The 72,089-nt window shown below is 39.1% G+C and overlaps 1 long non-coding RNA gene across 1 annotated transcript; it reads left to right on the forward strand.

Annotated features, from left to right (window-relative positions):
* Nucleotides 1-34,577: 34,577 nt before the first annotated feature.
* On the forward strand, nucleotides 34,578-55,709 carry LOC131907077 (uncharacterized). The gene is made up of 3 exons (XR_009378283.1): nucleotides 34,578-34,646; nucleotides 54,245-54,331; nucleotides 55,077-55,709. It is a non-coding gene; the product is annotated as an uncharacterized LOC131907077 (long non-coding RNA).
* Nucleotides 55,710-72,089: the final 16,380 nt, after the last annotated feature.

Below are 72,089 nucleotides of genomic sequence, written 5' to 3' on the forward strand. Positions count from 1 at the left end.
GCTGTGGTGCCAAGACTGAAAAAAAATTCAGAGTCCAAAAAATTCATTAGTCATTGAGATGATTTTCTCTAATGCATGCCTATACTTTAAAACAGTCAAAACAGCTTTACAATATCCAAAGGGCAATAGCAATGTAGGATTAAGAATTACCCCCACCAAGGGCTCAGGGAACATTGTGGAAGAAGTGTCAAGAATGTGAAATCGCATAAACTCACAACAATTTTATTTGCCTTCATAAGACACAAGGTGGAGCTTGCAAGCATCCAGTTTCAGATGGGTAGGGTCTTATGGGGTCCCACTCCACCCAGTGAAGCAAATGGAGGTTGATTAGTTGTGGAGGAAAGTCATTATCGTCAACCGCACAACCACTAGTCAGTTACCTATGCTCCAGTGGGTAGTTTCACACTCATGTTCATGCCATCGGCCAAAATTAAACATAATGGATGTTAAAGAAAACCCAAAATCAAACAAAAGGATATGGAAAGACATCTTAAAGGGGTGGGAGTGGAGAGATGACTCAGCAGTTAAGAGAGCACCCTGCACTTCCAGAAGACTAGAGTTCAATTCTCAGCTCCCACATCAAGCAGTTCACAACTACCTATAACTCTAACACCATGGTATGAGGCACTGTCTTCAGGTCTCACCTCACTCATGTGCACACAGCTCCCAGAGACAGACAGACAGACAGACAGACACACACACACACACACACACACACACACACGCGCGCGCGCACACACAAACACACACACACACACACACTCACACACACACAATTAAAACTTTAAAAGATATTTACAAAAAGATATGAAAGTAGAGTTATGACTTGTTGGGAGGAAGGAGAGTTATCGTGGGAAGAGGCCAAAAGACAAGGGAGGGATGTCTATGATGAGAACATAATATACACAGGTATAAAATTGTCAATGAATAAACTAAATTATTAATAAATAATGATAATTAATTAAGCAATATAGGACCGGAGTTTTGGCTACCATGATTAGAATAAATAAAGAGTACTAAAAATAAGGCAAATTTTCAAAACATTCATATTATAGTGATAAATTATAGTATATTAACATATATGGAGGATTTATTAAACTGACTGACACAGTATGGGCTTTGTGGTTCAATAATAGCTGTCTTCACAATGAAGAGGCTGAGAGCCAGTAGCTCCTCACTCAGTCCATTAGCCTGGATGCTTCAGCATTTTCAATCTGGTGCTGAAGGCCTTGAAGATTCCGGGAAGGATGCTCATCTAAGCGGGGTCCAAAGGTCACTGATGGATGTAAAGTGACAGAGGTAGGAGCAGCACCAGAAACAGTGACATCAACAGAGTGGCAGAGTACATGGGAGATGTGAATCAAGCAGACAAATGGAGCAAAAGCTCTCCTGTTGGACATTTTTTTGTATCTGGGTAGCCTTTCATCTTTTAGGTGTGTATTCCCATTTCAATTAACTTTGTCAAAAAATCCCTCATGGGATGCCCAGAGACTAACCAAATCTAAATAATCCCTCTCAGGTACACCCAAAGGCTTGTCTCATGGATGATTCTAGTCTTTGTAAAGTTGACAATCACTGTTTAACATCATGACATTGGTCACATATGAACTGTCTGTAGGGTCAGCTCTAACTAGTCACACTGAAAATTCTTCTTTGGTATCTGAACCCTATTCATTTGCTTCCAACATTGCAAACCAAACAAATAAGTCATTATATTTATCTAAATAAAGTCAAGATATTTTGGTCATAATAGAAGATTTCCTGTGCCATAACGCTACTCACTGGGGTCTTCAGTAGGTTTCAGGAAATGGTGGCTCATTCCATCTACTTTTTATATAAAAAGCTGAAAGTAAACAAAAGTTCTTTGGTTTGAAATTTTTTTTCCTGTTTATGTGGTTTTTGAGATAAATTTTCACTGTGTATTTGATTCTAGCCTTGAACTTACGATGTAGCCTAAGCTGTTCTTGAATTCACAGAAATTCTTCAGCTCTAGCTTCCTGTATGTCAGGATATATGTACGGCTATACAATGTAAGTTTCATGTTATACTATTAGTCTTACAATTTTCCCATGTATAAGTCATAACAAGTCTATATGTCCAATGAATATATTCATAAGTGTTTTTATTAACATGCCTATCATTAATGTACTAGCATGCTGCTTACTTGATGGATGCTTACAATTTTCCTTAAAGGCTATAAACATATAATAAACATGTATACATTCACATGTGTATGTCTGTGTGTGTATTAGGCATCTGTGTGTTTGCCATGTGTGTGGACCTATATGTTGATCAGTTTATTTGTGTGCAGGCTAGAGGCTGAAGTTAGGTGTCTTCTTTGATTGTGCTCCACTTTATCTACTGAGATGACAGCATCTTTCACTAAATCTGGAGCTTGCCAAATCTGAGTGAAATTCTGTCAAATATACTCATATTCTAGCTCTAGCTAGCTGGCTTTCTCAGGGGATCCTTAGTCTCTGTCTCATGTGGGCTGGGATCTCAGGTGGGCTGCCATTCCCACATGACTTTTATGTGAATTATGAAGGTCAGAACACAGGTCCTCATGCCTGAGCAGCAAGCGCTTTATCTGCTGAGCCATCTCCCCAGCCCAATAATGAGTATTTATGACATGAAAATTTCTTTATTCCTGTTCTGCTTAGTGCTATTATGGTGTCAAATTTAAGAACATAGATGATCCGTGAGTTAATGATAGTTTAATTTATGCTATAACAACTTCACAGTGGTGGGAAAATTATATGCATGCAGTAGATATTATATTTTGAATTTCAATGTTTTCCCAGGATAGTGGTGTGTATCAAAACACCTGAGATGCTGGACAGAAATAATAAGGCCCTGTCCCCAGTGAGTTATCTTATCAGAAAGGTAAACAAGGGCTTCTCAACAGTGCACTGTGTGACTAAGTTGGTGTTTGGGAGGTTAAGTGTGTTAAACATAATTCTGACTTACTATATAACACACACATACATATAAATTCTGACTTACAATATATACACAATATTGTATGTACATGCAAATATATACACACACACATATATATATATATGTATATACTATATATATATATATATATATATATATATATATATATATATATATATATATATATATATATCTTCAGGACCTAACCACACTGGATGGAAATGGTTGGCACCTGTATTATTCTAGGTGAAGTAATAGTTCCCAAAGAGGAAAATACAGAAATCAAGTCCTCAAATATAAGAGAATATGTACTTAGGATTCCCCTCCACAGCTTAGGTGTGGCTCATGAGAGAGATTAGTAAGAGTAGGCACCTGAAGCTGGAGAGATGGCCTACCGGTTGAGGGTACTTACTGCTCTTTGGAGAACCTGAGCTCAGTGGTATGTCCGTCTGAATTGCTTTAAGGACTGAATGTGTTGAGACAGTACAGCTCTTCACACTAAGTAGCTCTGAAGTCATGTCAACAGATATGGATTTGTAGTTTCTAGATCACGTGTCTCCTGGGAATCACAATCCTCTGTCTCACCTTTATACCAAACATGGTAACATTGTCTTGACTGGGCCCTGTGTTCTTACAGGGATCAAATATGTCTAGTTACCCTACAGGGTATTGGTTTTAGTGAAGATTTGAAACTGTAGCAGTGTCATTAAGTAACTAAACTGAGAAACAACCTAGAGTAATATTTTTATTGATGTAAACTCCAGCATTAGCCTCACTTTACTTAGGATAAAACCTGGGTTCTGAGAAATTAAACAACTTGCTGTAACTCATTATATTACATAATAGTGAGTAAGATCAGAGCATAAATTTCTATTTTCCACTTCCAGATAGTCTAGTACCCAGTGATTTTCTCTCTCTCTCTCTTTTTTTAATTGGATACATCATCATCCTGCCTTTAATCTGTTTTATCATGGTTGTTTTATCTTTTACTAAATGTTTAATGTTATTTTTGCCTTTCAGGAATTTAAGTAGTTAGCTTTTCACAAGATGATTGACCAACTTATTTTAGATTCAGCCAAATTTGGATTCGCTACAAACTCCAAGAGAAAAATCTGGTTAGGGCTGATGCAGAAAAAGAGCTCTCTTAAAGAGGGTGGTGTCCTTTGCATCTATTTGAATTCTTGGTTCATATTGTCTATTGTCTTTTTCTCTCTCACTGACTGAGAAGCTTCTTAGAATCCATGGGGCTCATGTCGAGATAAACAGATAATCAAAAGCTAGGAAGTTCTCTGGGTTTCAATGTCAAGAATGAAACACAAAGTGAGAACCACTCCACATGACCAGCCTAGGGACCACCCGAGGGTGTGAAGCAAGCTGATGTTAGCCGGGGCACACCATTGAAAAGTTCTTTGGTTTTGGTTATATGGTGACAGTTCCTCAAAACCATAGTAATTAACACCCAGAACTACAATCTAGATTTGTGCTATACAGTCCCTTCTCCCTGCAGACTCCTGATAATGGCTGGTCATTAGAGGAGACAATTATGGGTCACCTGACCTTCTCTTACTCAGGACTGGCCATTCTTTGGTCATGGTGTTAGCAATGGCTAATGACAGAGAAACTTGTCAGTCTCCATCCCCGCCAGCCACTTCAGTGCTATAACTACCTCTGAGTGCTGTCCTGCTCTGATTCTTACAAAGATACTTTCTGCGTGTTTTCCCCCCAAATAAAGGCCTGTTCTGTTTTAAGTTGCTCTTATCTTGTCTGTTTTTTCTTCCTTCTCACTGAACTTTGAGCTGAGAATGCAAATGAGAAGTCAGGGGTGAAACTATGTTAAAGTGAATCCACCAAAACCTAGAGGAAACATCAGAATAAGAATAATAATCATAAATATATAAGGAAAACAAATCTAAACTTTCATAAGACAAAATGCAGGGAAATGTCCTCCCCATGTCATTTCGTGGTATTACTTACTAGTCATCTAAAGGTTATTTCTAAGTTAGCTCACTAGTTTCTACTGTTTACTATTTGATTAAAGTCCTGGCATTATAAAGATTTTTTTTTTGTGTGTGTGTGTACTCATTTTTTATCTGTTAGTGATGGGAATATTTCTTCTTGCTAGAAAAGATAACCCCTAAGGATACAGATCAATAGCCATCTAAAACAGTAATAAGTACTTTAAAAAACCTCTAACCTGGAAATCTTACATAAAATGTATTATTTTCGAGTCCTTTTCAAGTAGTTGTATATTTACAGAAATCAATGAGTGAGAATTATAGAAAAAATACTAATAAAATTTCCCATCTCCAATCCCATTGCTCATATATCTCATACTCCGATTTCTCTAGTTATTAGTTGCTTGCACAACCATGCCTTATTTTTATAATTAAAGAGTCCAAATTGATACATTATTATTGACTAGCTTTATTATTTTACTGTCTATCTACTTCCAGTACACACACGTTCTTTGAACTAGGATCCCAGACTGATACATTCATGAAGCATAAGAAGCATGAGGAAATTCTAGACCTACACAGAGATTGGTCAGGTGACTGCGCCGATATAACATCCTGCCATGGAAACAACACTTGTCTTACTTTTCTGTCCCTCTAACGTCTGAACATAGTAGCTGATATCAAATATATTTTCAGCAATCTTTCCTAGGATGCTATACACAAGCATGGCATTAATGATTTGTGTGTGAATAAATGTTCTCATCAATAGCAGGCATAACAATAATCTTAATGTCATTTAGATGCTCAAAATAACCTGTTTGATACAAATGTATACTTTTAAATGTATTTTTAAAGGATAATTATATTTTTTAAATGTGTGTGTGTGTGTGTGTGTGTGTGTGTGTGTGTGTGTGTGTGTGCTGGAGCCAGTTGAGGCCATAGAAACAATGGATGCCCTGGGTCTGGAGTTATGGGATATTATAATTCATCTGACCTGGGTGTTGGGAACCAAACTCCTGTCTGCTGGAAGAGCAGTAAGTGCTCTTAACTGCTGAAATCCTCTCTCTGTTCCTCAATGGATAGTTTATACATAAGAGTGAATATAGGTGGTGGTGACAGTCTTTTCATGATTCCTTCAATGATTTATATCTATATGCCAAACATTGAAAAAGGAACTCAGTTATGATTCTAAGTGAATGGTCCAATGTCTAATAAATGTGATGAGACAATGATGAGCTGAGCTGTGGACCCACACCAACTAGGGCACAGTTAATGATAGTCAATAACAGTCAGACATATGAGATCCAGTTTCTGACCTCTTGGAAAATCCATGCTTAGAGATGAGTCATGCCTATGAAATGGTAGTCTATTAGAATAGTGTTTAATAAGTGACAGAATTTAAGGGAGAGGAAAGGCAGGATGGGCTAGAATGTTCAGAAAAGCCTTAATTCTTAAAAAAAAAAACAACAAAAAAAAAACAACCTGCTACTCAGCTTTGGAGGATACAGCATTTGGCTAGGGAACCAATAGAAAATTATGGGAAATGGAGATTCAGGTAATTCTTAGTAATGTCTTGATAAACTTTTCAAAATCACTTGCTGATTCATTCCACTAGTGTACATTTTCAAGTTCTCCAGGAGTGTTATGCAGCCCTTTCTTACATTGTCTCAATTTTTAAAGATTTATTTATTTATTTTATGTGTATGAATGTTTTTCCTACATATATGTATGTAAACCACATGTATACCTGCTGGCCATGAAGGTCAGAAGAGTACATCAGATCCCATGGAACTGAAATTACAGAAGGTTGTGAGCAGTCATGTGTATGCTGGGAACTGAACTCAGGTCCTCTGAAAAAGCAGCAAATGCTCTTAACCACTGAGCCATCACTCTAGCCCCTCAATTTTCTTAACGCAAAGCTCCAAACTTGAAGAAACAGCCACTGTTACCTGTAAACTCATCATCATTGGAAAGCATTATATGTTGCAGAAATATTAATATGCTTAATTCACATACTTTAATTTTTGTTATGATATTTATTTATTTATTATGTGTGTGCAAGCATGTGTGGGTGCATATGTCATGGCATGCATCTGGAAGTCAGAGGACAACTTGCAGGATTTGGTTTTCTTCTTCCACCGTGCAGTTTCTGAGGATTGATCTCATGTCATCAGATATAGAGGCAAGTATCTTTCCTAGCTGAACCATCCTGCAGGCTCTTGCAAATGTTTTTACTCCTAGTCTCCAGAATGGAGATGTGAATATCCATTTGGATCATGAAGGATAAATCAAAAGCTTATTTAGAAACTTAGCACCAAGCTTTGTTCTGATCTTCTCTGAAACCCAAAACAGTTGACAAGGTTTTAAACTATAGTTCATCTCCTCAGAGTTTTCCTTGCAGTTTTCAACATGGTCTAAATATTTATGACATATAATACACATAGCCTAGACTGTTTCTGCAGTGTTACTTACTGGTGATGAAAGATGATGGAGACAGACACTGTGACAGCAGCCGGACCTCATACCCAGCATACTTTTGGCTGAGATACTTTCAAATTTTCACTCACTATATTATGAGATCCTTTATATCTGAATCATTGGGTGTGAGAAATCCTATTCAAACTCATGTTTAGTAACAAATGTTCTCATTTAAAAAATATTTGTGATAAGAAAGCCTGAGGTAAGGTAAAGAGTAACCAATTTGCTTCTATTTTTTTTCTGATTGTGCATGGACAAATGTGTAACCATTTAAGAGGATTGACTGCTCTTGCAGAGGCCTCAGCTTGGTTCCCAGCATGTGAATAAGGTGGTTCATATCTTCTGCTTCAGAAGATCTGGCGCTCTCTTCTGGCTTCTTCATGTACCAGAAAACATATGTACATACCCCCACATAGGCATAGACACATAAATAAAAAGAAATGTTTTTAAAAGAATCATAAAAAAATAAAACAAATAATAAAATTTTCCCTCTGGTCATGGATATAAGAACATTTCTTTACCCTACTTATCACTAATATAGTCATATAAGCTTGTCTTCTGAAATTGTCAAATATATATTTAATTGTTAACCCAAGTGCTTACTGACAAAATTTAATCCCTTCCAAGAATAAGTGAATTTTATATTAGACTTAAGAAGACAAAGCCTTATGCCCAAATGGATGAACACATAATGACAGAAATTGCACAAAATGGGACTGAAGTTTTGTAACCTGAAGGTTTTAACAATACTCTAACAAGTGAAATTATTTAGACGAACACATCCCTTACCACTACCTAAAGTCCCCTTTAGGGGATGATAACATGTTTAATTCAAATTCATTGAAATAACTGAAGCCTTTTATCTAGAAAAGATTAAAATAAAGCTTTAGAGAAAAACTTTGAGACAAGCTTAGACTGTGGATTTGGGACAGGGTAATATACAATTACCATTTAGACAAAGCATTGCTCTCACAGAAGACATTGCTATTTGTGAGGGAAGGAAAAGGAGGGAACGAAAGACAAGAATGAACCAGGCCACATACATCTTTGCTCCGAATGTAAAGGAACATGAGTGTAATGATAAAGCCAAGAGGATAAATGTGCAGAGGAAGGCCTATAATTAAGTACAAATGGGAAGGATGCTAAAATAACTTAGCAGAGTTGATTCAAGTGTCTTAATAGCTGCCTGTAGCTTCTAGTGATTTACTTGTAGTGTTTATCCAATTTCAATGATGAGACAGCTATAATTCTTACTGATAAATGAAACAGGATTGAGGTTTGAAAACATTTACAGAAGAAAGAAAATTATAACCTAATGCATACTTTGAAAAAATGGCAAATGTGGATACTCTTATTGCAAGAATGATGATTTTCACACTTAATTCTTTAGTTTTTACCTACAACCACTAATAATAGACAGAGGTATGAGTTCACTTGATCAGGACCATTTCTGAATCCCTGCTAGGGAAAATACATTTTAATAATAATTTATTTTCCAGATAATTAAATAAGTACCTGGTCAAACATAACAGAATCTTGGGATGGTCTCATAAGAAAGACTTCAGAAATAATCCAGCTATATTCTACTTTCCCAAGTAGTATTCCTCGGAATTTTACTTAAGTTAGATTATATTATAATTAGATTTAACTGTCAATTTGACAGAGCCTCCAGCCACCTCAGGAGAAAGTTACAATTAAGGGATTAACCAGAACAGATTAGCCTGCATGGGCATGTCTGTGGAGGAATGTATTGATTGTTAACTGAAGTAGGACGATCCAGCTCTCTGAGGGCAGCATCATTCCCTAGGAAGATAGCACTGAGCTATATAACAATGCTAGCTAAGCATGGGCCTGAGAACAAGTCAACAAGCAGCACTCCTCCGTGGTTTCTGGTCCAAAATCTCACTTGAGTTCCTACATCTACTTCCTTCAGTAATGGAGTTGACCTCGACCTGTAAGCCAAATAAACTCATTCTTCCCACAAAGTACTTTTTGCTTATCTATCCCAGCAACAGAATGAATCTAGAGCAAGTGATACTAGGATGGAAACATCTGTGCTCATACAGATTTTAGGTGATTAATGAAGTGACTATTTAATGCTGAGATCAGCTTTAAAAACGATGGCTGGAATTAAGTTGTGTCAGCTACCTATTTCTGTGTTACAAACTGCTTCAAATATAATAATATAGGACAACAAATTTTGCATTTTCTCAAAATTCTCTGAGTTAACAATTTCTCTAGACTTGTCTGAAAAAATTATTTGCAGGCTACATACATCTGAGGGCTTGTCTGGGACTGGGTGCCTAAGATAACGTTACTCAGGTATCAAAGTTAAACAGCAGGTAGCATCTTTCCACATATTCTTTTTTATATTTCAGGAAACCAGCCCAATCTGTAATTTGGTATTAAAGGCAAGCAGGCGGATAATGGCATAAGGTAAAGGCTTTGTGGGCTTTGATGTGAATAATACAGAGTATGATTTTCAGTGCATTTAATTGGTCAATATTTATAAAACCTAGCAAGATTCAAGGTCCTGCTTTTTTTTTTTAATTTTTATTTTGCAATACAATTCAGTTCTACATATCAGCCACGGATTCCCTTGTTCTTCCCCCTCCCGCCCCCCTCACCTTCCCCCCTAGCCCGCCCCCCATTCCCACCTCCTCCAGGGTAAAGCCTTCCCCGCAGACTGAGATCAACCTGGTAGACTCAGTCCAGGTAGGTCCAGTCCCCTCCTCCCAGACCGAGCCAAGCGACCCTGCATAGGCCCCAGGTTTCAAACAGCCAACTCATGCAATGAGCACAGGACCCAGTCCCACTGCCTGGATGCCTCCCAAACAGATCAGGCCAATCAACTGTCTCACCCACTCAGAGGGCCTGATCCAGTTGGTGACCCCTCAGCCATTGGTTCATAGTTCATGTGTTTCCGTTCGTTTGGCTATTTGTCCCTGTGCTTTATCCAACCTTGGTCTCAACAATTCTAGCTCATATAAACCCTCCTCATTCTCACTAATTGGACTCCCAGAGATCCACCTGGGGCCTAGTCATGGATCTCTGCATCCAGATCCCTCAGTAGTTGGATGAGGTTTCTAGCTCGACAATTAGGGTGTTTGGCCATCCCATCACCAGAGTAGGTCAGTTCGGGCTGTCTCTCGACCATTGCCAGCAGTCTGTTGTGGGGGTATCTTTGTGGATTTCTGTGGGCCTCTCTAGCACTTTGCTTCTTCCTATTCTCATGTGGTCTTCATTTACCATGGTCTCCTATTCCTTGTTCTCCCTCTCTGTTGTTGATCCAGCTGGGATCTCCCACTCCCCCAAGCTCTCTTTCCCTCGAAGGTCCTACTTTTGATTGTAGCTTTTATAGAGAAAGTATGTCTATTTTAGAACATACACCATTTAAAATACTTCATTATACTACAGAATTTTCCAGAATTGATAAGGAATTATTAGATTCATAGAAAATTCAATACATTTGTCTTTTCAGTGTGTATGGCAACTCCCTTAACTGTGTTCATTACAGAAACCATATTTTGTCCAGCCAAACATCTTTCTTTGATGCTCAGTCTTATTTTTCACACTCCCTAAGTCTAAGAGGATTCAAAAGTTCAATTGCAATTCCCCTAATATTCCTAGAGGATACGTGGAACTGATTATTCAAGAATATAACTTTCGTATATAATTCAGGCCTTCAGGACCAGGAAAAGTCTGGCTGCTATCCTTTTATTGCAAGTAAAATAGAGGAGTAAGAACTTGAATATGTTTTGTAATATTTCGTTAACACACACAGCAAGACCTGCATTAATCATGCTGGTTGCTCTCTTAAATTTAACTTTGGTGAAAATTTTGTTTATTGATTATCAATTTTAATAGCTTTGGAAAGATATAAACTTGGGTTTAAACATTGCCTCTGCAAAGACAGAGAAATATGTCTATCAAACCAAACAGTCTCTTTATAGCAAGGGCAAAAATTAACAAATCAAAGAATCGTGGAATACATTTTGGATAATACATCTGATAAGGGATTACTGTCTAAGTGTATAAAGAACTCTGCTCAATTGTAAGAAAATAATCCATCCACAATGTGGTTTATTTCCTTGCCCTCATACTCTTCACAATTCAGCTTCTACTTTGTATTAGTCAGGGTTGTCTAGAGGAACAAAGCAGACAAAATTAATATACATCAAAATGACATTAGATTGGCTCACACCATAAAGTCCAAATAGTCCAGCCATGGCTGTCTTCATGCTAGAGAGTCTGAAAACAAGGAAGCTGATCAGTATATTAAGCTGGATGATTCAGCAACCTTAATCTTGCACTAGAGTCCTAGAGAATTCCTAAAGAGCCTCTGTTTTTCAGTCCATGTTGGAAGGCTGAAGATGCTGGATTATGATGTCAGAGGTAGTCTTCTGATGTCAGCAACATTATCAGCAGCGATGACAGCAGGATTATGTCAGCAGTAGCAGCGGCAGTGGTGGTGACAGTCAGCCGAAACAAGGTAGGCATCCTCATCAGCATATACTTGAAGACAAGCAGGCAATTAAGCAACAGATTTTCCCTCAGACCTCCCCAGCCACTCTGTGTGATTGTCTTCCTCTCTGTTAATCCCTCTACAAATTATCCTGACTCTACACAGAGATGTGTCAAGATGATAGGATTAACCATTATGACCTCTATAACTTAACTCTTTGTAGTCCCACTCTTCATGAAAATTACTTTCCCGAAATGTATTGCATTCCAAAATTCCAGGTTCTGGGGATAAACTTGGTGTATGGAGGAAGACTGGTATTTCATTATTTCAAGCATACACAGTAATCCGAATGAAAGAGCATGTGAAGGATACTTAGAGTTCAACAAGAGTGCCAGTTCTTTGAGTAAAGAAATCAGTCCTTCTGATGAGAGGCTTGAAGAATTAAAAAAAAAAAATCTTGAAATACAAGGCAGCAGACAACCTTGGAAGGTGTCAGTTCTCACCTTTTACCTTGTTTGAAATGGCATCACTTGTTGTTCATAACTATGTCAATCAGGACAGTTGGCCCATAGACTCCCAGAGAATCTCATGACATCACCACTGGTATCACTGTAGAAAACACAGAGGTTATATTTCCCATGAGTTCTGGGCTTCTCAACTCAGATTCTCATGTTCATATGGCATGTATTTTACTCATTAAGACATCCTCTTAACCCCAGAAAGGCCATCCCTTAGATCCAGACTTGTCTTATCTCATTATTCCATGGCTTGAGCAAGGATTATTTTGATCTCATTATTGGGCATGATGGCCAGAGACAAATGAGTGTCGTCATAATAAGTTATTTGTAAGACAGGCAAGTGCAATAGCAAGTCCATGTAGGTTGGGCATGTGTGTGAATGTGCACATATGTATGCATATCTGTGAGAAGTAGTTCACGATGGAAGAAACAAGAAGAAGAAGGAAATCTGTCTTCTCTTTCCTGGTATTAGACAGGAATTTGCCCTCCAGGATGTGTTTAGAGGGCAGGTTTACCTTCCCAGGTCCCACAACCATCTTCTGCATTGTTTGTGATGTACAATTTCTATTTGGTAAGTGGAGCTAATGTAAAATAATAAGATTCTTTATCAGAATTCTGGCATCTTCAGGAGTAGTTAAATTGTTTTTGCAATGTTTTTGATAATTTGTATGTGTACGTATATGTGCCTGTGTGAGATTATGTATACCACATTTGTGTGGATGCAGGAAGAGGTCAGAAAAGGGTGCCCAATCCCCTGAAATTGTAGTTAACAGCTGGTTATGAGCTACATAATGTGTCTGAATCTGAACCTGGCTCCAAAGATTGAGCAATAAGCACATTTATCTGGGGCCAAAATTAGCCAGTTTAATTCAGAGTAATATTTTCAGAGGTAAGAAAACATTTGTGATATCACTGTGCACCAATAATCCTAGTTTTATTAGATTAACCAATGAATGCCAGATGGCATGGTTATACATTGAGATTGAATAAGCAGCTGAGTCTAGAGTTGAACTGAAGATTCTAAACACTGTTTGAATGCTATGTGAGAGTAGATACACTATGGTTTAGATGAGAAATGTCCTCCACAGGCTCACATACTTGAAAAGTTGTCCCCCAGTTGGTGGCACCGTTTGAGGAGGTCATGAAACCTCTAGGAGGTGAAGACTTGCTGGAGGAAGTACATCACTGGGGCTGGGCTCTGAGAGTTTATAGCTTGCCCCTCCTTGCTTCCTGTGTAAGGATAAAATGTAATCAGTCTTCTTTCTGGCTGGCAGTCCAGCTTTATGCTCCTGTGGCCTTGTCTTCTCTGCCATGATGAACTGTATACCTTCTGGAGCTATCAAAATAAATCTTTTCTTCCTTTACTTTCATTTTGACAGTATTTTATCTCAGCAACAGTAATACAGGATGATATCAGAGAAAGACCTCTGAATACACTTGGAGTTTCAGGTCAGAGTACTTATCAACTAAAATTAGAGGAGTTAATTAAAAGCTGAGGAGTAATTGGAGAGATATTGCAAAGTCCTAGTAGAGAATAAACAACATGTGAGTGATGCAAGGATTCTATAAGAATCCTAAGCAAGTCAGTATATCGATGAGTATCTCCTTCATTTGAAAAGGCAGACAGGTATGTGGATATGTGCTATGTCTTCTATCCTAAGGATTTGCCTATTGTTCTGATATTTCTTACAAAATTAACTCAAAGATCCTATAGGAACATTCCATATTTAAAATAACAGACACTGTGACCTAAGTGACCATGCAATGCTTTAGTAGTTTCGTGTCTGTTCCCAAGATAAAATATTCTGACAAACAGCTATTCATGCAGGAAAGGATTTATTTGCTTCCCATTTACAAGTTACAACCACTTTTGTGGAGAGGTAAAGGCAGGAGTTTAATTCATCACATTCACAACAAGAACAAAGAGAGAATAAACGCATCTTTGGTTGCTTGTTGCCTGCTAACTTTCTTCATTCTTACAAAGTTTAGGGCTTAATCTCAGGAATGATAGTGTCCACAGAAGGATGAGTCAATTAACAATCAAGAAAACCTTCCACAACCATGCTCAAAGGTCAACTTGATCAGAAGAATTCCTAATTTGATATTCTCTTCCCAGATGATTCTAGATTTTAGCAAGTTGATATTTAAAACAAACTCTTACAAATGGACAGCCATCTTAACCGCATGTTTGGTGTGCGTCATTGAGTAATCAGTATTGATAGTCACCTGCCTGTAGCTGGAGAACTTTTCTCCAGCTCCCACTGCCAAGTCCTGCCAGTCCCGGAGCCCACTTATAAAATAAACACACAGACTCTTACATTATTTAAACTGTTTGGCCATTAGCTCAGGCCTATCATTGTCTAGCTCTCACTCTTATATTCAGCCCATTTCCATTAATCTTTACTTTGCCACGTGGCTCGTGGCTTACCGGTACTTTACATCTTCCTTGTCTTGGCAGTTGCTCCAGCCAGTCTCTCTTTCCTTCCTCCTTCCTCAATTCTCCTCTCTCCTTGTCCCGCCTATACTTCCTGCCTGGTCACTGGCCAATCAGTGCTTTATTTATATAGAGCTATATCCACAGCACTTCCCCTTTTTTTTCTTTTTCAAAAAGGAAGGTTTTAACTTCAACATAGTAATATTACATATAACAAAATAATTATCGAGTAAGAATTATAGTTACAATATAAAAGAAGATATCTATCTTATATTTGTGAGTTTAAGGTTTTATATCTAACTTATCTTTTATCATAACTAGGGAAAATTGTAAGTATCTAGTCTTTAACCCCATCAAAGACCTAAGAAGGATATAATACTACCTGAGAAATGGGAGAAGGATGCAAGCAACTTTTGGGAGTCTTGTAGGGTAGACAGAGACAGCTGACAGCCTGGACAGTCATTCAAAGTTCTCTTGGAAAATTGGGGAATCTGTCTTCAGCCCACAGGCCTAGAGTCTCTTATTCACTTTTCTCTGTGTCCTGTAGAATGTCTGGCAGTTTCCTCTGCAAAGCAGGAACCTGAAGGACCATTTTGTCAAGCAAAGTTCAGTGGTCACCTTTCTATGGGTCCTGCATGTCCAGTTGATCAAGCAGTCCAAGGCAAGAACAGTTTCTTGCCCAAATGGCTATTTTTGTCAAGGTGAAGATAAACTCCATATGGAGTGTCTTCGATGCCCATACTCCTCTCTGAAGTAAATTGGTGCTGTCAGGAGCAGAAATGTTTCACTGTCCAGAAAGTCTAAATTTTTAAACATTTTAAATGCCATATTCTGTAGGTCTTTGAAGTGTTTGAAGACTATCTATCTGAAATATATCTATGTATACCTAGAAGACTTAACTAACATGGCTACAAATATGATTATCATAGATGACTAAATATTAATCTATTTTTTAATTATCTATTACAATTTTAAATGAGTTACATAAACATAATACCTCAAACAAGAATAGAAATATATATATATATATACAGTATAACAAAATTAAGTTTAAATTTGTATCAATAAACTAAAATCTATAGCAATGTAAAACATTTTAAACAAGTTGTTACTCTTTAAAAGTAGGTTCATTAATCTACCCTTTCATCCTATCATATCTAAACTATCCCCTTTTTTTCTTTAGAAAGAGATTGTATTTATAATCAACCTGTTTTAAATAAAAATATTGGTTTTTCTCTGTCCCACATCAGAGGGCTCTTCTGATTTGGGACACAAGAATCTTTTAACCATTTTTTTTAAGCAATATGTCTGGGTTTAGAGGGGGAGTGAGCCAATTCCATCTCTAAAGCCAGCTTGGTATATTTGGGAATTTGGGCGTACCTTTTCTTACTACTTCCTGCTGGAGGGGGGCGCTGTATTTTATGGGGACACAAAGAAAATTTTAGGATTATGGAGTAGTCCATGAGGGTGTATCATCTGAGCCAGTTGCCTGAAACCATTTTGGATGTTGGATCATCTGGGCCATGGTGTCATTGGAGACCTTTCAGGGGGTCTTAGCTGGTCAATCCTGATGTATCTTAATCTGGAACAAATCCATAGCCTCTGGCTTTCTGTGGAAACAAAAGCAGAGACTCTTTTCCAAAGCAACATATCCTTATGTCCAAATTTTGAAGTCAAGGTACCTTTAAAATTTACATTTTGGCATAACTCAACAGCTTTTTACAATCAAATGTTTTTCTTCAATTACGAATATCAAAGACAATATAATCCAGATTCTCTGTGTGATAGCCATCTTTATGTGGCTTATTACCTTTAATGTTTCTTTAAAGACTTTATTTTTAAAAACTATCTATTTGTTTATATAACTGTATATAATTTTTTTCTCTCTTTTAAGCCTACGTACATTTTACACACATTGTAAACTATTCCATCTGAATCAGTCTTATTGTGAACCTACTCCTTTAAACTGCAGCCTTCTAAGACTGAAACAGAGCTGTGGCTGCTGGCTCCGCCCACTTTAGCTTCCCAACATGGTGGTGGTCCGTTTTCCGCCAGCTCTGGGAGCTGTAACTCTCAGAAATAGTGGGTCTACACTTTTATCAAAGTAGCATGTAGCCCAGAAACCTCATATATATATATATATATATATATATATATATATATATATATATATATATATATATATATACTAGTAAAGACTACATCTACCACACAGCATAATGTGCTGCTGGCAGACGCCTTATTTCCGCCATACTGCCTGTCAAACGGGTAGGCCAGGAACCCGCCAGTAGTTCAAACCCGCGTTTTGCGGCGTCTAGCTGCCTGTGTGAGACATGAAGCAGGAACCTGGTTTTGGCTCTGTTCAGAATTGGTTATTAAATATTTTCAGGTTTAAGGTGGAAACTCGAGCCATTGGGCGCCATTTGTAGCTGGAGAATTTTTCTCCAGCTCCCACTGCCAAGTCCCGCCAGTCCCGGAGCCCACTTATAAAATAAACACACAGACTCTTACATTATTTAAACTGCTTGGCCATTAGCTCAGGCCTGTCATTGTCTAGCTCTCACTCTTATATTCAGCCCATTTCCATTAATCTTTACTTTGCCACGTGGCTCGTGGCTTACCGGTACTTTACATCTTCCTTGTCTTGGCAGTGGCTCCAGCCAGTCTCTCTTTCCTTCCTCCTTCCTCAATTCTCCTCTCTCCTTGTCCTGCCTATACTTCCTGCCTGGTCACTGGCCAATCAGTGCTTTATTTATATAGAGCGATATTCACAGCACCTGCCTTAGAGAAGAAACATTAGAAAACATGAAAATATCCCTGAATGTGCATCTGCCCAAAGTGAGGTGGTTCACAAATTTTCTCTCAAGCCCTGTAGGTCCTCAGTGTGGCAGGATGGTGAGATATTGAAAGTTGGAACACATGCTGTATTTTGCTATGGCATTCACACTTAAAGAAAATTTGTGTGTGTGTGTGTGTGTGTGTGCGTGCCCATGGAGGCCAGCAGCATTGTACATACAGGTGCTGTTTGTAGATCAGTCTTCTTCCTGGCTGGCAGGCCAGCTTTATGCTCCTGTGGCCCTGTCTTCTCTGCCATGATGAGCTCCCCTGTATCTGTAGCTGCAGGTGGTTGTAAACAAACCCCATATGGGTTCTGAGAACTTAACTCAGGTCTTCTTGAAAGAGCAGTATGTACTCTTCACTGTTTGGCCATCTCCAGTCCCATGTATTGTTTTGTGACACTAAAGCTGGCTCTTTTGAATGTTGTGAGTTTGATTGTTCTTCTGAACTCCAGGTCACTGCTGCTGTTTAATTGAGAGCTCAGACGGCCATGGTTCTTTGGGACTGGGAATTGGTAATTAAAATCATTTTATTCTGTTCAGTATCAACGACCTTTTGTGGAAAGCCCTTGTCAGTTGTATTTGCATTCATCTTGATTTGCCTGCAGCATTTCACACCATCCCCCTGCCTTGGGTCTCTTTCCTCCTTAAAGTCTGTGTCATGATTCTTGTTCATATTGTATAAACATAACCCCATTGCTGATGAAAATATTCCCTCTCTTAATTTTCTGTGTTCATTCAGATACTATCATCAGTGTCATTCTGTTTATTGGTTGTCTCGGGCAAGTGGCCCAGTTGCAATTCTTGTATTAGTTTTCTAGTGCTGTGTGACAAATTATCAGAAACCTCAAAACTTAAAGCAACAGGTTTTTATTATCAGTTTCCACAGGTCAGGATTCTGGGCTCAGTATAATTGGGTCCTCTGCTCAAGGTCCCAAAAGGTTGAGATCAAATTGCTACCCAGGGCTATGGTCTCCTCTGAGTCTTTGCCCTTTTTCAAACTCTCTTGGGTAGTTGATGAAATTAGTTTTCTTGTGGCTATATAACTCCTGGCACTTCAAAGCCAGCAAGGAAGAGAAAGAGGGTGAACCCTGCTGTTTTGTTTTTTTCATCCCTAATAACTATTTATTTTGTGAGTTTGTGATGTTGGGAATGGAGCTCAGGGCTTCATTCGTGTCAGTTATGAGGTTATTTACTGAATATACCCACATTACTCTTGACCCTTCTATCTGTTTTAAGTTGTGTGTGTGTGTGTGTGTGTGTATGCCCATGTGCTCATGTGTGTTGTGCCTGTGTGTGTGTGTGAGTGTATGTGTGTGCATCAGTGTGTAGAAGCCAGAGGTCAACATAAAATATACTTATCAATTGTTATCTCCCTTGTTTGTTTGAATTTATTTCTCAATTTTGTAAATATATGCAATATTCTCTGATAATATTCCTCTCCCATTATTCTTTCTTATTTTCCTAAATTGCACCAATCCCCCTTTTCTTCACCCAAAGTTCTCCTACTTCCATGTATTAATGTTAGTGTGACTCACTGTATTTAATTGGAGCTGCTGCATAAGCATGTGTGTTATTTACTAAAGCAAATGCAACTTGTCAGTGGCTACATCACTGAAGAAATAATTTTAGCAAACATTAGCTTCCTATAATGATCAAGGAAGAGCTGTGCCTCATGAAGATCTCCTCCACCTGTGATGGCTTGTTAATAGGCCCAGACTTGTGCTGTAACCACAGTGTTAGTTCATGGATGCAACAAGAGCATCCTGTCTGGAAGAGACCATTTCCCAGTACTCCTTCACAGCCTCTGACTCTTACATTCTTTTTGCCCTTCTTCTCTGAGCCTTGAAAGAATTAAAATAGATGTCCTTTTGTCCTATTTGGAATGGACACTCACTAGTTTTAATCACATTGACACAATATGAGCTTGTGAATTAATCTGCTCCCACAGGAAACAAAAGAAGCTTCTCTAACCAAGGCTGAGCGCAAGCAGCACTAACTTATGCAACTTATTGTGCAAACATGAATATTTAGAGGGAAGTTTAACAACATTCCATTTATCAAAATACCAATAGCTTATCTTTATAACATGATTTCTCACTGAATCTGGAACTCACTGATTCCACTAGACTGGCTGGCTTGCACTCGCACCCTATGCATTCAACGGGATTGATCTTATTACTCAGATGTCTCTCTATTCACCCTCATTTCCATCATCATAAATGGTATTACTCTTCCTAGTTACTTTAAAGATTGTAGCATGAAACATTAAAACCTTCTTTAGCCCCATTTTCATTTACTTGATTACTTTTATAATTACCTTTACAAACCATCATAAACACAATTATTTCTTCCTTCTATGTACTTGCATCACCCATAAACATGTGTTGAGTCTGTCATATTCTTAGTATCATGCCATTTAGAGGCAATACATCCTCTTTACACTTAATTTATTTCTGGAAAAATACTCCAAACTTATTATCCCACTTATTTACAGAATTGTTTATTTAAAAATACTTGACTTATGAGTGTTAATGTAATTATATTTTTTAAGTATGTTTTACTATATATGAATTTAATATATGCAATTATAAACTGCAGAACAGGTTTACATATTAATATTTTTAGTAAATAACTATTTCTAAAATCTATGGTTGGGCTGTGGATGTAGTGCAATGATAGGATACTGGCTTAGGAAGAATGGAGCCCTTAGCTCAATCAACCAGTATTTCAATAAAATAAATGAAGAAAACACAATATCTACCAATATACAATAAGGCATTTTCTTGCTTCTGATTGCATCAAAGATGATCTGTGCTGGCTCTTCCATATTTTCCTTTCCCATTTCCCTAACAATAGACACTTATATTGCTTCTCTATCCTGGAAAGCACAGATATCTTTCTACAAGATCTCACATAATGTACAGAAAAGAGTCACATGCACACACATATAGTACCATATACTGAGATCATAGTAAGTTCATTTTGCAGACCATTATTAATGTAGAAAAAAGAGCAAAAATTTCCCCAGATTCTCACTGCCTTATAGTTTAAGCCTTAGCACACACAGTTTCCAAGCAACATGGCCAGTGTTGCAGAGAAGCTTACACTGTAATGCTCTATCATTCATAAAATGAGTAACAGCCAAGAGTTGTAGTATCTCATTAGAGAGGCAGAGTTCTGACCTATAGTTTAATCATATTGTTCTGCCTTGCTATTCAAACACAGTGAACTTGGTCAAAATAAGACTGTCAGGCTTATAAGAAATCAACAGCTTGGGTGAGAATTTCTCCGGTATATATGGCCCGGTTCAAGAGTGGTTCCAGTGCAGCTGTGTGTGCAGGTATATGTTAGTTGGGATACAGGTTTTTTATGCATTTTATAATTTTCTGTGTGTGTGTGTGTGTGTGTGTGTGTGTGTGTGTGTGTGTATTCAGACATGTGTGAGGATGTTTGAAGACAAGAGAAGAAGAAGGAACTAGATTTCCTGGAGCATGGGTTACAGGTGTTTTGTGAGCTGCCTGATGTGGGTGCTGGAAACTGAACTCAAATTCTCTTAAGAGTAGCAAGTGCTATTAATCACTGAACATTGATTTTTTTCTTTTAGCCAGTGTTCTCACTGTCATGAAATTGTAGGTTTTCAGAGATTCTTGTTCTCCCATTTGTAGATGTTGAGCACAATTCTCCCTTTCTTTGGAGCATAGTGTAATGCCATTCAGACATGCCAAGGGCACTTCTCAGGTTCCATACTTCACCTTATTATTGGAGGAGATAGAGTGTAGTCAGCACACAGTCTTCAGTTTTGGTTGCTTATTGGCATTCCCTGATGAGTAGCATCAAAGCCAGTTGAAAACTGGTTTGAATGCAAACTGTCTGGAACCAACCTAGATCTGAATCTGAACCCCAGGTGACTAAAAACAGTGAACTGAAGGCAATAAGCTATGTTCCAAGTTTGTCTAAACTTGGAAAAGATGGTGGAAGTGGGAGAAATTCTGAAAAGAATTGCTTCAAATTAGGTTGCTCTGTAGCTAATATTGGTAATTAAGATGATTAAAGTTAGTTACAGTCCTACACACAAATAAGGTTTTATTAAAGCCACATCTCTCTGTAGCAAGTTTAATATCACAAGTCTGTTTCCCTGATCTTCTAGACAGTTGCAGCAATTCCAGGTCAGCTTCCTTCTTGGCCATCTCTTTTGTCTCATTCTTATTTTCATAAAATATCATAGAGAATTAGAAAGTATTTCTGTGATTAATTTATATTAGGGTTATGGATTTGGAACCACACAGCCCTTCAGTTATAGAAAGAGAGACTCTGTCTCTGTAGGGAGGAGGTTTGAATATCCATGCATCCAGACATTTATTCATTTGTTCCACAAATTCTGTTAAATAAGAACACACATAATTCTAGATCTGGATCTCAAGGGAAATAAAGGTATTAAAAAGTGAGCCTTGAGCATCACATGCCAAGTGATAAACACTATGGAGGAGGTTGCTCAGGGAGAAAGAAGAATAAGCAGAAAGATATAAAGAGTGAGTTTAGAGGAGGGTCAGAATCAGACTGAGAAGAAACATCTCATTAAAAACCTACATCCTCTGGATTATTAAAGAGATCTCTCCAGTAAAAGACAAATCACTCAACGATGAAAGATTCACTTCCTAGGAGAATGCTGATATTTTCAAACTGTGGTTCCTGGGTCAACCTTACCAGCATATATGGGAGCTTGTTAGAGATATGAAGTTTTTCTCCAGCCTACTGAATCAGAAATCTGAGAATGAGGTCCAAAAATTGGGCTTTTAACAAGCTCTCCAGGTAACTCTGGTGTATAGTTAAGCCTGAGAATTTCTGCTACAATTTCCAACCCCTTGGTCTACAGAGGCAATCCATGGGGATTTCCATGCCCTGTGCTAGTGTGCTGATTGGAAAGGATAGGAAGGGTTTTTTTCTTCACAATTTAGTGAATGTTGAGGACGCAAGTAACAACCTCAAGTCAGGCTTCTGTCAGGTCGAAACTGGGGAATATTTGTCAATATTACCAATCAGAGCTCCAGGATGGCCTTCAAAACTAAAAAGAACTCCTTAATGAGCTGGTGAGATGGCTCAGCGTGGAAATGTGCTTTCTGCCAAGCCTAGCAATCCAAGTTAGAGTCCCAGCCTCTTCCACACACATGGTTGAAGGAAAGAACTAACTCCCTCAAGCCATATTCTGACTTGTGTAGTGGTGCTGTGGAATGTCTGTGTGCACACACACAGAGACACACAAACTATGTAAGTAAATAAATATTAAGGTGAACTTAAATCCTGAAGAGTTGTTTCAAATGTGTTTTTATTTTATTTCTGTTTTTACATCCCATTCAAAGTTTTCCCTACCTCCCCTCTTTCCAGTATTCCCTCCATCCACTCCTCATCCACTGTTTCTTTTCAGATACAGTCAGGCCTCCTGTGGATATCAGCCAGCCATGGTAAATCAACTTGAAATGAGATGAGGCTCCTCCTCTTCTATTAAAGCTATATGAGGCAATCTGGTAGGAGGAATAGTTCCTAAAAGCAGGCAACACAGTTAGAGACATCGCTTGCTCTCACTGTTGGGAGTCTCACAGGAAGACCAACTTACACAACTGTAACATATATGAGGAGGGCCTAGGTCAGTCCCACGCAGGCTTCCTGGTTGCCAGTAGTCTCTGTGAGCCGGTATGAGTCCAGGTTGGTTGGTTCTGTGGGTTTTCTTGTGATGTCCTTGATACCACTGGGTTCTGTAATCCTTCCTCACCCTCTTCTGCAGGATTCTCTGAGCTCGGACTAGTGTTTGTCTGTGGGTTTCTGTATCTGTTTCCATTAGTTGCTGGGTGAACCCTCTTTGATGTCTGATGGGCTAGGCATCAATCTATGAGTATAGTAGAATATCGTTAGGAATCATTTCATTGACTTTTTTGTCATTCATGTTTGGTTCTAGGTTGCTGGAGTATCCCACCTCTGGGTGTTGGCCCTCAGGGGTGAGCTCCCTCTCAGGATATGGATCTCTAGCTGTGTTCGTTATTAGTTGGTCATTCCCACCATCTTTACTCCAGCACACCTTTTAGGCAGGACAAATTGTAGAACAGAGGTTATTTAGCTGGGTTAGTGTCCCAGTCCCTCCCCTGGAAGTCTTGCCTGGCTATAGGAGATGACCAGTTCAGGCTCCATATCCCCTATTGCTAGGAGTCTTAGCTAGGTTCACCCTCATAGATTCCTAGGAGTTTCTATTGCACTAGTGTTCTGGCTCATCTCAGAGATGCCCTCAGATTCCATTTGTCTTTCCCCCTCTATCTTCCGCCAACCTGATCCTGCCTGTTCCAGCATCCATTCCCCCTTCCTGGCCCCTTCCCCCTGTCCACTGGCAAAGTCCATTCTACTTTCCTTTCACAAGTGAGATTCATACACGCGTCTGTCCTTGAGCCCCCCTTGTTACTTAGCTTTTCTGTGTCTGTGGGTTGTAGCATGGTTCTCCTTTACTTTATGGCTAATATTCACTTATAAGTAAGTCCATACCATGTTTGTCTTTCTGAGTCTGGGTTACCTCACTCAGGATGATCTCTTCTAGTTCCATCAGTTTACCAGCAAATTTCCTGATGTCATTGTTTTTAACAGCTGAATAACACTCCATTGTTGAAATGAATCCTGTTTCCTTTATCCACTCTACAGTTGAGGGAAATCACATAGGTGGTTTCCAGTTTCTGGCTATTATGAATAAAACTGTAGTCAGGATGTAAAATAAATGAAAAACTTAATTAATAATAATAATAATAATAATAATAATAATAATAATAATAATTGCTATGGATGAGTAAAAACATCTTTCATCCAGGAGAGTTCTTGCCTACCATGCACCAAACCCTGAGTTCAATCCCCAGCACCACATAAGCAGACATGGTGGCACATATTTAAAACTCCAGCACTTGGGAGATGGAAGCAGAAAGATCAGATGTTCAAGGTCATTCTTAGCTACATAAAGCATGTAGCCTGGGTTTCATTAGACCCTGTACTAAAAGAGAGAGTGGGGAGGGCAGGACCTAGCATACTCTAGGACCTAACTTCCTTCTTTTCAGCTCCACTTCCTACAGCAAACAAAGCAGATAAGGTTGTTATTCATGTAATTGCATAGAAGCCTGTTAGGTATGCATTATAATCTCAACTTTACAGAGGAGAAACCTGATGATGAGGCAGATTCCATACTATCCCAATCACTAGGGCCCTCTAGATAGTAAGCAGTATATCGTAAGGATTCAAACTAATTAGTGCCTTAGATCAAAGCCTCCCTAATGGACAGTTAGAGAAATCCATCAGGGTCTGGAATCATGAGAATATTATGATTCTCCCATTTCCTATTTTTTTAGGTATATGTCATATGCAACCTATATATTAAAGCTCTTCACAAAATCTTATCAGAGCTCCCAGGAGAACATATTTATAAAATCTCAGCTACTGACACTTCAACCTTTCCTGAGTTGATGGAATTTTTCCTCTTGATACCTCTTACTATTATTAATCACATCACTGGAACTAGGAAATGGACTCCAATCTGAAAGTACCAGCCCTCCTATTCCTGGGTTCCTTTGAAATATAAATAGGAAAGTAAAGAACAGATTTGGATTCTGAGAGGGTGCTAAGGCAGTGTTGGAAAAAAATCTCTTCTATGAATCACTTTTGGCATTTGAAATTAAAAATTTAATAGTATCCCTATAGAGGGAGGCCTTGGAAAAGATGAGTTAGAAAAATTCATACAGCATGTCATGTAGCATTCTGATGGCCCTATTCAACATTCTGTAATTTGGAAGTTACTAAAGGTAACCACTTTAATGGACAATTTTAAGCTTATACTAGATAGGACAGTGATTTTCATAATGTTGTATCAGTCTTTAGAAATGTTAGTCACCATTGTCATCATCCTTACATTTTCCATGCAAACATTAAAGAAGTATAGACTTGAATTTTTGTGCACCAACATACTCATGCATGTCCCCTAGTGATTCTTGTCCTCTTTAGTCTGTTGGAATTTACTGAAGATGTGATCCTGTCCACTTTCCACTTAGGCTGAAGTATGAGTCTTGGGGAACCATTAAAAAAGCCCGAGGTTCTTTTTTTTTTTTTTTTTTTTTTTTTTTTAGGTAGCCTATAGACTCAGCTGGTCACTTTGGGACCAAGAGGGGAGGATGTATACACTGATTTGTTTTCTTGTTGCTGTGACAAAGTACTAGAGTGAAGCAATTTAAGAAAAGAAGGGTCTATTTGGGCTCATGGTTTAAGGTCTAATTTATTAAAGCAGGAAGGCACATCAGCAGAAGTGTGAAGCAGTTACTCACATTGTGTTGCTCACAGTCTAAAGCAGAGAGAGCCGAATGCTGGTACTCAGCTCACTTCCCCCTTTTTGTTCCTCTTGGGTGAAAAGTCCATGAAATGATGCAGATGACTACACTCAGGATGAGTCTTCCCATCCCACTTAACTCAGTCATGAAACTCCTTCACTCACATGCCAGGAGGTTTATCTCTTAGGTGATTCTAGATCCTGTCAAGTTGGCCACTGAAATGAACCATTACAGGTTAAACTGTGTTTCAGATGTTATCATAGTGCAGGGCAGAAAGATGCCAGTGAGCAAAGTCATAGATGGTCTATCAATCTGTGCATGACAGAGAGGGTTGATGTTTTCTTAGGCTCGGGTATGAACTCTCAAACCTCTAGGTTTGTATTAAAAACCAATGCCACCTCACACCTCCAGGCACAAAGTAGTCATTTTGCCTTTTTACGTGATGTATTTTTGATGGTTCAACTTCTGTCACTTGATTGCTAATCCACCACCAACAATTTATGACTGAAGTGGGCTTTATTTGGATGCTTCTACTCTTAGAAAGTCAAATCATTTAGCCTGGCAAAGTTCACCACTGATGCCACAATCAGACTCACCAGCTGCGCTGTGGTTTGAAGTCCAGGAGCAGCTCTCTGCCTGAGGCTCTGCTGCAGGTCACAGTAAGTGAAGCTCTGAGGATGCCCAGTGATTGGCAGAGAGCAGTGAGAGAAAATGGAACTAAATAGAACAATAAATAGAAACTAAAATTTTGCCCAGAATCAGTCCTGAGTACATGTGTTTCCTCAACTTGACACAAATTGAGTTACCAGGGAAGAGAGAACACTAGTTAAGGGATTGCCCCACCAGGTGGGACAGTGGGCAAATCCATGGAACATTTTCTTGATTAGTGCTTGAACTGGTAGTGTCCATCCCACAGTGGATGGTGCCATTGTTGGATAGGTGATCCTGGATTGTCTAAAAAAGCAGGCTGAGCAATTTTTAGGAGCAAGTCAGTAAGCATTGTTCCTCCAAGGCCTCTGCTTCAATACCTGCCTCCAGGTTCCTGTCTTGAGCTCTTGCCCTGCCTTTCCTCCATCAAGCACAACAATGTGAAAGTGTAGGAAGTATAAGCCAAATAAACCCTTCTTTTTTCTCGCCCAACTCCCTTTTGATTAGTGTTTTATTATAGCAACAAAGAAGCCAACGAAGGACAGCACACATCTATGCCTATGAAAAGGGGGAAAACACCTTTTCCTCTGAGCTTCTGATTGGTGAGAGGACGTGAATGCTGGACCCCAAGGTGACTGTGTGTATTCTTGCATTAGAGACCTCAATGGGAAGTGGCAGTCAGATAATAGGATTCCTGTCAGCAGTTGAACCAAAGGGCTCAGGTCAGCGGTTCCATTTCGTTAGAACTGGAGCCAGGAAGAACTGAATGACCTAGAGCAGAGAAGGCAGGTAGCGCCTGTGAGTCTAGGCAGCCTTGCAGGGTTGTACAGAAATCAGGAGACTTAAGCAGATCCTGCAGGGAGCAGGATTTTAGGGTCATTCAAACTTATCTTTCATATAAAACTATTTGTCTTTGATGGATATCTGTGGGGACCCACGGGTGTCAGCTGAGTTCCATTAGGGGAGGCAACTTCTATGATATGTCCTGCCAACTGCCCTGGCAGGATGCAGCATTAGAAAGAGATGTGCAGCCCCTCCCTTTAGCTGTCAGACTATTGAAACTTGAAAGCCCAAAGAATTAAATTTTCCCCAGGAATCTCATGCTGGGAGAAGAGAAAAGTTGAAGCCCTGGGTCCAGACAGAGGAGAAACTTAAGTCCCAGGAAGAGATTTCACACAGTTCAGACAAGTTTTGAGACCACCTTGCAGGACAGACTGGAGCAAAAACAGTAAGGAGTCTATGGCAGGCAGGATCACACCTCATCAGGACTAACTAGTTATGCATGCCTTCTACCCTCTGATTTGAAGGTTCAGTTTGGACATTGGGGAATGTCTTTTTGGATAAAAAAAATTATAGTAGGAGTCTTTAACACCATAGAGGGACATATGGTGTGGTGTTCTGAAAATAATTCAAGTCTGTGAGGCTAAGGAGGGTTCCCTCTTATGGGTTTAAGACAGAGAGGAGAGGTACCATGCCATACAATGGGAGAGTAGTTATTAGTATGAGCTTGCAGTCAGGTTGTCTCTGATTCCCAGGGTGATTTCTGTATTTTACTTAATATGTGTCCTTTGTATGGAATGCGCCATGTTCAGCCTCTGATAGCTTAAGCTATTTGGCAAACTTTCTTTGATGGAGTGAGGATTACAGATTCATAAATAGTCACAATAGGGTACCTGCCATCTCTTTTATAGCAGCTGTGAAGAGAGAGGAGAGAGAGAGGGAGGAGAGAGAGAGAGAGAGAGAGAGAGAGAGAGAGAGAGAGAGAGAGAGAGAGAGAGAGAGCCTTAGGCTGGCATGGCCAAATATATTATAACGTTAATGTCAGTTCTCCAAAGATACTCTTGGGGGGGATCATTGGACCATTCTTTGTTCTTTATCCCAATGAAGCCTACTGAATGAATCCCCTATCCCTCCTTTCCCTGCTTTTACTGTCTTCTTTCTCATTAAGTGACATTTTGGCCTGGGTAGCCAAGCCTAGTTTGTCGAGGCTGTCAGGGCCTAGACTTTCTTTGACTTTAAAGCCTCCAGTAAGATCCTGGGTCCTACTCTTCATCTGCTGCTCATGGGAGAGAAGCAGAGCCTAGAAGAGCAGTTTTCCTTTCTGCAGTGGGTGTCTTTTACCCCATTGTCACTGATGTGCATATTTTAATGACTGGAGAAACTTACTCCAATTAAACAAGCTTTCTGCAAAGTGTCAGATGGTAAATAGATGAGGCTTTGTGATCTTTTGTCTTTTCCTCAGCTATACAGGTTTTACGTGTAGCATAAGAGAAGCAAGCAGGTAATAGAAACATGGCTGACGATATGTTCTAATGGTACTTTGTTTATAAAAATAGCTGGTATTCTGAGTTTGGCTTCCATGTTACAGTCTGCATGCCTCTGCTTTAAAAACTTGTTTTGCTTATCAAGCTGTTTTCTACTATAAATCACAAAAGAGCAATGTGCAAAAATAGATAGTGTTTTAGGACCTTGATGTACTACTTGGTGTCTAGTCTCATGAGTACATACCTTTGACTCACCTGAATAAGAATCAAGTACTATTTGAGGCAGATTTGTCTTTCTTTTGGTCCAAACCTTGAGTAACATTTTTTTTCAGTGAGCTCTAGGTTCAGGATGATCCTTCCTAAGTTTTCTTCATGTCCTTACCCCACTCTTCCTCCTGTACTTTACATATAAACTCTGGACTAATGTTAAGCCACCTGAAAGAAATGTACCAAGGTTTTCCAGTTAGTCTAACAAAAATATATCTAGAATTGAAAACCTTAACTATCTTGAAATTCCTCACTTATTGAAAGTGATTTATTTGGAATAGACCTATTTATATTCCTGGAGTTTTTAATCCTTCAGAAGACCAAGAAACTTAGTGTCCTGCTACATAGGATGAAATTAAGCAAAATGCAGAGGAGTTAGAACAGGTTAGAAATGAGAACCAACCACAATGTTTGTGGAAAATAATGGTATCATCTGGGATTCCCATTATGTTCAAGAATATCTGGGTAGGGAGGGTCTAGTAAGCTGGAGAAGAAAGAAAACAAAATTCTCAAAAGGTAAAATATGGAAAGAAATGGAAATTTGGAGGAAAAAAATACAGTTTTTCCAAATGTTACTGTTGGTTGCTGGAAAAGGACCATTCTCAGACAAAAGCTTGACACCTGATAAGATGATGACTAAACACTGAAAACAAGGCTGCAATTTTTTCTAATCCCCCAAGCAAACTTATCAGTGACCCCAAAAGTAATATGGAAGAAGACCAAAAAAGAGGGGGATCCTTTTCTCAGCCTGTGCCCACCTTCTACATTATAGCATACTGTGGGTCTTTGGTGAGATTCCCTGATTTGAGGCTACTTGTTTAAATTACACTGTTTTGAGCGTCATTCTTAGACCACTTTTCTTCAGTGTCTAGTTGGGAGTTAGATATCTTCAGTGCTAATTGGCCACTTAGTTAACCTTGCACACACACAATGGAGTTTGAGAGTCACTGCTACTCCCAACCTGCTTGGCCAAAACTTCCCTCCATTGGTTTGTCAGAGGTTTGCTCACATACTCCCCAGAAAAGGGATGGTTAGTGATTGAATTGTCTCCAGTCTGTTTCACATATTGGAGCCATAATTTCAATTTTAATGTATTCTTGGAAGACTTTATCTAAGATTAGATGAGGCTTCAATGGTGGGTATCTACTGAATTTTCACTAGCATCATTATGAGAAGGAAACCAAAAAGGATACCAAGAGACAAGTTTGCCTCTATACAGAGGAGTATAAATAGAGTGAGAAAGGAGTCACCTAGGGGCAAAAAGATATGCCTCAGGAGAAATCGCCCTGCTGACAAATTGATCTCAGATACCAGGGCTATAAAAGAAATATCCCTTGCTTAAGCCATGTAATGGGTAGTGTTTCATTATGATAACACAAGCAAAAGAATATAGATGTGAAAAGATGTTGGTCTAGCCTTTAGAAAGATAAAGAAATACTAGAACACAAGAGATACACAAATTCAATGTGAAGTAAATATAGACAATAGAGAATTTGACTTTATAATGGTGGCTTTAACTCCTAGTCATTGATGCAATTCTGTGTGCCAGGTGTTTTATTTTGAATGTCCAATTGAATGATGTTTTGGTGTCTACTTGCAGCTTCTCTCTATCTGCTACTTGCTATTTATTCTTTCACTTCTGTTTGCTATCTACTTAATAAACTCACTGACTGAAAACTGAAAGTATGGCCATTGTAGAACATTCCCTGCACCATAATGCACAAGGGGCAGATAGGGATGCCAACAGAAGCATGTATATTCCCATTATTCATGACTGTGGGATATACAAACAGAAGTAAGTATTGTTTCTTTTCCACATAAGACACTATGATCAGATACCATACAGCCACAACCAATAACTACAGAATTTATGTAGAGACTTGTTCTGACTCTGGTACACAGTGTTGATGTATCACTAAGGTAGCCACCATACCAAGCTACAGTGAGACACAGGCTATAAGGAAACTGTGAACTCATTATTGGATGAGAAAAGTCACATCTGCATGAAATAATCAAAGAAGGCCTGATAAAGGAGGAAGAATTGAAGCTACAATTTTAACAAAGAGAAGGTAACTTACTTGATTTCTCTACTTAAGAAACAGAGATCTCCTAAGTTTGGACCCTGATGTAAAGTGAATGGCATGAACAGTGGACAGGTCATGTGCCAGTGTACTTAAGATCATGTATCCTATTTCTGATAAAGAGATGGCAATTCAATCATCTGGGCTCTGTTTTTGTGGCTTGTTTATTGCTATGCAAGCAATCAAGTTTTAAATAAAACACGGAAAGAGATATGCAAAGTGCTGCCAAAAGAAATAAATCAAATTAATTAGTTTCTAGGTACATCTCTCTTATACAAGCCTCCAGCGGGCTCTCTCTACAGTCTCTGCCAATGTGAAGAATGGCCAGTGACCAAGGTAATGCTGATACCCAGGGGGCAACGACAAACAGGTGTACTTCCAAGAGTTAAGACCAAATAAAAATGTTTTTCACCGAGGGTTTATAAAATTAAGCTTTTATGCATTTGAAAGAGTAGGTGCAGTTTCCTATGGTGTGTACACCGAAGCAATCATGAAAATAATTAGCCACTCTGCATAACCATTATCATCAGCTGATGGTGTAATTGTATAGTCATAGAATGCACACCACTGATTATTAACTTTGAGTGGAAAAAATATTTTTTCTTTTAATTAACTTCATTCAAAGTAAAAAAAAAAAAAATAGCTGAGCCCATAATGTAGGGTTAGAAACATCTTAATCTATACCTACATTTTCTTTGATGCTAAAATATTAACAAATGGCAACTCACTGACTTTGTGTAAGTTATGACTCTGGACTAAGATGGGCTTTGTCAGTTTTTGTGCATCACACAGAATCACTTTGAGAGGAAATAAAACTTTCACTGACTAAATTTGTCTTCACTTCTTCTCTTTTAAGCTGGAGATGACAAGACTTCTCCTTAAACAAGGCATATACTAACTCAGCATACTTATTGTTGAATTTATAAAATGTGCCAAATTTGGTCTCTCTTTTGTCTTGTTTGTGTTTGAACATTGCTCAGGGCTGTGGATTCTCCAAGGGTTTCAATCTGTGAAGTGCAGTGGCTCATTTGCACATTTCCAGCCTCATGAAAAAGTAAGGGAAAAAGGATCCAAGTGACTGACTTCCTACTTTTGTTATATTTGACATGACTTTGCTAAACAGTCCCTGTTTCAATCACTTTGGGGGGGGGGTTTCCTATTTATGTTAGTCATACATTGGAATAACATTGTTAATCAGTAGGAACCAGCTTCCAGCAAGTCAGATTTATACTTCAAATAAGTCATGCTGTCCTTACAGCATTTAAAAATAATTTGGTTTATTTATTTAATTATTCATGTGTGCATGTGCAAGACATGTGCATATAAAAGAGCGCACAGGGATGTCAAAGAATAACTTTCAGCAATCATTTCTCTCCTTGCACCATGAAGATCTCAGGGATCAAAAAGGTTATCATACTTGGCAAGAAGGGGTTTTACCCACTGAGCAATCCTATTACAGTAGTTCTTTCTTCCTTCCTTCCTTCCTTTCTCTCTCTCTCTCTCTCTCTCTCTCTCTCTCTCTCTCTCTCTCTCTATCTCTCTCTCTCTCTCTCTCTCTCTCCCCCCGTCTCTCTTTCCTTTCTTTCTTTTTTCCTTCTTTTTTTCCTTTTTTCTTTCTTTCTTTCTTTGTTTCTTTCTTTCTTTCTTTCTTTCTTGTACATACTTTTGTTTGTGTTCTTTTAATATCAATATGTTCTCTGAATTTTCTCTTTAAAATGTAGAAGTCTAGGAGCTGGAAAGATTGCTCAGTGGTTAAGAGCATTGGCAGCTCTTCTGGAGGTCTTGTGTTCAATTTCCAGTAACCCTCTAATTGACTCACAACCATCTACAGTGGGTTCTGATGCCACCTTCTGGCATGCAGGGGTACATGCAGATAGAGCACCATATATGAAATAAATGAATAAATAAATCTTAACAAGCAAGCAAACAAACAAAAAACCCCAAACAACAATAAAATATTAAAGTTTTAAGAGGTCAGGAGAATAAGTCAGTGGTAGGCTACGAAACCACTAGCCAGCATTGTAAAAAATAAATGTTTATAACCATGTTATGGTTACAATAGATTTTCAGTAATTCAATTACCTGAAGACTTTTCAAATAAGATTATTACTTTATTTCCTGATAGACTTATGGCCATAGAACCTCAAAATGAGATTAAACTTGGCTTATATCCAATATGGCTAGAACCAAGTTAGACAAATTTATAACTAAATGTGGATGAGGTTTTCTTCAACAGGGAAAAATAGTCTTAGGATGAAGCCCAGAAAAGCGGGTACGTTATAAAGTGGCCATGTACTAATGGCTAGATTGAGGAAGAGGGACTCAAAGATAGACAGGAAAGAAAGAAACAAAGGCTATGTTCTGGAATATAAAGGGCTTTTAGAATCTTTCTTTGTTCTCATTGGATTTTCGTGGACACACAACAGCTGATCAATGCAAGGTGGCCATCGGAAAAGGATAGTTGAATCCTGTGAGCACACCTGGTGCTTCATTCACTGAGCTTGCTCATACTTACATCAATGTGACTGAAGGAAGATGTGTACATGAAACTGTGTTCCTGGGCTTGTATTTAACAACTTGTTCGTATTTCTGAATTCTTAATGTAAGTATTTTTTGAAAGTAAAGAACCCTATTAGTCAACAATGTTTTTTAGTAAATATCTCTGGTTATATTCCTTTTGGGGGAAGTTTTGTTTTCCTTGTGGCTAGATGAGATGGCTAATTATATCAATGAGTTGTAAACAGGGGTTTTTGAATTAATTTTAGGCTGGACCATTTATTGCTAGTTTAAGAAATTCTAGAAGTCTTTCCTCACTCTGGGATACTGACCAATATCAAATGAATACCTTATAAAGTTCTCAGTCCTTTGGACTTCATCTCAAGACTGTTTTTCTGTACAGAAAAAAAGTTTACTACAGTTAATTCTAATTCATCTGTTTAGCCCCAGCCGTATTGGATATAAGCCAAACTTAATCTTATTTTTGTTAGGGGATTACTTACACATAAATCTATAGACAAATCCATAAATAAAAGAACAATCAGTTAGGTTCCTGAGTGAGCAAGCCACCAGGTCCTTTCCATCATACAACAGATATAGAGAGTAAATGACAAGGAGGCATTTGCTCTTGTAAGCTACCAGGATCTTGAAAGTGACTATTAAAACCATAAGTTAATTTATCTAGAACAATCATCTTCAGTTATGTTTTAAGATTGTACAATTATTGTACCACTTCTAATTACATAAGAACATCATTTCAATCTCCCCTCCAATAGAGCAAGACATACTCTCTGCTTCAAAATGGAGAATATGTGACTTTTATTATCACGTTTTCTTCTTGTTCTATTAGGTCCTTGTGTTGCCTATTGCCTGCTCTCATGCCTGAGTTTCCACAGCTTTGCCATCATCTTTTGATTCTCAGTGAGTGTCTTCGTTAGGGTCACTATTGCTGTGACGAAACACCATGACCAAAGCAACTTGGTGAAGAAAGGGTTTATTCATCTTATTCTTCATTATCACTGTTCATCATCAACGGAAGTAAAGATAGGAATTTAAATATGGCAGGAACCTGGAGGCATGAGCTGATGTTGAGGTCATGGAGGAGTGCTGCTTACTGGCTTGCTCAGCCTGCTTTCTTATAAAACGCAGAACTACCAGCCCAGGAGTGGCCCCACCCATAATGTACTGGGTCCTCCTACATCAATCAGTAATTAAGAAAATGCCCTACACATATGCCTACAGAGCAATCTTATGGAGGCATTTTTTCAATTGAAAATCCCTCTCTGATGATTATAGCTTGTTTCAGGTTGACATAAAACTGACCAGCACTATGACTATGAAAAGAGTTCCTCTCTTTTCTATGACCAGAGCCTTCCTAGAAAGTCCAGTGTATTGTGAGTGCACAGTTGGCCTTTAATATAGGCAGATTTGGAGTACATCCCTTTTTGCCTGCGCAGATTTTTGGAGTTCTGTTTTCTTTGGACAAAGTTTCCAAATTTACCACTTACCAGCTGGTTTAGTTCCTGGGTAGAAAATATCTCTAAGTGGAGACACTAGTGCCAGTCAGTGTGCTAAAACAAGACCTACAGAGAGGAATATCTGTTGGACATGGTATTTGGCCAATATAGCTGTTTCTGCAGGGCCCAAACCTAAAGCTCCTATCATCTTCTAAATGGTGCTCAGCTGTCGCCTGGATCTGGACTATGTCTTCCTTCATGGTATTACCATATGGTAAAATATGACCCAGGATGAGTGAGAACCAAGTTAAGAATATAGAAGAGTTTCCCTGGTGAGCTGAAATTGAAATAGGAATCTTGAGAAAGAGTACGAACAGTGACTACTCCAAAACAAGATCAGGAGAGAGAGAAGAAAGAGTGTCAGGTCCTGAGAGCTCAGAACAAGAAGGTGCAGTGCCCAAAATGGAAAACCTATACCACTTAGAGTATCCAGGACTAATGGCTGTCCTTACGGTGTAACCAAGGAAGACAAGGCTAGGATGCTAGGAAAGGCCTCAAGTGTTAGACGCTAATGTCTTTATGGTACTTAAGATGAGAGTAGGGAGGATAAATTCAAATGGAAACCTAAAACAAGGACACATAGAAAACATTAGAGGTGTGTTTCTCACCACAGTTTCTGTGTAGGCTAATATTTCTCAAAGTAATGCCCATGGATAGATTGCTTTAGTGTCAAAATGGACACAGGATGACCATAGGAATAGATAGATGCCCTGAATAATAATGCCCAGACAATCAAGATGCCCCACATCGAGGAATCTGTTACAGGGGAAAGTTAAAAGCAAAAAGAAAAATAAATAAAATAAATAAGGACTCCATGGGCTGGGGAGATTGCTCAGTTAGTGAAATACTTGCCTTACAAACATGAGGACCTAAGTATGATCTCCAAAACTCATGTTAAAATGCCTTATGGAGTAGTATGTATTTGTAGGATCAGTGCTGAGGTAATGGAGTCAGGAGGACCCCTTGTCCTTACTGGCCATGCAGTCTAGCCTAATTGTTGAGCTTCAGGGCAGAGGGTGGCTCTGTCTCAAGGGAGATTGGTGTAATTTCTCAGGATAACACCTGAAGTTGTCTTCTGACCAACACACACACACACACACACACACACACACACACACACACACACACACACTCATACAAACAACACACACACACACTTGCATACACACACAGAGAGAGGGAGTAAAAATAATAAATACATTTAAAAAAGAAACAGAGAAAGCAAACATGGTTGAAATGCTAACTACATATATGATAAATGTTGCTTAACATTTTCTGTGATAGGATTTTAACTACTAAAGAATGTATTCAGCCAAGACTCAAGAAATCTTTTGGTACCAGCATTTCCATTTTCTAAAACAATAAAGCCTCATTTTTTGAGGTGACTTGGAGGTGATTTGGAGCCACATTTCTGACACAAATATATCCATGTGAGCTCCTCTGTCCATCCCTCCAACAAATAATGAGCTTAGATGTCATAGAAACAACATGGCTGCCCTTGAGATTGTCTAGGAATTTGATAAGGAAAAGAGTCAAAAAGATGTTCTGAAAGGGCTAGTTTACCCAAGTGTGCAGAGGCTGTGGAGCCAGCAAAGGAAGAAAACCCCTTTGCTGTCACATTTTGTTTTTGAAAGATACCAAGGTACATCATCTGAGTCGCCTTGAGTCCCTAGCATCCTAAGTGCCTCCTACTGCATCTATTGTTTCAACTTTTTCCACTCTGTGGGTTGCAAAACTACTCCAACTCTCTCTCTTCTTATAACCTTTATTTCCCAGTGTTTGACATCCTCATCAGCTTGAATACCTAAAATAACACACAATACTCTGAATGGAGCAAAAGGGAGAGGGAAAAAAATCACTCAAATTACCAGGGGGAGAAGATGAAAGCACTTTTCTTGTATAGGCAGAAATCAAAAACCAAGTTGTTCTGTTATTGTTTTGTTTTATTTTATTTTTCTACCAGAAGATTCAGTAGTTAGTTACAAGACTGGGGAAAGAAATGTTTCAGCTCCGAATGATGAAAGGCTTTTTAATTAAGGAGACATGAAAGATGGCTCTGCAATTTACTCTGATTGTTTTACACTTTATTTTTTTAAATCCTAAACTCTCTCATCCTAACTTCAGTAAATCCTGGGGTGGTTTCACTGCCTTTGCCTAGCTCAGTTCCTAAATGTCTGCCATTCATTTGGAGACATTGCTATGAGAGCCATCCAATTTCTTATGCCCTCTCCTTTCTTTGCAACACAGTGATTGTGAATAGGCCTGGATAATAGCACCCACTCCCTTTGCTCCTATTTTCAAGATAACAGTTTTTCCTAACTGCTGTAAACAGCCGTGACATGCAAACACAAGACAGGCTATTTACTTTCATCTAGAAACCTAGGCACCGAACCCTCTCCCACCACCACTCACCCAATTTCAGCAAAAACTGGTGGAATTTGTTGGAAATAAAATTGCATTCAAATTACACAGAACTCATGAAATGAGTCGAAAGGTCAAATTAGGTGGAAAGGTATTGCTGCTGTTTAAAACCCATTTATTTGGACTGCTTGTTAGAGAAGAGGAGATTGCTTAGGGCCTGGTCTCAAGACAGCAAGGGATCAAATCTCACAACCATTTATTTAGGTGCTAGGCCATCTGATGGAATACACAGAGGTTAACGTATACTTCCCTCATGCTTTCCAAATCTCTCCTTTTTAAATTACTTCTTTTATTTTTGAAATTATATACAATTGCATCATTTCCCTTTCCCTCTCCTCTTTCTAAACCCTCCCATATACCTTTCCTTGCTGTCTTTCAAATTCATGATCTCTTTTTTCATTAAATGCTGATATATATATATATATATATATATATATATATATATATATATATAAAACTAAATATAACCTACTCAGTCACTATATTATTATTTGTTTGTAGGTTTTCAGTGCTCATCATTTGATCATTTGGTATTGGATAACCAGTTGGTGTGCTATTCTCCAGGGAAGACTATTTCTCCCACTCAACGCATTCCTTAGTTGCCTGTAGTTTTTGGTGTAGGGTTGAGGCCTCTTGGGCTTTCCCATGACTAATATACCATGCCTATTACTGTTGTCCCCAACTCATGTTTAGGCAGTCATACTGGTGAAACTTTGTGTGTCTGACATCACAATCTCCTGATCCTCTGGCTCTTATAGTCTTTCTGACCCATCTTCTGCAATGATCCCCGAGCCTTGGGTACAGGAATTGTTTTGCAGATATATTCGTTGAGGCTGCGTTCCACAAATCTGCATGTTAGTAGATTGTGGTCTTCTTTAATTGTCTCCATATCTGTCGCAAAGAGAAGTTTACTTGATGAGGTATGAGGACTACACTTATCTTTGGGAATAAAGACAAGTATTTAGAATGTATCTATGGCTTATGCTGAATTAGTAAATTGGAGGTTAGAGGTTCCCCTCCAGAATCATGATTTCATTAGCCCTGTGTAGTTAGTTGGCTGGGTTTCCAGTACCAGTCATGGTTTCCCTCTTGTTAAATGTGTCCTAAGTCCACTTAGATAGCTGTTGTTTCCTACCAAAGCATGTGTGCTATGATTGTACATAGACACAAATCTTTTTAAAATTAATTTTTAGTTTATTATTTGAAAATTTTGTACACAAATACAGTTTATCCTCCTCATTCCTCCCCACACACTCACTCATTCCTCTCCCCCTCACAGACCTGGTTTAACACATCTTCCTCCCAGCTGAATGCCTTCTTCTGTTGTTCTTATTGTTGTTTGTTTGTGGTTTTTACATTTAGTTAGTTTGTTTATTTTACACAGGATTTCACTATGTAGCCCTTGCTGACATGGAACTCACTATTTAGATCAAGCTAACCTCAAACTCACAGACATCCTCCTGTTTCCGGGGTACTGGGAATAAAGGAGTAAGTCACAAAGCCTGATCTCCCCCTTTTATTAATTGTTCACTGAGTTCAATTAGCGCTTCTCTGGGCTTTTGCAGAAAACCATCTTAAATTCTTCACAAGGTCGTTTCTTATAGTAGCTCACATTCTCCCCTCTTTATAGTGTACTTTCACACCCTTCTTTCTATCCATTTATATTCTGTCCATTCTTTAACATCTCCACTCAAATCCAGTCTTCTTATTCAATTATGTCACTACTTACCCAGAGCCTATTGTATTTATAATGTCATCTACTCAGACATTTGCTTATATGTCATGTGTTACTTTCTATGATGTGTTGGTGAATTTTCCTTGTCTCTTAAGTAATTACAAAAGTCCTATTAGACTCCATCTTCTGCTCTAGCCTCTACCCACATGGACAGACTCACCAATGAAAGTTACCAATCCTTGTTGGAGCAAAATCAATTCCTCTCTCTCTCTCTCTCTCTCTCTCTCTCTCTCTCTCTCTCTCTCTCTCTCTCTGTGTGTGTGTGTGTGTGTGTGTGTGTGTGTGTGTGGTATGTAGATGTAGATAGAAATATAGAAAGTGAGAAAGAGGAAGAAGAAAAACAATGAGACACACAGATTGAGAGAGAGACAGACAGACAGACAGAGAGACTGAGTTTAAGAATTGAATTTTGAGCTTGGGACTGAAATATCTTATGACCCTCCCTATATGAGCAGAAGGGCCAGGAAAACTGGCATTACAGTTTCAAGCCACACTTAACAGCACTTAGCAGCCTGGGAACTATGGGAGTCCAAAGGCCTTAGACTGTAGTACCAGTGTTCACATACAGCAGAATGTGGACGCCCAGGCTCAAGCAGAGTGTTTATTGGTCATATGTACTTCCATCCTTCCTACATCTCAGCAATGTGGATGCTGCTCCCTCAATCTGAGAGAGCAGTCTTCTTTCTCAGTCTATATAGTAAAAGTCAGTCTGTTTTAAAACAACTCTCAGACACACCCAGAAATAATGTTTTGCTAGGCACTGAGGCATTTCTTAGCCTACTTTAAATTCATGCATATAATTAGGCATGACAATATTTCAAGTATTTGAAGACAAGCTAGGAATCGATTAGTTAGAACCTGGCTGAGAAAGATAGAATCGTCTTCACATTTGGGTGACTCTAACTTATCAGCCCCAGAAAACAGAGACATGTATGGAGCCATCTTTTATGCCCTTGACAGCTCTGAGTGGACCCTGGATAGACACAGAGATGTTAAAGGCTGTCAAAGCATTTGAACAAGAAGAAGCCTCTGGGAATATCAATCTCTTCCTCAACTGATGTGTGAACCCCTTTTACAAAATGTCATGAAATTGGTACCCCCCCACCTGATCCCCACTCAAAAATATTCAACAATGCCCTCCACAAGAGTTTCCTTAGATGTAATGGGCATGTGCAATTTGGCTAAGATATTCACATTTTAATTATAACCGAAGCACATCTAAAACTTACTGTGTATTTTTCTTTATTTATTTAAGACAAAGTCTTACTCTACAGCTGAGGCTGACCTAAAACCTGCAGTCTCCTGCCTCTGTTTCCCTAATGCATGCATTACGATGAAGATGGAAAATATTACATACGATATAGGTCACTGAGGAGGTGAGAATGGTTTTCAGTGACTATGACGTACTGAGATGTTCTGAAGGAGCCTTTGGCCTGACTCTAATCAGATTTGGATTATGTATTTTTAAAACACTTTAAATTTTGTTTTATTTTTACTTTTTTTTGTATGTATGTGCATGTGTATGTATATGTATGTGTGGTGTGTTTGCATGTGAGTACATGTATGTGTGTTTGTGCTCATACATTTTTTAATTTAATTATGTGGGCTCTTGGATACAGAGGTCTCAGATCTTCTACTACTGTGAATCAAGGACACTGGAGTGGGTGACTGCCCGACACTGCAGGGCAGCTTGACATCTTCCCTTCACCCCTGCTTAAGCGTGTTATGAATTCATGTTTGCTACTTTTAGTATTTGGGGGAAGTTTTTCAGTGTCTTACTTGAAGAACGAAACAAAATATACATATACTTTTCATACTAATTGAACTTTTAACAGTGCCATAAAAATTAACAGATTTCCTTAGGACATATTAATCCATACTTTGTTGTGGCTTATTCCCGGACCCTTCCATCTACTCCAACCGCTCTGTGTCCTTGGACCCTAGTGTTACCCTTCCCACTTTCAAGCCACATGTGTTCTGTTATCTCCCCTGTTACCATCCCACTCATTAAAGCCTCATTTTTTAAAGGCTGTTTTTAAAACTCTCTTAATGGGCCCTTTTCTAGTTCCCTGGCCTCTATACTCATTCCTACCCCAGTATACATATGTAACCACTCAAACCTTGGATCTATGTAGAAGACAAAATACACAGCCTTTGCCTTTAGCTTAACGCAGGTCCATCTTTTACTCAATTTTCATAATTTAATTTTCTTTTAAAAAATGCCTGTAGTCCAAATTCACATCAACTGTTTGGTTTTGGAAAATGCTATGTAAATCCAATACAATATGTCTACAATAATCAACTATCTTTAGTTCTTACCTGTTTTCTAAATTTTCCTCAATGTGTGGGCTGCTTCCTCTACTATGCTAGATAAAGGTATATTTAACATTTTGCAATTCTAAAAGGCTTTAAAGACTGCATCCCTCTTAGCTGAGAGTTTAGGCAAACTTTGTCCTAATTCAGACTTTCTTCTGCACTATCTCTTGACAATGTGATTTTTATGAGATAAGGATGTCTTGGCAGGGCTGGGAGCTATCTTCTAATTTACATGTTTCTTGCACTTGGTAAAATGATATGGTGGAGAACCACCACCCCATCTCTGCACCACATAAAATTGCAATTATCCAGGTGTTAGAAATCTTTAAATTTTTGCTTTTTTCCCCACAGTTGTTTGCTTAATTGAAGGAAAAGAAAAATATAAAAAGCTTACAGAAAAGCAATCAAAGTTTGAAGTATGCTTTGGGACTGGTTAGAGTAACTAGATTCAATGACTATTTGCTGGCTCTACTTATGTTCCTTTCTGTGCAGGAAAGGACCGTGTATTGGAAAGGGCTGCTGCCTACAACTGTTTTAGCCCATAATGATGCCACAGAGTAAAGGGTGCCAACGTTATACAAGTTCTCATTCCATAAAGTGGAAAAGGGAAGGCATGAGAGATGGAGTGCCTGTTGCCTTTGGGATAGCCATGGTGAAACCTCTGGTTCTTGAGTGATCTAGGCCTTGTTCACTCTCAGTCACAAAGCAAAACTGAAAAGAGCTGATCCCGATCCCTTTCCAGATCATTGCCATTTCATGTACTTTCGAAACCCATTTCTCTGTACAAGACTCTCAGGCCCAGGTGCCTAGGAGATACTTTATAATACCTCCGCTTTGTGTTATTTTGCAACAAAATTACTGTCTGTTTCTGAGACTGTGAAAAGTTGTTTGGTTGGGCAGAATAAAGTGATGCAGTAAGGATCTGGAGAGGTAGCTCAGCAATTAAGAGCACTGGCTATTCTTCCTGAGGACCCTGGTTCAGTTCTCAGCATTCACATGGCAGCTCATGCCTATCTGTGACTCCAGTTCCAGGGCTTCTGACACTCTCACACAGATGTACATGCTGGTAAAATATCAATGAACATAAAATAAAAATAAGTTATTTTGAAAGTGCAATAAAAGATCAACAAAATGTATATGTAAACAATTTTAGCAGGTCTCTACCATTTGTGGAAATGCAGGACAACTACATGCTCTTCATAATTGATAAAACTGTATACTGTATGTGTGTATGATATAATTATAGATTCACATATGTTGTTTTTGCTTATATATGGGTCTCCTTGCATATGTGTGCATGGAGGTGTGAAGGTCAGAGATTGCTATGGGTATCTTTCTTGATGGCTTTTTACCTTCATTTGTGTGTGTGTGTGTGTGTGTGTGTGTGTGTGTGTGTGTGTTCAAATGCTTTGTCTCTTAACCATTTCATGTGTGTACTAATAGTATTATGGTAGCATTCACTTCTGTTTGCCGATGCCTCTCCCATTTGATATGGATTCTCTGACTGAATCTGGAGCTCATCCATTTGTTTAGGCTGTTTGGCTAATAACCAGCTATAGGAATCCACCTGTCCTCACTTATCCTACCAAGTGCCAAGGTTACAGAGACATGCAAAAGTGTCTGGCTTCATGTGGGTGCTGGTGGGTCTGAACTCAGGTCCTCAAGCTTGCATGGCAGGCACTCTACTGACTGAGCCATCTCCCCAGCCCCAAAGTGAATATATTAGAATTGCCATGCATGAGTTTGTGTAGCTCAAAGTTTTCTTGTGTCCTGCCTGGCCTGCAATCAGGACAAATCTCTCTCACCTGACAATCCCACAGCTAATATTATTTTTAAACTATGGCCAAGGCAGGCTTCTTGATATCTAGTTCTTGTATCTTAAATTAACCCAGAATTTCTATAAATCTATACTTTGCCACATGGCTTGTGACTTACCGGTACTTTTACATCTTGCTTCTCATGGTACTGGCTGGAGTATTTGTGGGTTGAAGTTACCCACATTGACCTTAGATGTTAGATCAGGAGTGGGATTGGAGGAAACTATCTTCTTTCTCACTTAATTTGGTCTCTTTTCTGTCCCACCCTCCTTTTTTTTCCAACACAGGGTTTCTCTGTGTAGCTTTGGAGCCTGTCCTGGAACTTGCTCTGTAGACCAGGCTGGCCTCGAACTCACAAAGATCCACCTGGCTCTGCCCCCTGAGTGCTGGGATTAAAAGTGTGTACCACCCCCCCAATTCTTATTTCTTTTTTTAAATATATACTTTTTATTGATTCTTTGGGAATTTCATATCATGCACCACAATCCATCCATTTCCTAGTCCCTCTGTATCTGCCCTTCACCCTTGTAGCATCCCTCTGCAAAGGAAAACTTAAAAAGATTAATAAGAACTTATTAATAAGTTTTTACTTAATAAGTTTTTACTTTACTTAATAAGAACTAAAAATATACAAATAATAATATTAACTAAAAAAGAAACAAATGAGTATCACCTCTTCATTAGTCTTAGTGGCATTGGGAGCTGCTGTGTATTATGCAGTACACTCTTCTGTCCAAACAGCTTTACTTGCAAATGTTCATTGTGTAGTGTGTTGTTGGTCAGGTTCAAGACCTCTGGCTTCTGGTACACCACCCATACTGGATACTCACCAAAACTCTTCTCAGATATCCTACTGTTGCCCGAGTTGTGGAGATCCTGAAGCTATGGTTCCAAAGGACTAGTCCCTTGACACACTCCAGCAGGTCATAGATGAGGTAGGTGTTGGGGAGTGCCAACTCAAAGCCGTGGATGTAGCCTAGGTGGTGGCTGAGTTAATCAGTCTGGGCTGCTGGGATCACCCCCTTCATATGAGGAACAGAGCCAGTTCTTTCATGCTCCATGCCCAAGTTCGGGGGACAGCTCTCTTATGAGGGGTGGGGCCAGCTCTCACCTGCTGTGGTTATCCCAAGGCCTACAAGGGTTATGGTGACATCCAGGCCAAAGCTGCTGCTGTTGGCCATCCCCTGTCAAGTCCTAAATCTTTCTTTTTTTTAAAGTTTTTTTTTGTTTTAATTTTATGTGTATGTATTTTGGTAGCATGTATGTTTATGTACCATGTGTGTGCCTGGTTCTCACAGAGGCCAGAAGTGGGTATCATTTCCCTTGGAACCAGAGTTAGAGAGGGTTATGAGTTACTTCATATGGATGCTGAGAACTGAAAAAGGGACTTGTGTAAGAGTAGCAAACTCCCGCTGGTTTCTGGTGTACTCCAGTGTATGTCATCTGGTGATCAGCTGAGGGGCTTGAACATCAGATACTGGATAGTTCAGCTTCTTGACTTTGTACAAAAGGACACACCTTCACCTCTTCCCCTTATTCTTGTCTGTGTCATTTTCAAGTCTGAAGATTGCACCACCAATCAACTTGACATTGACATATTGATTAACAAACAAAAAGATACTGTGTTCAGTACAGATAAGTTCTTTTTAATGAGGTTCAAGGCAAAAACAAACAGAATCAGAAACTAAAGAGAGATTGGTGCTGGACAGAAGTTTTGAGTACAGCCTACTCTGGCTATTTCCACAAGTGTATGCACATCACATATGCACTATTTCCTTCTAGCTCTTTAATTTCTAGGCATGTCCATTCTCTAGGAGAATATGCTGAACCCTAAGTCTGACCGCCTTCCTCATCACACACTCATCAATTCTATCTCACCATACTTCTAACCTTCTGTTTATTTAAGCTTACGCTTAGAAAACAGCTTCCTCATGGACCACAAGGGCTCTCACTAGCCCTCAGTTGCAGCTGCTGACACTACTTGAATGTCTTCATCCTTTCTCTTGGTAGGACTCTGATTGGCTCAATTAAGCTTTTCACACAAGTGTTATAGGTTTCAAGCCAGAGTCATTTTGTTTAATGCATGTCTTTAACGCTTTTGCTGTGAGAGTACAGTTTGTTTCTATGTTACTACTTACAGCATTAGCATCTATATTCTCTTTTATCTGTTTGTAAGTCCTATTGATCTGTGAACTGATGTGAATGCAAGAAGCATCTCCATCATATTATCATTGTGCAGCACCATATCCAGAACACTGTTAGCTCTGCCCAACAGAAAGAATATGAGCCACCAACAAACATAGTATTAAACTAACTCTTAATGACTTGTTATATCCGTAGATCAATACATTGCTCAATCCTCATCAGAGAAGCTTCTATTTGTAGTAGATAGTGATTTAGTCAGAGACTAAGGACAGCCAAGGTGCAGAGAATAAGAGACTGCAGAATGTTCAGCCTTAAATGGGATATTTATATCACATTTTCTTCTCCCAAGGCTCAGGGATCATTGCATAATAGGGGACCAGAAAGATTGTAAGAGCCAGAAGTAGTGGATGACTACAAAGGAAGGGGTGTGCTCTGGACATAGCAGGGCAGCTGCACATATGAAACATGTCTCCACTAGAGTACGGCAAACCTACCACAGTAGGTTATGAATATTGCAACTGAAGCATGAGACAAACACCTTAAAATAGACTTTATGAATAGGATAAAGGTCCCTAAGGAGGAAATTATAGATCCCTTAAAGAAATATATGAAAACACAATCAGTAGAAACAAATGAATAAAACAGTACAATACCTAAAAGTGAAAATACAATCAATAAGAAAACCCAACCTGAGGAAAATTAGAAAATGAAAAACTTAGAGACTTGAACAGGAGTCTTAAAGGCAAGCCTCACCAACAGAACACAAGGGATGAAAGAGACAATCTCGGGCATTGAATACAGGATAGAAAAAATGGATATTGCAGTCAAAGAAAATGTTAAACTTAAAAAAAATCCTAACACAAAATATTCAGAAAATCTATGACACTACAAAAAGACCAAATGTACAAATAATAGGAAAAGATGAGAGAGAAGAATCCCAGCTCAAAAGCACAGCAAATATTTTCAACAAAATCATAGAAGAAAATTTCCATAACCTAAAGAAGGAGATGCCTATCAAAGTAGAAGAAGCTTACAGAACACCAAAGATACTGGACCAAAAAATAAATTCTACTTGCCAAATAATCATCAACATACTAAACATAGTGAAGAAACAATATTAAAAGCTGCAAGGAAAAAGACCAAATAACATATAAAGGCAGACCTATTAGAATAACAGCTGAATTCTCAATGAAGACTCGAAAAGCCAAAAGGGCTTGGACAGATTTTCTCCAGATTCTAAGAGATTACAGATGCCAGAACAAACTACTATACAAAACAAAACTTTCAATTATAATAGATGGAGAAAATAAGACAGTCCATGATAAAACCAAATTTAAGCAACATCTATCAACAAATCCAGACCTACAGAAGGTGCTAGAAGGAAAAGTCTAACTTGAAGAGGTTAATGACACAGAAGAAAATACAAAGAATAAATAACTCCAGATTAGCAAATCAAAAGAGAAAAAACACACACACCACCACCACCACCACCACAACAACAACAACAGCAACATCTGTAACTGGGGTCAGAGCTTTCTGTCCCATAAGCCTGATTATACCCAGCAGCTGCTTCTCAAATAACCATACAGAGGCTTATAGTAACTATAAATGTTTGGCCAATGGCTGAGGCTTAATATTAACTAGCTCTTATATTTAAATGAATCCATTCCTGATACTCTATTATTGTCATACAGTCCATGGCTCACTGGTCCTCCAGCATCCTGCTTCTTGGGGGGATTGCAATGTCTGTCTCCCACTGCAACTCCATCTTTCTTTCTCCCTGTATCTCCATTTGACTTTCCCACCCAGCCTTATTCTGCCTGGATATTGGCCAAATCACCTTTTATTATCAACCAATGAAAGCAACACATATTCACAGTTCACAGAAGGATCCTCCCACAGCACTTTTCCCCTTCTGTCTAATCAACAAGGAAGGTTTTAACTTTAACATAGTAAAATTATATATAACAAAACAGTTATCAAGTAAGAATTATAGTTACAGTATCTAGTCTATTTGTATTTGACAAAATCAGAGAAAATACTCAATTATCTATCTTACCTTGGTGAGTGTAAAGTTTCATATCCAATTTACTTTTTATCATAATTAAGCAAAACCATAATTATAATTATCTAGTCTTCATCTACATAAAAGATGCAAGAATGATGAAATTTTACCTACTGAAAGGGAACTTAAACTGCCTGAAGAGTCACCCAAAGTTCCACTGCAACATTGGGGTATCCAACTCTGGCCTACAGGCCTAACATGTCTGACAGACCTATTTTGGAAGCAGGAAAATTTAAAGGACTGTTCTACCCTGTCTTGGCAAAGTTTGGTAATCACTTTTCTTTGTGTCTTGCCTGTCCAGATTGGACAGTGTACCTACTGTCAGCAGCTGAGGAAAGGGCAGGTTTTTGCCCAATAGGCCAGTTTTGCCAAAAAGAAAACAAACTTCATATGGAGTGTATTTGGTGCCCATTATCCTCTTGGGAATAGATTGGTGCTGCCAGGAGCAGACATGTCTCACTGTCATGAAAAGCCTTAGATTATTAAAACATTTTAAACAACATATTTTGTAGTCTTTGAAGTGTTTGAAGATCAACTATCTATTTGGAAACATATCTCTGCATGCCTAGGAAACCTAAATAACATGACTATAAATTTGGCAAGCATGGTATTAATCTATGTAGCTTAAGGACTAAAGCTTCACATTATTAAAAAAAATGGCAGAGGTAATACCTTATGCAAAAATAGAAACAGATGTACAGTATAAGGACAATAACCTCAAAATTTCAAAAATATACAAAAATACCTTAACCAGAGTTAGAAATGTATAATGCAATATGACAAAAATAGCCTTAGTCTGCACCAATATACAAAAATATCCTAAACAGAAGTAGGGAGATATATATATATATATCATAACAAAAATAATTTTACATTTGAATCAATATACAAAACCATTTTAAACAGAGGTAGAAACATATGCACAATATAACAAAAATAATTTTGATTTTGCGTCAATATACAAAAATATCTTAAACAGGAATAGAAATACATATATACACAGTATAACAAAAATAACTTTGACTCTTGTATCAGTATACAAGAATTCATACCAATGTAAATTATTAAAATGATAGTTTTTTTTTAGTTTACAAGTAGAATTAGTAATCTACCTTTTAATCCTATCATATCTATTCCCCCTTTTTTCTATTCCAAATGAGATCCCTGAGTCTAATATCTATTGTTTAGCTTTTTTCCTGACCATTATCCATAATAACTTTTAACCAATCCCCCTAAACAATGAGAAACATTCATAATTTATTTTTGGGAATGTGGGCATAGTTCTCTAGACTACTTCTTGCTGATTGAGGACATTGGTAATCTTTGAGGGACACTGAGAAATTTAGGATTGTGGCCAAGTCCTGATTGGAGTATTTTGTGAGCTTGGATTATCTCAGCCAGCAACCTTGAAGCTGTTCCAGATGCAGAACTCAGAGGAAACTGTAACAGAGTTGTATTGAGACATTGGATCATCTGGGACATCTGCTTTTATTGATGTCTGGTCCCCTTGTTCTGAAAGTATATACAATTTTAAGGGTAACATACATATTTATATTAATACAAATATACTGTATTGCTAAAGATAATTTTTGTTTTGTTTGAGCAGGTAAAATACACATTATATGTCTGTAGTTACTTTAGGTTTACTTTTCCATGTCTGTAGTGAGGATTTCAGGGGGTCTTCCTTGATCAAACCTGATTTTCCTTAACCCAGAATGAGTCCACAGCCTCTCATTTCCTGTGGAAACAAAAACACAACTCCTCCTCTAAAGTGATACACGTTTTAACATAAATTTTGGAATCAAGATATATTTCAAATATATAGGTTGGTTTAATTTAGGACTTTACAATCAAATGTCTTTCAGCAGTAAGCTCATTAACAGTATCTCCATTTATTTTTCCCACTCAGGCTTATTCTGCCTGACTATAAGCTAACTCAGCTTTTATTATCAACCAATGAGAGCAATACACATTCACAATGCACAGAAGGATCCTCCCACATCAAACAACAAATTAACAGGAAACAACAAACACTGCTCATTGATATCTCTCAACAGCAATGGTTACAATTCCCCCAACATAAGCACAAACTACCAGAATGGATGACAAAACAGAATCCTTCCTTCTGCTTCATCTAAGAAACATACTTTACCATCAAGGATAGATATCACCTCACATAAAAGGATAGAAAAAAGATATTCCAAGCAAATGAACCAAAGAGACAAACTGGTGTCACCATTCTAAGATCTGACAAAACAGACTTCAAAACAAAAGTAATCAGAAGAGATAGGGAAGGACACTACATAATCATCAAAGCAAGGAGAATCCACCAAGAGAAGACTGCAATTCTTAACATCTATGCACCCAAAGCAAAGGCACCTAAGTTAGTAAAAGAAACACTAGTACAGTTTAAATTGCATATTGAACCTCACACATTGATAGTGGGAGATTTCAATATCCCACTCTCATCAATAGACAGTTCATTGAGACAAAAACTAAACAGAGAAATGCTGGAGTTAACTGAAGTCATAAACCAAATGAACGTATTTCATCTCCAATCAAAAAAAATATACTGTCTTCTCAGCACATCATGGAACTTTCTCCAAATTTGACCATATACTTGGCCCCCATGCAAGTCTCAACAGTTATAAGAAAATCAAAAACACCATTCTGCATCTTATTTGATGACTACAGATTTAAACTGAATATTAACAATATCAGAAAAATATCAGAAAGCTTACTTGCTTGGGGAAACTAAACTCACCACTAAATGAAAAATTTCAAGACATAAATTAAGAAAGAAATTGAAGACTTTCTAGAATTGAGTGAAAATGAGTAAAAAGCATACCTAAACTTATGTGAAACAATGGAAGTGGTTCTAAGAGGCAAGCTTATAGCACTAATTACCGACATTAACAACAAAAAAGGAGGTATCTCATACTAGCAACCTAACAGCACACCTGAAACCTCTAGAACAAAAAGAAGAAATCACTCACAAAAGGAGTAGAAGGCAAGGAGTAACCAAATGTAGAGCTGAAATCAATAAAATTGAAACAAAGAAATAAAAAAAATGAGGAAAAAGTTGGATCTTTGAGAAAATCAGTAAGATTGACAAATCCTTGTCCAAGTTAACTAAAAAATGGAAAGAAAAGATCCAAATTAAAGAAAAAAAAAGAAATAAAAAGGAGATATAAGAGATACCAAGGAAACCCAGAGAATCACAAGGGCATACTTTAAAAATTTATACTCCACTAAATTCAACAATCTAAAAGAAATGAATAATTTTCTCAATGCCTACCACTTAACAAAGGTTAAGTCATCGTCAGATAATCAATTAAACAGATCCGAAATCCTTAGTAAAATGAAAGTAGTAAATAAATGTCTCAGAACCACACCCCCCCCCAAAAAAAAGTTGGGAACCAGATGGGTTTTAGTGAAGAATTCTACAAGACTTTCAAAGAAGAGTTAAAACCAAACTCCTCAAATTATTCTACAAAATAGAAACAGAAAGAACATTGTTCAATTTCTTTTATGAGGTCATAGCTACTCTGGTACCCAAACCACATACTCAACAGAGAAAGTACAGACCAACTTCCCTTATGAACATAGATGCAAAAATTCTCTATATAATACTTACAAACAGAATCAAAAAACACATCGAAAAGATCATCTACCATGCATCTACCATGATCTAGTAGGCTTCATCCCAGAGATGCAGGGCTGGTTCAACATAAGTAAATCAACCAGTGTAATTCACTACATTAAACAACAGTAGTTTACAGAAAGCCCATAGGTAACATCAACATAAATGGAAAAAAATTTAAAGCATTTCCACTACAATCAGGAACAAGACAAGGTTGTCCATACTCTGAAGTCTTAGGTAGAGCAACAAGACAACTGAAGGAGATCTAAGGGAATACAAATTAGAAAGGCAGAAGTCAAAGTATTGTTATTTGCAGATGATATGATAATATACGTAAGTGACCCTAAAAATTCCATCAGGAAACTCCTACAGCTGATAAACATATTCACCAAAGTAGCTGGATACAAAATTAACTCTCAAAAAGTCAGTAGCCCTCCCATATACAAATGATAAATGGAGTGAGAACACAATCAAGGAAACATCATCTTTCACAATAGCCTCATGTAATATGAAATGTCTTGGGATAATTCTAACCAAGGAAAAGAAAGACTTGTTTGATAAAACCTTTCAGATATTTAAGAAAAAAATGAAAAAGATATTAGACTATGGAAAACTCTCTCACGCTCCTAGATTGGTAGGAATAATATAGTAAAATATGGCCATCCTACCAAAAGCAATCTACAAAGTCAGTGCAATCTCCACCAAAATTCCAGCACAATTCTCCACAGATCTTGAAAGGACAATATTCAGCCTAATATGGGAACACAAAAAACTCAGGATAGCTAAAACAATCCTGAACAATAAAAGAACTACTGGAAGTCTTACCATCCCTGATTTTATGTTGTACTGCTGAGCTATAGTAATAAAAACAGCATGGAACTGGCATAAAAACAGGCAAGTTGATCAAGGGAATTGAATTGAAGTCCTAGACATAAACCCATACACCTCTGTGTTGTGGTTTATTTTTGCTCTTTTGGGGGGTCTGCCACCCAGCTCCCAAATAAATCACACATGGAGGCTTATTCTTAATTATCAATACCCACCCAGCATTAGCTTGGCTTATTTCTTGCCAGCTTGCCTTAACTTATCCTGTCTACTTTTTGCCTCTTGGCTTTTCCCATTCTCTTACTTCTGTAAATCTTACTCTTACTCCATGGCTTGCTGTGTAGCTAGGTGGCTGGCCCATGAAGTCCTACTCCTTCTCTTGCTATTTATTTTCTCTCTTTCCCAGATTTCTCCTTCTATATATTCTCTCTGCCTACCAGCTCCCGCTATCCTTTGTCCTGCCTTCCCATTGGCCATTCAATTCTTTATTAGACCATCAGATGTTTTACATAGGCACAGTAACACAATATCACAGAGTTAAACAAATGCAACATAAACAAAAATAACACACCTTAAAATAATATTCTACTATACCTATGGACACCTGATTTTTAGTTAAGAACCCGGAAATACCCACTGGAAAAAAAAAAGATAGCATCTTCCACAAATGCCTGTTCAAACTGTATGACTGTCTGGAGAAGAACCCAAATACATCCATACTTATCACCCTGCACAAAACGCTACTCCAAATGGATTAAAGACCTCAACATAAAACTAGATACGCTCAACATGATAGAAGAGAAAGTGAATAGCTTTGACCTCATTGACACAGTAAAAGAGTTTCTGAACAGAACACTGTTAGCATTGTATAAACATGATGGATGTAGTTAGGTATTCATTAATCTCATGTTCAAATTGGAAATACAAAATTTCAAAGGCACAATGAAAGTATTTTATATATTTGGTATTTATTTATTTATTTATTTATTTAGTTAGTTAGTTAGTTAGTTAGTTAATGTTTCTATTAGTTCCTTAAACACCTTTCTACAAATTCTGTTTCAGGGTACTGTAGAGATAGTTCTGTAGTTAAGAGTACTAGTGCCTCTTGAAAAGGACTGTAGTTTGTTTCCCAAAAATTTCCAACTGTCTATATCTTCAGTTCCAAGGGATTCAACGCCCTCTTCTGACCTCTGTGAGCATCAGGCATGGTGCACACAGCACACATACATACATGCAGATAAAACACTCCTACACATAAAATAAAACAAATCATTAAAGAACTTTATAAAAACCATTTTACAATAATATGGAAGATTTTTAACTGGTCCTCCATTTGTTACGATGTACAATTTGAAATATAATTTTAAGTACTCTCATCCATTTATTTCTGTTCTAAGAATATAATACAATAGATACATATCACTTGATAGAAGAATGATTGATGAATTTAATCAATGAGCATTGAAGATTCTTTAAATTGTATGGAGGAAGGGAAAAGAGAAAGTAGCAAAGATTTTTTTTTAACATTTAGTTATTTTTCTGTATGTGTTTCTGTGTGTGTATAGCACATACATGTGTTTAGGTGTGGGGAGTTATGGCATATGCGTGGGAGTGTTTAATTTGTGTCTACTTGTATCCCTGGAGGCAAAAAGGAAGTATTGGGTCCTGTGGAGCTGAAGTTACCGAAGGTTCTGAGCTGCTGTGCGTGGATACTGAGAACCCAGTTCCAGTCCTCTGAAAGAACAGCAAGTGCTCTTAACCACTGAGCCATCTCTCCAGCTTCAGCAAGGAGATCTTCATTAACAAGCAACTACTTTATACCAGGCATGCTGAGGAAAGTTCTTTTAGTTATTGTAATGCTTAGAAAAAGCCTTCAAGGTAGTTTCAGGAAACCTTTTTCAATGATGTTAATTATCTTGTCTAGTCTTATAAAGTAAAAAGTAGATCAGAAATAGAATCTAGGGGTGCTTGACTCTTAAAGCTAATGTAATTCTTTAAAGAAAAAAAATATTAAAGCCACGTTACCATCCCACAGCTGCTCTGATTGGTGATGCAGACAGAATGAAATAATAAAAGAGATTCCAAAATGAAACCCAGCAACAATTTACAGGATGTGGAAAAGGTAAAGACTGTGTGTAAGATGCTCCGTAAGGTTGATAACTCCACTGCACAGGAATAGGTACCTCATTACCCATGTCTCCATCCTAAACTTCATCGCCTACTCCCTGTTAATAATGCAAGCATTTAAATTTTTATTGGATTGCAAATTAGCATACGGGTCATGAGCCTGACTTCACAACTGTCATATTCAAAATGCGAATGGAATGAATCTCTTCCTGCTTATAGTCAAGTCCTCTATTTGTACTATTGGAATATGCCTAATGGGAAGGAGCGACACACTTGATGGAAGGGAAAATATCATGAAGTTAACATTTGTAGTGTCATCAATTTCAATTTCCATTGGATCTCAGTTTAAAATGGCACTTGGGTAGTTGCCTCCGATGCATCATCTTGCAAATTCTTACTTAAATATCAACATTAAAAAAGATGGTAATACACATCTCCAGAAACTAAAACTTACAATGAGAATTCGCCAGATCAGAGAGGATATCGACTAAATTTAAATCCAGAGAAGCACAATCAAAAAGATAAACTAATAACGTTTATTCCCAGGAAACAAACAAACAGTGCTTCTCTGGAAAGAGATAAGAAAATACTTACCTATTTGTATTCTCTTGAGCTATAACTAGCTCTTAAATATTATAACAAAATATTGTATGCAGTAATCTTTTTACTGGGTGTGTTTATTTTGTAGCAATCAAAGTGTGAAACTGATGCCTGTGGCATCTCTTTCCATATTCTTTCAGAAATGTTAATTCCAGAAAGCACCAGGACCCAAGACAGGAGAAAGTATGCATGGCGCAGCCAGATAAGGTTTTACCATAACAAGTAGCAGCATGTCCACTTCTAACGCTGCTGTTCCTGTGGCTGGTGATGATAACAATGGAGAATCACAGACTTGGGAGGTGGAGAAAGTCAAGAATCCCATCACGCATATTAAATCTTCACAACCACAGTTGGTGAGATGTATGGAGAACTTGAATTCAGGAAATTAAGCATCTTGCTACGGATTATGCAGATGATATGCATACAGCATGCTTCTGAGGCTGAGGCTAGGCTGCAGAAGATGCTCTTCTGGGCTCAAGCACAGCTTGACATTGATTCTGCCACCTGTCCTGAGACCTAATTTTTTTTTTTCTTCAGACTAGCTGCTCAACCATCAATGAGTCCCCAACTTCCTCATCAGTAAAATGGGGGTTGTTACACTCATCACAACAGATAATTGAAGAATGAAGAAAGGATGGGGAGTTGCACAGGGGATAAAAGTGCCTGCTGTGCAAGCCTGGTGGTGTCATCGGTATCCATGTAAAAGCTGTATGCAGTAGCTCAAATGTCTCTAATCCCAGAGTGCCTAAAAGAAATAGGAGACTTTATCTTGACTCCCCCTCCTCTTGCTTATATAATCCCTCCTCCTTCTCTTCAACTGGACGCCCAGAGCTCGGACCAGCACTTGGCTGTGGATATCTGCATCTGCTTCCATAGGTTACTGGAAAAAGGTTCTACGATGACAATTAGGGTAGTCACCAATCTGATTACAGGAGAAGTCCAGTTCAGGCACAGTCTCCACTATTGCTAGGAGTCTTAGCTGGGGTCATTCTTGTGGATTCCTGGGAGTTTCCATGGCACCAGGTTTCTCCCTAACCCCATAATGGGCCCCTCTATCAAGATATCTCTTTGCTTGCTCTCCCTCTTCCTTCCTCCCGAAGCTCTATCATCTCATCCTTTATGTTCCCATCCCCTAGCCCCATGATGGGGAAACACACAGAGACAGCTGAATAGAGCTCTGAGGAGCTCAGTGACTCTAGACCAATGGCTAGGGAGCCTGCATGGGACCGACCTAGGCTTCTGCATGTGGGTGACAGTTATGTAGCTTGGTCTGTTTGTGGGGCCCCTAGCAGTGGAACCAGGATCTGTTCCTGGTGCATGAGCTGGTTTTTTTTGAACCTATTCCCCATACAGGGATGCCTCACGCAGCCTTGATGCAGAGGGGAGGAGCTTGGTCCTGCCTCAACTTGATATGCCATGCTTTGTTGACTCCCATGGAGGCCTGCCCCTTTCTGAACAGAGAGAGGAAGAGTGGATGGAGGAGGAGTAAAAGGGGTGGGATGGGGAACAGGAAGAGAGGAGGGAGGGAGGGGAAAACGGTTGATACATAAAATGAATTTGAAAAAAATGAAATTAAATGCCAAAATTTAAAAAAAAAGAAAGAAATGGGAGACTGAGACAGTAGAATCTTTAGAAAATAACAGACCAGTCAGTTTATAGTATACAGTAGTGAAGAGAGTCTGTCTCAATGAAGGTAGAATGGCTAAGACCAACACTGAAAAATTCACCTTTTCATGTGCCTGGTGGCAAGCACTGTCTTGCAACCACACATGACCATATATACACACACATGTGCATGCGTGCTCACACATGCGCACACACACACACACACACTACACACACACACACACACACACACACACACACACGAGTGAAGGAATAATGGTGGACGTAATTGAACACTGAGAAGCAAATATAAGAGCTTGATGATTGCATATTGTTCCAAATACCTACAGCATTGAAGGTGCATGTTACTTACTAAAAAGTGCTTGCTGGATGTTAGGTCTAAAGGTGCCCCCCAGAATATCAGTGCTGGTGACAATGTCTTAAACAGAAGGACTCTGACCAGGTAAACAGAAAGATTGTTATTGGAGAAATAGGAAAAACTAAACTCAGCAATCCTCAGGAATCTCATAGGGCATGTTTCTGTTTACTGAGAAAACCAGTACCTCCCTTATCTGCACCCATGATCAACTGCCTCAGGCAAGGAAATCTAGTTCCCACTTAATCCGAATAGCTTACATTAGCTCAAAGTCCTTTGTCCTGCTGACTATGACATAAAATCAGCTTGCTTCCACACCAAGCCACTGTCCTCTTTTCTCAGAGGCAATCAGGCAGTTTATATCCCCAATAAACTTTTCTTCTACCTACAGAGTGGTCCAGTTAGATGATGTCACTGTGCCCTACCTTACATGGGGTTTCTGTGTTTATATGTGTAACACGAATCTTAAAGAGTCTTACTAATAAAAACAAACCCATTGCCAGTTATTGAGGTGAATGCTAGAAGATCAGAGAAGCAGAACAAGCCACAGCCACCTCACCTAGCCAATTCCTCAGCTGATCCTGTTTCCTCAGACTGGAAGCCTCTGAGTCCTCATCCGGAATGAATCTCAGCTGAACTGCTGCTAAAAGCCTGAAAGTTTAACCAGACTCGTTCTTGGTCCTCACGGCTTACATACCTTTCTGCTTCCTACCATCACTTCCTGGGATTAAAGGCATGTGTCACCATGCCTGGCTGTTTCCAGTGTGGCTTTGAACTAACAGAGATCGGGATGGATCTCTGCCTCCAGAATGCTAGGATTAAAGGCGTGTGTGCCACTATTTTCTGGCCTCTATATCTAGTGGCTGTTCTGTTCTTTGATCCCAGATAAGTTTATTAAGGTGTACAATATATTGGGAGACACATTATCACAATATTATATGTTTACTTCTGTTATTACTAGCCGGAAGGTAGGTAATTTAGGGCAGAGATTGATTTTAATGTGTGCTGTGTCTTCTAGTGTAGTCTAATCCTACAGTAAGGTCTGAAGAAGTGCAAAACAATGATGGCAATACATTTCCGGACAACCACAATCCAATGATAGCATTGTTATAGACAGAGGCAGTGTAGTGGGTAGCTATTCCAGCTTTGACCTGGAGATACTACCCCCATTGAGGTTTCCAGTAACTGTCATGCCTATCTATGGCCTGCCCCTGAGAGGGGGCTGAGAGGGGAGCCCTTAAGACCTGAGATCCAGATGTGACAGCTCTCTTGGTTCCTGGGAATCCTGGATGTTGGATGGTAAACTGAGCCGAGTTCTCCAGAGAACACCACTGAACTGTACTTCACCTTTCCTAGACCCTGTAATCTATTCCTTTACTTGTTGTAAGACCCCCAAATAAACCTCCCTTTCAAGTATGTGAAGTTGCCTTAATAATATATCCCCCAATAGGGGCAGATTTTAATTCTACAGATTTAAACTACTAACTGCAACATTATCACATATATTTCACTATGAAAATTTACCATGATATATTTATTATTTACCAATATATTCCATGCTCCTAATGGGTAGGAATCTGTCATCTGTAGCTGGAGTTTTCCTGCCTGGCCCACAGTCAAGATAAATCTCTCTGACCTGCCAGTCCCACAGCCGCTCAGACCCGACCAAGTAAACACAGAGACTTATACTGGTTACAAACTGTATGGCCGTGGCAGGCTTCTTGCTAACTGTTCTTACAGCTTAAATTGATCCATTTCCATTAATCTATACCTTGCCACATGGCTCGTGGCTTACCGGCATTTTCACATGCTGTTTCTCATCGTGGTGGCTGGCAGTGTCTCTCTGACTCAGCCTTCCACTTCCCAGCTTTATTCTCCTCCTTGTCCCACCTACACTTCCTGCCTAGCCAATGGCCAATCAGTATTTTATTTATTGACTAATTAGCAACACATTTGCCATACAGAACATCCCACAGCAGTCATCTGTCATCTTTCTACCATTTATTTATCTATCATCTATCTATTATCTATGTGTCTATCCATATAACTATCTATCTACCTACCATCCCCTCTCTATGTGTACATCTAACTATTATGTCATTTATTTATATCTATCTATCTATCTATCTATCTATCTATCTATCTATCTATCTATCATTTATCTACCTATTATCTGTCACCTACTATGTGAGGGTTTCTATTGCTGTGAAGAGACACCATATCCATGGCAACTCTTATAAAGGAAAATATTTAAATGGGCTAGCTTGCTTACAGTTTAAAGGTTCAGACCATTATCATCATGGTGGGACATAGCAGCATGTGGACAGACATGGTGCAGAAGAAGTAGCTGAGAGTCCTACATTTTGCAGGCAACAAGAAAAGGTCTGACTCACTGGATGTGACTTGGGCATATATAAACCTTCAAAGCCCACCTTCACATTGACACACTTCCTCTAATAAAACCACACCTACTCCAATAAAGCCATATTTCCTGATAGTTCCATTCCCTTTGGGAGGTATTTTCTTTTAAACCACCATACCTATCTTACTTCCTACCTACCATCTATTATTATGTGTCTATTCATATACCTATAATTACCCACTATCATCTCTTTTTAGACCTCATCTATTTACCATATAAAAACATATCTATCTATACACCCATCTGTTTTTCTATGTATCTCTGTTTATTTCATTTTGTTCCCTAGAATTACCTGTCTCCCTGCTACTTGTTAGGTTTCAAACACGAGACAAACAGCTAAGGTGCCTATTTAATATACCAAAGCAGACGTGGATGCCAGGTTCTCCCAGCATCCCTCAGTCCCTACATGCTACAGGGTATGGCTGACATACACTGCCCTCTACCCTGAAGTCTCCAGCCCAGGTGCTGGGCTGTCTTTCACCTAGAGGCCCTTCCCTATATAATCCAGACATCTTGGTTACCTGCCCTTTTGGTACCTTTGGCCTCCTGGCTGCTGCACCTAGTACCCGCCCCCTCCCCGCATATACACTTGGCCCAGGTCAGTCTGGTCATGTCCAGTCTGAATTCTTCCAGATGTCTCTGCCTCTTGCTATGCTCTCCCACATATTTATGACTAACTTTCTCCTCCACCATACCTCGGAGCAGTCATGTCCTATCCTTTCCTCTTTCTTTCTTTCTTTCTTTCTTTCTTTCTTTCTTTCTTTCTTTCTTTTTTTTTAAATTCACTACTAACCATAGAACATAAAGAGAATGGCTGGCCTTCTAGGCTATTTTCAATGTTGAGAATGATGCTCTGGTGTCATGTGATCTCCTTAGGCATGGGAACAACCTGCACACATTCCCTGGAGACTCATTTTCTGTAGCTCCTGGAAGGCAAGGATAAATGCATGAGTAGATCTGTTTAATCTTATCTGAGACAATTCTCATCAATTTTCTGCTCTTCTTCTCAGCAGTAACAGTGAAGACTAGAGATAGTGTGTTCTCAGGAGGACCTCTCTTCTTCCACCAGCTGGATGCATCAAAATCCTCTCTAGATTTAGAAGCACAGTAGTTAGTTCTACCTGGCTTTTAGGTGCTTGACATCAGGTGATGTTGAGAACCAAGAATCAAGAGGCCAACCAGGGAGTCTCACTCACTTCTGCCTCTGCTAAGGTCCCTCTCAAACATGGCACAATTGCTCAGACAACAAATGCCAGGCATTAGTTGTTTTAAGAGTTTCCCAGATAATTTACTGCACAGACATGCACAAAATCAAGCCAATCAACATTCCAGCATAGAAGGAAAAGCAGATCTCAAGGTTCCACCCTTCTCCAGAGTTATTCGTAATGGATGACTGTTGATGGAAGATGAGTTGGGAGTGCAGCATAGGTTGCCCATGCTCCAGTGGATAATATCCATGTGCATACAGGCAGCTCTAATTGTATTGAGTGGCTTATAAAGGGGAAAAGAGGATATACATTTCAGAGGAGAGGGTAGGTATGGGTATATCTAGGAGAAACTGAAGGACTGGGTTGGATGTGCTCAAAATACATTTTATACTTGTGTGAAGTTCTCAAAAAAGATAAAAAATTTAAAAAGTCCCTGCAGGAACCGAGAATGCCTGGTTCAGGTGCTCTTTTCCCTCCCTCTTCCTCCTGTTCCCATCCTCCCATTCATCACACCCTCCAGAGTTCTCTTCGGCTTGTATAGGGGCACAGCCTTCTTATTCCCCAGAATCACTAATCGGAATGGTTTGAGTAGAGCTGCAGACGCCTGGATCCAATGGGAGACTGAAGATTTACAAGTGTGGTGGGTGTCTCGGGGAGGCCATGGTGGAGAGGCAATTATTGGAATAATTTCAATATGAAGCCAGAACATCACTAAGCAAGTGCCACTTTTGTTCCCTGATTTTTGCCCTGTTACTCATGCAAATGTTATGCAAAGTATGGTCTAGAACTTCCTACACTCCTCCTTTTTTTGGGCCAACTTATTTTCTCAGAATGTAAAAGATGTTTCTAGCAGTGATACAGGGTTCTTTGCTTCCAGGGAAGGATCCTAATTCTGTTCCTGGTTGCACAAGCCATGAGGATGGCTGTCTTGATGTCAGGTTTGGTATTTTGTCTCAAATACTGGCTTTCTTACTTAAATAAAATAATTCTTTCTCCTATCTATCTATCTATCTATCTATCTATCTATCTATCTATCTATCATCTATCTATCTATCTCCTTCTCTCTCTTGCTCTCCCTTTGTGTGCCTATGTATGTGCACTGTGTGCAGGTGCTTGAGGGAGCCAGTAAAGACTGTCAGATCCCCTGGAGCTGAAGTTACAGGGAGCTGTGAGCCACACAACATGGATATTGGCAACTGGGCTCAGGGTGTCTGGAAGAGTAGCAAGTGGTCTTAAGCACTGAGCCATCTCCTGGGCCTTAGGTCTTTTCTCTCTGGCTTCTGCTTTCCTCCTACCCTCACACTCAAGCAGCATCCTTGTAGTGCATGTGCTTGCTTGTCCCATCTGCTTTCCACATTTCCGTGTCTCAAGAAGCATCATGATATGCGGCCCCTGAAAGAACTGCTCCGTCTACTGTGGCTTTGATTCCGCAACAGCCATTCAAAACACTCACAGACCATTTGTCAGCACTGAGAGACAGGCTCCTCCTCTCCTTTTGGGTTATCCAAATTCACACTAGCGCCCACCATGCTCCCAAGGCCTCCTAACGGGAGTGTGGATTTTTCAAGCAGGCAGAGTGGCAGGGAAGTGTCTTTGAGTGACAAGGGCAGGGCACAGAAAGACTGATCAGCATGGTGCATGACCTGGCCCTGCTGAGCCCTAAATGAACCATTCATTCAGTGTGACACTGTAGCAATGGAACTGAGCACTCGGGGAAGTGCTTATTTATTTAGGGTGGAGGCAAGCTGGGCTAGCTTCCCTCCAGTCACTTGGAAGGGAAGAGGAAAACGGGGAAAACGCTAGGGCTGGCATCTGGACTCTGTGAATTATCAAACTGTGGCTCCGGTTTCAAAGGTGATGAGAGGAAGCTTGCCAAGGTGTCACAAAGGGTGGGCAACCACGAGGTCTGAGAGCTCCACAAAGCTCCGAAGTGGAGTGCTCTGCTTTGTTTGCACAGACTCTGCTCCCTGGGTGTACGAGTGTAATGATGTTCTCAGTGGGTCCAGTAATTAAAAAAACAATGTAAGAACATTGCTTTCAAGAGGAAAACAGAGAGTTCTGGAATCCTGAAGGCAAAGATGGCTTACTGTATTTTTATTTCTCATCTTCATAGCCCACAAATTCCAGCACTGCAAGAGGCAGAGGAAATATTCAGAGTACTTGTGAAATGATTTTTTTTTTTCTATTGCTCCCAACCAGATATAAAATAGAGCAAATCTGTGAATATTCGCTTAGGTGATATGGCTGGGCATTCGGAAGCTTGGGACTGATTTCTGCCCCTACCATTCACCTGCTCTGAGACCTGAGACAAGAAACTTCACTTTTCTGATGTTCTGATTCACCCTCTGGGCTTGGATTATATAACCTATGAACTATTTTTCAACTCTGAAAATCGAGTTGTTTGTTGCCATGGTTTAGGTGTGTTCTGTGCCAGGACTTTATGTGTTGAAAGCTAAGTGCCCTGACGTGAAAATGTTGAAGGTGGTTGGGCTTTTAAGTCATGGAGCATAGTAGCAGGTCATTTGAGCACCGTGCCTGGAATTTAATGCTGTTTTTAAGCGGCGTCGATGGATTCTAGTGAGGGGTGGCTATCAAAGAGCAAAAGTGATCTTTCACCAGGCTCTGGTCTTGAGGTCTTTCTTTCTCTCCTGTTTTCAGGGCACTATGATCCCATACACACCAAGATCCACACCAGAGAGGACCTGAGTCAGGCCAGTTTGTCAGAAGGCTGGAGAAAAATGACTCAGTGGTTAAGGGCACTTTCAGCTCATTGAGAGAACCTGAGGTCAGATGTCAGCATTCATGCTGTGTGGCTCAAACTAACTATAACTTTAACTCCAGGGGATCCCACACCCTATTCTGGTTTCTTTGGGCATATGCACATATGTGTTAATACTCTCAATCATACATACATACATACATACATACACACACACACACACACACACACACACACACACACAGAGGCAGACAGAGACAGAGAGACAGGGATTATTTTAAAATAAATACTTTTTAGAGAAATTCAGTGTGGTGGTTTTTTTAAAAAAAAGGAAGTGGCACTATTAGGAGATGTGGCTTTGTTGGAGTAGGTGTGACCTTGTTGGAGGAAGTGTATCACTGTGAAGGTGGGCTTTGCTGTCTCCTATGTTCAAGCTATGCCCTGTGTGGCACACAGTTTACTTCCTGTTGCCTGTGGATCAAGATGTAGAACTCTCAGCTCCTTCTCCAGCACCATGTCTGCCTGCATGCCACCATGTTTCCTGCCATGACAATAATGGACTAAACCTCTGAAACCGTAAGCTAGTCCCAATTAAATCTTTTCCTTTGTAAGAGTTGCCATGATCATGGTGTTTCTCCACGCCAATAAAACCCTGACTAAGATAGTCAGTATATGCGATACGAGACAAAGACCAACCTAATATCAAGACAGCAGTCTTCATATGTAGACCCAAGAAAAAAATAATGTTCCTTCTGTAGCAGAAAAAAAGTTCCTGTGTCACATGGAAATGCCTATATAAATCTCTGATGTTTGTCATGGAGAAAAGCATTGGTCTGAGTATTTCCACAAAGATGAACATCTCCTTTGTTGTGATCTGGGAATAAAATGTTACTACAAGTTAATGTATGGGAATAAATGGAGTACTTTTGGGGGGAGTTGTAAAATCTTGGGAAGATATGGTCTAGCTGGAGGAAGTAGAACTCTTGGGGTAAGAAAACAGCTGAGATTTGAGGCTTATACCCTGATCTTATTTTCTCCCTTGTCTGTGTTGCCTGATCTGTGGAGACCGAACAGGTAGCCTTCCACTGCTGCCAGCCCAGCCTTGGGTGGGCATCTATGCGTCCCCTGCCATGGTGAACAACACCCCAAAACTGAAAGCTGAAATAGATATTTTCTTCCTTTTTGTCAGAATATTGATTACAGTGACATCAAGATTAAGGAATGCCACTCTGTACCCAGAACTATACTAACCATTGATGAAGTATCTTGAACTTTTCCATTTGTTTCTTGAAGGCTTGTAGATAAAATGCAAAGAAGTAGAACAAGGAGAAGACAAATAATTGCCAAACTACAAGGCTGTATTTATGTTTATAATAATCTCCTAGAACTGGGACAATTCTAAAGAGGTCAGAGGAGAAATGATAATAAGCTGGCTCTTGAATGTTGGGCATAATTTAAATCCACTGTGAAAGGAAGACACTCTGGTGGGGTTTTAAGGAAACAAGTGTACAAAAAATAGCAGTGGGAGAAGCCAAGTGTTAGATAAAGCAGATGGGGCTGGTCCGACAAAAGCAGAGGCCGTTCTTGGAGAAAAGAGATGTCAAGGTTAGGTAAAATTTGGGTGAGTATCCGGAGCATTGAGGCCTCTCTGGGCAGCTGCTCAGGCTGTTTTGTTGGTGGCCACTAAGGAATTTGCAACATTGGAGGTGCATTCATGTGCACAGTAGATTGGAGACGGTGTGCTTCTGTCGGGATGTGAGTGCTTGTGGTGTTGCTATTTTCCTTCAAATATTGTCTCTTAAAAGGAGGAAGAAGTCTCATAAGTTCAAGAAGTTAATGAAACTTAGGAGGCCCAGGAAACTCTCTAAAGTAACAAGATTCAGGAAACACAAAAAGTGACAGATGAAGTTAGAAGATTTGTGAGACCCAAGATTAAAGAAGACGAAAATAATAGCTGGGAACAGGAGACTCAATAGTGCAGCTGCTTGCAAATTGGTCAGGGAGCTCCCATGATGCACTTTTCCTGAGCTGTCATTCATACTGAGGTGGGCTTTCCAGTGACCTTGATGCCTCTGAATCATCCATGCTCCTTTAAGCAATCAATAAACTCAAGGTGCACCTCGCCAGACTTCAGTGAAAACTTATATGATCTGTCATCAGTATCCTATGTGAGACAAATAGAAGTTTGTTCAGGGTTCCCCAGAAAAGTCACACAATAACCCTTATAAAGGCCAAGACATTACTGAAAGCAGCAGGAACAGAACCTTTTCTACATCCAGAAAACTCATGCTGGGATTCCAGCAATAGCACTGGCAGCTCCCACAAATAGTGGAGGGGCTCAGTCTGTGTGTTGTTGAACCATGGCAGGGACACACTGCTTTCCATTGACGTTTGAAATTTGAGGTTGAAACTTCTCATCAGAAAAGCCTGGAATTGGCTGGGGAGATGGCTGTGTATGAGTGTTTGCTGCACAGCCCTTGGCACTTAAGTCTAGAGCTCAAGTTCCTAGAACCTATATAAAAATCTAGGTGTGGCACTGGTGCCTGCAACCCCAGTGCTGTGAAGCATGGAGAAAGGAGGATTCCTGGAGCTAGCTGGATGAATCAAATTCACTGAGAGACCTGTCTTAGTTAGGTTTTCTATAGCTGTAAAGATACACCATGACCACGGCAATTCTTATAAAGGAAAATATTTCACTGGGGCTGGCTTACAATTCACAGATTTAGTCCATTGTTGTCATGGCAAGATGCTTGGTGGCATGTAGGGAAACATGGTGCTGGAGAGTAGCTGAGAGTTCAAATCTTGATCTTCAGGCAGCAGGAAGGCTGAGTTTCTAAGAACTCAAAGCACACCCCCTAATGACACACCCCCTCTGACAAGGCCACACCAACTCCAACAAGGACACACCTCCTAATAGTGCCACTCTCTATGGACCTATGGGGGCCATTTTCTTTCAAACCACCACACCAGCGCAAAAGAATAAGTCAGAGAGTGGTAAAGCAAGAAACTTAACACCTTCCTCTATCCTCTGTGTATGCACATGAAGTACACCTGTGCATGCACACATGCATGCCACATACATACACAATGCAAAAAATGAGTTCATATCAAAGGAAACCATCATCAAATATAAAAAGGGAAACCCTGACTGTGTCTCCTTGATATAATTTCAAGAGCTGGAGTCTTGGGATGGAGATTCTGCTACTCTGGTTGGGAGACATGGCATAAAAGGGTGGCACTGTGGAAGAGATTTAGTGAAGAAGCAAATTCTGAGCATCATAAGAAGGTCATAAAAATTTAGCTTACTGTGTTCTAGAACTGGAAAAGAACAGCTCTGGGGAGACAAGAATGGGGAAAAAATGTCCAAACAGATAAATGGAAGTGCTAGTTGCTGTAGGCAAGGCCACAGAAAGATGTGTCAAAAGGGAGTCTTTTATTAATGTAGGAAGTCTGTTTTTCAGATATGTATTCATTCTTTCCTTTGACTCGAAACTGAGATTCAGTATGAGGTATACAGTCCTTATATCCTCACTACCCCCTCCCAAAGCAATTAGAAATTACAAAAACAAAATATTGACCAAAGAAGAAAGGTGTCAAGATTAAAATTTTAAAAGATATTCAATGAAAATAGTTAAATGTGTGGAGACTCACTCTTCCTCTCCATGGGTCTGCAGGTAGTGGAGTGTGGGGCCTCAGCTTCCTTAGTCCCGATCACTACCTAAAGAAGTTACATCACCACCCTTCCTGAGCAGCACACTGTGTCAGGTGGTAAGCCAGCAGGTCCCCATGGATGATAGCATTTCACTGTAATCTGCAAAAGAGCTACAGTTATTTTCTCTAGTGTGCACAAAAACCAAAATGTGGAGCATTCCCATCTGTAGACTGCAGCTTACCGTAACAGTGCCTACTGCTGAGAGTGAGAAAGACTGAGAAACCCAAGTGTGTTGCTTAGTCTAGGATGCAGCCCTTGAAGCTGTTTCTATTATTGCCAAATAGCTCACCTTTTCTTGTTTCAGTCTTTTTCAAAATTTATTGGAAAAAAAATGTTTGGGGAGCTGGAGATATCACTTATCAGTGATGAATACTTGCTGCTCTTGAAAAGGACTTCGGTTCAGTTCCCAGCACAACAGCCCTTATCTTCAGATCCAGGGAATCTAATGTCCTCTTCTGACCTCCAGGGCATACTGCATATATTTAGGTACACACACATGAAGTAAAATAAAAGTAAAGTAAAGTAAATAGATGCTTTTGAATTTTTTTTTATTTTTAATTACGTGTGTGTGTGTGTGTGTGTGTGTGTGTGTGTGTGTGTGTGTGTATACACGGGCTCAGGTTTCTGAAAAATTCAGAGATATCAGATCCCCTGGAGCTAGAGTCACAGATGGTTGTGTGTGTTTTGGATTTTAACTTGGTTTCTCTGCAAGAGCAGTAGCAACTGAGCCACCCCACCAACCCCAACCCATTTTCTAACCACTAGAGGGCATTCCTGGCCAGTCTCTTGGTGCCCTAAGCACATCTCTTGATTGTATGGAGAGAAGCATTAGGACCTTGGTCTAACCCTTTCTGCCCTTGCCTCTTCTAGCTGGATCTTTACTCAGCAGTCAGAAAAGTTGGATCCCTCTCTTGTTCTGGAGTTCTGCATAGTCTAGAAGGATTCATAGCACCCCCCCACACACACACATACCTCATACACACACATGTTAGCTTCCCCTATCCCCTAGCCTGTTCCTGTTCTTCTAGCCTTTCTTAATGGCTCCTGACATGCAGGTATCCTTGAAGTCCTATAAAAATGTGATGTAGTCAGTTCATGGCCACTGTGGTTTTTGTTTCCTCTGCTAAGCATGTGTTTTCCTTATTTGTAGGTTGTTGTTGTTGTTGTTTTTTTTTTTTTTTTTTTTTTCTCATTCTCTTTAAGTCAATCTTTATCCGCTTGGGTCACCATTACAAAATGTCACAGGCTGGGGTGGCCTCACAAAAGTTTATATTCTTACATCTCTGGAGGCTGGAAGATCAAGATAAAGGTTCTTGGTGATTCAGTTCTTCTTTTCTGATTTCAGTGGGCTGCCTTTTTGCTATTTGCTCACATGACCTCTCTTCCAACCATGAGTGTTGAAACAGGAACTCCCTCATGGTAAATGGCACATGCTTATGACCTAATTGAACAGCAATTGCAACTCAAATGTCTTTTCTCAAAATATTATCAACTAGAGGCTAGAGTGTCACCATACAACACTTGAAAGGACACACGCTTTTGTTCTGTAAGAAGGTTCTTTTGCTTATGTGTCTTATTGCATACTTCCTAGACTGCACTATTTTAAGTAAAACTTCTTGATCCACCAACCTATCTCATCCTTCTTACAGTAATTATATATGATATAGTAAGTAGGTGTTCAAATACCTTCCATGGATCTCCTCTCAACTGGAATGGTTGTTACCAATGACAGAGTAACATTTTTTCTTCTGAGTATATAAATTAATCATAATTTATTTTGAATATTGGAAAATGAAATACTTTTAAATGTTTTATTTTATCTCTCTGTCCCTATGTCTGTCTGTCTGCCTGTCAGATGTTGGGACACAGTGCTTGTGTAGTTGCCAGAGGACCAAAGAACAATTCACTAATCTGTTCTCTCTTTCTACCATGTGGGTCCCAGGCATGGAACTCATGTTACCAGGCTTATGAGCAGCACCTTTATCTACTGATCCATAGACATAATCCAAAATGTTTAGTCTATTTTCACTGATTGTAATATCTTTGGACCCATAGATAGGACATTTGCTCTAGTTTTTGTCAGAAATCCTTTACAAATCAACAAACAAAAATCAGTCAGCTTTTGGCCCAAATGCTCAAGGCCTATGAACTCCCCTCACTGAGAAGACATTCCATTTTGTCCTTTGCTCTGGCATCCACTCAGCCCCAGCAGAGGAAAGCGCTGCTAGGAACTTAATTAGAAAAAGAAAACTCACAACAAACCTGCAAACACTTGAAATGAATTTACCATCCCTACTATGAGGAGAAATATCTCTGTTGACAATCAAGGTGTGCTCTACTCATGTAAAAACAATACAATTGACTGGATGAACTGAATTCTGAATGTTGTGGGAAGATGGGTGCCTTATTTATTTATTTATTTATTTATTTATTTATTTATTTATTTATATTTGTTTAGCCAAATGGGGCATTGTATCCCCATTTTGAACATTTCCTAAGTAGATAAATGTGATTCTGTTTGTCAATGGAACTCCAACCTTGCCTCTTTATAACTAATACAGCCATTTGTGCGTAATCTATGCACAGCTCTGCAGTTCCCTCAGAGTCCAGACTTTTGGCTGATTCTGTAGATTATCTAGTAGACAGTTCCTTTTCCTCACCTTATGAGTTTTGTGGGTGAACAGAACACTAAGTCTCCCTGGGTAACCTTGAAGAAAGCTTTGAACTGTGTAGTAATCACAGTCCATTGTAATTGCCAATGATCTCGGCCAAATCCAGGTATGAATTACAGTGACCAGAACTGATACATTCATCGGACTCAGAAATCACTTTCTTCTTCAAGGTCTCTTGGTTGGAGACAGAGCACACAAGCTGAACACAGCAGTGGTGGAAAAAAGCATGAAGGGGTCTGGCAGTTCTCCTTTCCACCTCAAATCGCAAAACAGAACTGGAATTGTCTTGTCACTTTCTGAATTCTCATTTGCAGATTTCAAACACATATTCAAACAGTTTACACCCACTGAGTAATGCAACAGTGTAACTCCCATACAAGGTTTGACTTCCTGGAATGATCTGGAAAGGTAGAGCTAAAACCATTAACTTGTAAGTATATTCAAAACTTAAATGAAAAGTTCAGTGTTTTTGTATTTCTGGTTTGTAATTGATCACTCTTACACCCTTTTACAAAAAAGGGTTCTCTTTTTAATTTACATGTGAGAAGCATTTTTGACCCCAACTGAGTTTAATGCAGAATGGAACTAACCTTTCCTTCTGGATATTGTCTAGTCTTTGAAAAAGTTACCTCTGAATTTTGTTTAAACTGAAGTTGCTGAGAGGTCTTTTGTTGCTTGACTAAACTTGACAAGGGGACTCAAATTCTCATCAAGGTGTTGGCTTCATTTAATACATTAAGGATGTAGAGAATAATGGATAATGGTTCATCAGAGCAACTTTGTAAACTACCAAGATAGAAAAGATACATTTCATAAGCATATGTACGTGTGTTTAATATGTCTATTGTATGTATGATTATGTGTGGGGGGGAGAAGAGCACGAACACATGGGTGCATGTGTGTAAGTCAGAAGACAGCTTTGGATGTGGATGTTGGTCCCTATCTGTCTCTTTGTTTGAGACACAGACCTTGATCTTACCTCTGTAATGATAGGCTACTTAAGTCAAGAGCTTCAGGGGATTCTCCAATTTCTACTGCCTATGTCACTGTAAGATGCAGTAGACAGACACAGTCTACTATATTCAGCTTTATATGAATTCATAAGATCTGATCTCCTGCCCTCCTGCTTGCCCAGCCAGCACTCTCTCCACTGATCCATCTCCTCCACCCCAAATTGTATAGTTTTATCTAGTAGTATGTCTAAAAATCCTGCAAATTGTAGCATATCTATACAGCTTCTAAACACAATACTGATTCTAGTGACAATAGATTTGTATGGACTGAGACATGGGAAAAAGTTTGTTGGTCATCTTCAAATATATGCAGTTTCACAGACTTAGATATAAATCTAAGTTGTTATATAGACCCGAGAAGTCACAAAAGGATGGATTCCCATGAATTATCAACTTGGCAATACTTGGATTATATTTTCCAGGATAAACAGACAAGAAGCATCCCTACTTACCATATTCACTAACAATCAACTTAACTATGTAGTCTGGAAGCTCCTTTTCTCTTCTCTCTCTTATGAATTGTTTTATTTCCATGATTTGTCATGTCAGGGAGGTGTCCTGCATATGTTAAAGCATTCTCAGATTTTTTTTCCAGATAAAATTATACCAGGGAGAGGGGCTCTGATCTGAGTGAGCCTTACTGAACAGGAGTTAGCTATTTTCATTGACTTTCCCAGTAGCATTCACTTCTCTCTGACCTATCCCTCTGCTTTTCATTTGCATTCTAGTCTGGCTTAAGGAGAGTTGATTGCCTGTCCTGTATTGCTTCTTGCACAGTGTTGATTTAGTGGTAACCCTGGGCTATATAATTCATCTGCTCCTTGGCCCTGTAAAGGCTTGGCTTATATGGTGTACATACCAAATAGCTATCTAGTAACTTTAGTCCTAGGTCAATAAGTGCAGCAGAGGAAAATCCTTACTCAAGAGATGTTCCCAGTGTAGTGGTATTCTAGTGATGGCTGACTATATGAGGTAGACCATTGGTGGTTGTTGTTATTGTTTTTGAGACACGGTTTCTCTGTCTAGCCCTGGCTGTACTAGAACTCACTCTGTAGACCAGGCTGACCTTGAACTCACAGAGATCTGCCTGCCTTTGCCTTCTGAGCGCTGGGATTAAAGGTGTACACCCACCATTTTTTACATGGTGTGATTTGGGGGTAGACTATAGAGAACGTTATTACATGTAATGAAACCTATAATGGGATTGATATTTGAACAAACACTTGTGTGTATGTGTATTTCTGTATGGCCCATATATACTTATAGATAATATGGAGAGTTATTATTTATAACAGCCATTTTTGGGGGTTTGAATCAGTGAATTTAGTAAGCATGTAGTAAGGAAAAATAAAAGAATGAACAAGTGGCAGATTAAAGAAGCAGATAGATATTAAAACATCATCAAATTGAGCACTCAAAACATCTT

Source organism: Peromyscus eremicus, chromosome 3 (genome assembly GCF_949786415.1).
Source record: "Peromyscus eremicus chromosome 3, PerEre_H2_v1, whole genome shotgun sequence".
Taxonomy (NCBI): domain Eukaryota; kingdom Metazoa; phylum Chordata; class Mammalia; order Rodentia; family Cricetidae; genus Peromyscus; species Peromyscus eremicus.